Source organism: Malania oleifera, chromosome 11, assembly GCF_029873635.1.
Source record: "Malania oleifera isolate guangnan ecotype guangnan chromosome 11, ASM2987363v1, whole genome shotgun sequence".
Classification (NCBI taxonomy): domain Eukaryota; kingdom Viridiplantae; phylum Streptophyta; class Magnoliopsida; order Santalales; family Ximeniaceae; genus Malania; species Malania oleifera.
Genome location: NC_080427.1, coordinates 58,110,898 through 58,182,986, shown reverse-complemented (window position 1 = coordinate 58,182,986; position 72,089 = coordinate 58,110,898). Strand labels below are relative to the sequence as shown.

General features: G+C 37.2%; 1 protein-coding gene across 1 annotated transcript; it reads right to left on the bottom strand.

The window, feature by feature from the left end:
* Positions 1-32,823: 32,823 nt before the first annotated feature.
* LOC131168042 (UDP-glycosyltransferase 90A1-like) lies at positions 32,824-34,640 on the bottom strand. The gene has a single exon (XM_058127212.1). It carries the CDS (start codon positions 34,388-34,390, stop codon positions 32,963-32,965), a length of 1,428 nt encoding a protein of 475 aa, XP_057983195.1. The 5' UTR covers positions 34,391-34,640; the 3' UTR covers positions 32,824-32,962.
* Between the last annotated feature and the right edge of the window lie 37,449 nt (positions 34,641-72,089).

Sequence of the window (72,089 nt, the reverse complement as noted above, 5' to 3'; positions counted from 1 at the left end):
CACGCACGGAATTAAATAACCATAATAAAAACCCTAATCTACTTAAGGAAACACTAGAGCATACTAACTAAAAATGGAAACCTTAAACATGGAATTAAAAATACGCAACCACAATCACAATTTAAATACAAAACAAACAAAACTCTAAACCTAGCATGCAATGAAATTGAGAGCAAAAACGGAAACTCTAATCTACTCAAGGAAACATTGGGACACGCGTTAATTAAAAATGGCAACCTAGAACATGAAATTAAAAACACACAATGGAAACTAAATTAGACACACACTAAAAAAAAAACCAAACCTACTAAAAATCGAACCTTTAGCACAATTAACAGATCAAATCAAGACTCACAATTTAAATGTAAACATGAACTCAACGGAAATTTAAAAGACATAAACAATAACGGAACACAATAAAAACACAACCTTTACTAATCATAGACCCTAACTAAATCGAATTTCGACAAAAAAAATATCTGAATTTAATTAAGAATGCTAAATTAAAATAACTATCAATTAGATAAACAAAGAGATTAATTTAACAATAATGAAATACTCAACATTACTCAACTTAAACAAAAAGAAAGAAAACTCCAATAACATTAAAAAAAACTAAAATTTCTTCAATATTCCAAGATTCAAAGAAAAGTAAATAAAAGAAAGAAAAAAAGGAAAAGAGAGAGAGAGAAACAAATCCACAGAGCCGTGAAGTTGCTGCTGTGCTGGAGAAGTTGCTGCTGCGCTTTGGTGATCCTGCTATGGAGTCGGCTAGTGTTCTGCTGTGCTTGGGGACTGCTGAAGATGGTGGAGGAGGCTGGCCGTACTGCAAGAGGGCAAAGGAGGCCAAGAGAAACAGAGGAAAGGGGGAGAGTGAGGGAGGAAAGACAAAGGGAAGGAAGAGAGACAAGGGGAGAGAAGCAGAATTGAAAAGAACAAAAAAAACAAACTAAAGAAGAAGAAGAAGAAGAAGAAGAAGAAGAAGAAGAAGAAGAAGAAGAAGAGGAGAATGGGGAGCCATGGGGGCTGCCTCTGCAGGAAGAGAAAGAGAAGGGTTAAATAGGATAGAGGGGGAAAGCCCTAGACCCGAATAGGAAACCCGAATTGCTATATTTTTTCATTTTTTTCATTCTCTATTCATCGCAAATCTGACTCTTTTGGAGCCTGTATCTCACAAAACTCAGAACACAAAAGTTGTAGATAATCCTTTCCTCTTTCTCCAGAAATTTGAATTGTCTCTATCGGAGCTTGGAATGAAAAGTTATGCACAAAATACGAACAGGTGTTGGTTTTGATTCCGGGGAATTTTCCTGCGACAAAAAATTACCAAAACTTCATAAATAGTGCAATAAAGTTCAAGAATGATGATTTTGGCATTTTATTAAAATATTGGACAATTTTAGATATTTAATTAAAAATATAAACCGTAAAGCTCGGGTTAAACGTCCAATTACGCAGTTTCGGTGCGTAATCACTTACGTAGGCTAAACCAAAACAATCTCCCCAATCCCTTTAGCTACTAGCACCGACGTACTGATGGACCAGACAATAAAGATTGTATAATTGGGTGAGACACTTCTTATTAAGGAAGAAGGTGTTACAACAGTGTGTGACTGCATATATGCATATTTTCATAAAAACCCATACATATGGAACATTTCTTTATAATACTGTAACATATAGGATTTTTCTGCACATTCAAGTATTTAAATCATGCATATGAATATTAGAACAAGTACCAGCTTGGTATGACAATTTTCCTGTTTACCCCCGTGGCACGGGTTGTGCACTGATATCTTTGACAATGTCCTATTCGTACAGACAATGCCGAGCATCTACTATAGTCCGACCGCCCCCTGGTTTATTTTTACCAGCAGTTTACCAACTCTACGCAAGTCGACTATCTTAAGTACCCACACTGATCCCTCATGTGTGGTTGCACTGTACTAAGGGTGAACATAATTTGGGGAAAACCGAATTAACCGACTGAAATTGGTCGGTTCGGTTCGGTTAAAAAAACCAGTTCGATCGGTTCGGTTATACATTCCAATATTTCAGGGAATCGGGTTTCGGTTCGGTGAATAGAAAACATTAATTCGGTTAACCAATTAACCAAATTAATAATTAATTAAATTTTAAATTTAAATTAGAAAAATTCCTGTTATCTTCTATATTTCCATTCCCTCTCCGCCTCTCGGCTCTCACTCTCCGTCTCACTCTAAGTGCTCTCAGAAACTCAGAAGTCAAAAGGCCGCCTTTCTCTCGCTAACCCGAGCTCAATCCACCACAGTTTGCACCACCATCTTCACGCGATGCTATCACCGGCGACCATCGCCATCGTCGTCGCTGGTCATCGTCACTGGCACACAAGCTCCCTCTCATTCTCATTTTTATTCTCTCACAGTCTCGCGCACAGAGCAGTTCACTGAGAACCACCCCGGCTCGGCGGCTCCTCCTCACTAGCATCAAGCTCGCCCGAGCCCAATCGTCTCCCTAACCAACCACCTTTCCTCCACATCAATCTCCACTTCTCAGTTCTCCGGTTCTCCCTCTTCGCGAATCGCCTCTTCCTGGCTTCGCGGCTTCACCTGAGCCCCTCTTCCAGTCTTCCCAGTTCGTGACCCGTCCCGATCCCGAATCCCTCTTCGATCGGCTCTTCCCTCGCGTAGGCATGGCGATGGATCAACACTCAGTGACTCAGGATTTCAAGGTTTCAACCTTCCCCCACCTTTCCTTGTTTAAGACCGATACACAGTCCAGTACACCTTTCCCCCTTCCGTTCCTCGTTTCACGGTTAAAATCGGTTAACCGAATTACCTGAAAATAAATTCGGTCGACTTCAGTTCGGTGAGACCAAACGGTTCGGTCGGTTCAGTTAACAGGATTCTTTAACCGAAATTTTTGGTTAATTCAGTTAATTAACCGAATTTACCCGAACCGACCGTTTGCTCACCCCTACACTGTATTGCCAGCATCGGAACCGTGCTTATAATAGTTTAGAGTATTTTTCAACCCCATCACTGAAGTTTTTTCAACTTCTTCACTGAATTTTTTTTTTCAACTTCTTTCGGTAGCAAGATGTGGTTCTAGTATCATATATACAATTTATGACAAAACATAGTAACCTGTGCAATTCCATTATTTTCACAAATTCAGATAATCACATCGAGTATAAACTAGAACATATCCTCTCGGTTTTCCATTTTCACATATACATCTTGGTGTATAACCGGCCCCCCTGTTTTCCACATTTTCAGTATAGTAAAGTGGAACTCCAGTTCCCATATCTCATATACATAGTATAGAAAATTCATACATTTCCATTTCAACATATATCACACGAGTTTAATCCAAAAATCCGCTAAATGATAAAGAGTCCAGTAAACAACATTTAAATGACAAAGTAAAGGATTTAAGCATCTCCTACTACAGTATGCATGCAAATACGTGGATTTTCATAAAATTTGGAGATCATACACCAAAATCCTCATTTTTACCAAAAACCATAAAATCGTAAAAACCGGTATTTCTACTCGGTAGAATTTAGAAAATAAACAATTAAATCATACATATAAGCATAACCTAAATTTTTAGTGGTTTAGTTTTCCAAAAATGTTGTTGTAATCAAATTCCCCTTACCTTAAACTCAAAACGAAACTACATATGGAAACGATCCAAACCGACAACCCGGGATCCTCAAAACCTAAAAACCACAGAACATAACCTTACTATAATTTTGACTACTATTCAAATATTCAATCGAAATTGAAATCAAATCCTCACCTCGATTTTTAAGAAAACCTAAAAATCTTCAAAACAACGATCTAATTCGCTAAAGTTGTAGAACTTCCTCTTCTAATCCACGCAGGAACCTCTGTTTTTAGAAACAGACGTCGAACGATGAAGAATCTTAAAGAGAGAGAGATAGAGAGAGAATTTTCGCTGGTTTAGAGAGAAAGAGAGAGTTTTGGGAGAAACTTAGCTTCTAAGCAACCAAAATGGATATTTATAAGGCCTTTGACCGAGTTAAACTCATTGACGAGGCGGTGTATTCATCGACGAATCCGCCACACAGCTCGTCGATGAAGCCATTCTTTCTTTGCCGAGCCCAATTTCGAATATTTCTCTAACCCGCTCGGTATTTGCTCGTCAATGAGGCTCTAAATTTCGTCAATAAGGCTCTAAAGGACTTCATTGATGAACGTGACTCCTTCGTCGATGAACCCAGCTTATTACGGGTTTGGGTTTCTATAGTCTCCCCTCCTTATAAGAATTTCGTCCTCGAAATTTACTAACTGTTGCTACACATAAACTTTTCTTATAATTCCATTCTACAAAAGAGTCGACATTCACCTATAAAGCGACTTTGGCCCAAATTCATTACATACCCTCACATATGGTGGAGGAATACCGTGGTTACAAAAAGATACATCAGAAGATTACCTACACATACAAAACTCTCCCGAAGATCATACCATTTAATCTATACCATCTACGCTACTATATATCTATGTACCTTCAAATAATTGTGGGTACTTCTGGCATATTTCAGACTCTAATTCCCATGAAGCTTCTTCCACTGCATGATTACGCCATAATACCTTCACGAGAGGTATTTCCTTAGTCCGTAACTGTTACACCTTATGATCCAATACCTGCACTGGTATTTCCTCATACGATAAGGCATCACTAATCTCTAGAGGTTTGTAACTCAGCACGTGTGATGGATTCGGTACATACTTCCTTAGCACAGACACATGAAACACATCATGGACTCTAGATAGTGTTGGAGGTAGAGCCACTCGATAAGCAACTGAACCTAACCTTTCAAGGATCTCAAAAGGTCTGATATATAGAGGACTGAACTTCCCCTTCTTCCCAAACCTCATCACCCCTTTCATCAGAGCGATTCTCAGGAATACCATATCTTCTACCTCAAATTCCAATTCTCGTCGACGAGTATCATCGTAACTCTTCTGTTGACTCTGAGCTGTCTTGATTCTTTCCCTGATCAACTCGACCTTGGCAGAGGTCTGCTGAACAAGTTCTGGACCCAATATCTGTCGCTCACCTACCTGATCCTAGTATAACGGAGATCGACACCGACGACCATACAAAGCCTTATAAGGTGCCATCACTATGCTAGCCTGTTAACTGTTGTTATATGCAAACTCAACAAGTGGTAAATATCGTATCTAACTACCACCAAAATCCAGTATACAAGCCCGCAACATATCCTCTAACGTCTGAATAGTCCTCTCTGACTGTCCATTCATCTACGGGTGAAAAGACGTACTGAACGTTAGTTGCGATCCAAAGGCGTCCTATAAACTCTTCCAGAAACGAGATGTAAAACGCGGATCCTGGTCTGAAAAAATAGAAATAGGGACACCATGGAGTTGTACCACCTCCTACACATAAAGTTCTGCCAGCCTATTTAGAAAGTAGCTGACTCGGAATGAAATGTGTAGTCTTCATTATCCGATCCACTATAACCCATATAGCATTCTGCCCGTGCACCGTCGCAGGTAAACCCGTCACAAAATCCATCGAAATGTGCTCCCACTTCCACTAAGGAATGTCAAGTGGCTAAAATGGTCATGCCGGCCTCTGATGTTTTGTTTTAATCCACTGGCATGTCAGGCACTGCTCTACAAAACGGGCGATTTCTCTTTTCATGTTGGACCACTAAAAAGATTCCCTCAAATCTCGGTACATTTTCATACTACCAGGATGTACAGTGTAGAGTGAACGGTGTGTCTCCTCCAGAATAACCCATTTAATCACAACATCATTCGGTACACAAACCCTGTTGTGAAATCTCAATATCTCATTGCCAGAGACACTGAAATATGGCTTCAACCCCTTCTGAACTCCTTCTATAACCTCAACCAACTCTGGATCCCCCTTCTGCACCACACGGATCCTCTCCTACATAGTTGGCTATACCACCAAGCTAGAAAGAGCAGCCTGATGGTTTCCTTCCACTACCTCCAAACTCAACCTTTCAAGGTCCATACAAATCTAATGCTGAATCTCCACTGCCGAAACAAACGCATCCACAGACTTCCGACTCAAAGCATTGGCTACCACATTAGCCTTTCCTGGGTGATAGATGATAACACAGTCGTAGTCTTTAATTAACTCAAGAATTATGTGCTATCTTATGTTAAGCTCCTTCTGGGTGAAAAAGTATTGAAGACTTTTATGTTTGGTAAAAATTTCACTCCTTTCACCGTACAAGTAGTGCCTCCAAATTTTCAGTGCAAACATTACCACTGCTAATTCCATATCATGCGTCGGGTAGTTCTTCTCGTATTCTTTGAGTTAACGAGAAGCGTACACAACTACTTTGCCCTATTGCATTAAAACACAGCCAATACCCTTTTTCGAAGATTCACTATAAATAACAAAACCACCATCACTGGATGGAAGAGTCAAAACTAGAGCAGTAACCAGTCGCCATTTCAGCTCCTGGAAACTTAACTCGCACTCATCCATCCAATCATACCTCACGTTCTTCCGCGTGAGTCTCGTAAAAGGACATGCTAAACTGGAGAACCCTTCCACAAACTGACGGTAGTAACCTGCAAGACCTAGAAAACTTCTGACCTCCTGAACATTCTTCGGTCTCGCCCAGTCCACTACTACTTCTATCTTGCACAGATCCACCAGATACACCTTCTTTAGACACTACGTGCCCCAAAAATGCAATATGTTCCAGCCAAAACTCGTACTTCTTTAATTTAGCATACAACCTTTTATTCCTAAGCACTTGCAATACCAGTCTCAAATGAACTTCATGATCTGTAGCACTTCTAGAATACACTAGGATATCATCGATAAATACCACAACGAACTGGTTTAGATATTCGTGGAAGACCCTGTTCATCAAATCCATAAATGCTGCAAGTGCATTAGTCAAACCAAAAGGCATAACCATAAATTCAAAATGGCCATACCGAGTTCGAAATGTAGTTTTCGAGATGTCCTCAGCTTTCACCTTCAGTTGGTGATGCCCATACTGTAGGTCGATCTTGGAAAAGATCTGCGTGCTCTGAAGCTGATCAAACAAATCATCGATCCTAGGTAGCAGAAACTTGTTCTTTATCGTCACCTTATTCAGTTCTCGATAGTCGATGCACATCCTCATCAACCCATCCTTTTTCTTCACAAATAACATTGGTGCTCCCCAAGGAGAAACACTGGGTCGAATATACCCTTTGTCTAGCAGCTCCTAAAGTTGTTCTTTCAACTCTTTCAGCTCAGTTGGAGCCATACGATACGGAGCTTTCGATATAGGCGCCGTACCTGGACCTAACTCAATAGAAAATTTCACTTCACGATTTGGAGGTAAACCTGGCAAGTTCTGGAAACACGTCAGGGAACTCGCACACTACAACAATCATCTCCAGTTTATTTTCTTTCGTTGGTGTGTCTTTCACAAATGCTAGATACCCTTGGCACCCCCTAAGGAGTAGCCTCCTAGTTTGCATAGCAGAAAGGATCCGTGGTACAGAACGCACACACGACCCTAAAAACTGAAATTCCTATTCTCCTGGCAGTCTGACCAACACCTCCCTCCAGTAGCAATCAATACTGGCATAACTGGATGACAACCAATCCATACCAAAGATGATATTAAAGTCAAACATGTAATACACCACAAGGTCGACTGGTAGCATTCTCCCCTATATTTCAACCGAGAAGTCACGAACTACACTACTACGCCCGACCGCAGACCCGAACGGTGTAGCTACTACCAGTTCATAATCTAGCAATCGCACCTCTAATCCACATAGTTTAACAAATCCATGGGAAATAAAAGAATGCGTTGCCCTAGAGTCAAATAATACTACAACTTTATGAGAAAATATATAAATGATACTTGTGACAACATCGTCAGCGTTCTCAACATCAGTTGGAGTCAGAGAATACACCCTCGCTTGGGTCGTACCCCCTTGCTGACCACCACGTTATGCTTGAGTATTTCCTTTGTATGGTTGCTGTGAGATTCCACTATTCCCTCGCATCTGACAGTATTTTATCTGATATCCTTGACTACGACACCGCATACAAGCTCCCGTAGACAACCAACACTACCCATGGTGTTTCTTACCACACAAAGAGCAACGTTCAACATGTGCGGTGTTCTGGGATGTACCACTACTGTTCTTCTTCCAACTACCCTGTCCTGCTCTAGACGAAGAATTAGGAGGCGCTGGCCTCTTCTTCGTGACCTAAACCTCTGTGTCCTCTAGCAAACACTCTTTTGCTACTGTAGCTTTGTCAACCAACGTAGCAAAGTCCTGTAACTGCAAGATCGCCGTCTGCTTACGAATTTCCTTCTTTAAATCCCTCTGAAATTTCTAGGCCTTCTTCGCTTCATCCGGTATCATGAATGGAGCAAATTAGAATAGCTCTTGGAATTTGGCAACATACTGCTGCACTGACAATGACTCTTGCATCAGGTTTATGAATTCCTCCATCTTTACATTTCTAACTGTGGCAAAAAAATAACGTTCAAAGAATAGCTCTTTAAATTGGGCCCACGTTAACACTACTGGTATCGGTCAGCGCTCCTCCATCTTCTTTACAGACATCCACTATCTCTCAGCCTCCCCTACCGACTTGAACATGGCGAAGGTGACTTTCTGCATCTCTGTGCAATTCAAGACATCCAGGATCTTCTCGATCTCCTGGATCCAATTCTTAGCATGAACTGGATCTGCCCTGCCTGCAAAAACCAAGGGCTTCAACCTAGTGAATTGCTCAATAGAGCAACCCAACTCAGTCGTAAGACGATCTAGCCCCCTATTTGTTTGCACTACCTCAGCCATAACTTGTTGTGCGAAGTCATGCAACACACTAGTAGAGTCATTACCAGCCTTAGGGTCAGCACCCTCACTACTACTGCCTCCCATGTTGGCTGTAATATCCTTGGATTCCATCCTAAAAATCAAATTATGAGAATCCATTAGAAAGGTGATAGCCTAGGCATCGACTGGTACTATCATACTATAACTCAATCCCTTAAATTCATATCCCCAATATTGACATACTCCATTAATTTGACATTATCATTCGAACTCGAATTCTGCCCTTCTACTAGGAAACAAAATTGTCAATGGATTGCCGTGATTTTATGAACCTTTCCACTGATCCAAAAAAACATAGAAGTCTATCAATGAATTCTATCTCCAAATATACAAAGCAAAATCCAAGGACTTATCCTTGTCCTATACTCTGGTATATTCTAGACTACAGAACTAGCAACTCCTAAGTCCTAAACATATCCCTAACCAGAAAGCATGCATCAAAACACACTTCTGACTGGTTAAGGGGCTCTGATACCAACTGTAACAACCCACCCTTCTACTAGACCAGCACCGTTAACTCAAATACAATATGCCTATACCTGTGCAAGATACATAGACAACCTGCCTTAAATAGGGACATACGAGTATAAACCAAACATAATTACAATGTAAATGTTGCGGAAAAACATAAACATTCATTGGGATTTCTGCTAGACTTATACCAGAGCTTACTATTACATCCTCAAGTACATAAATTCAGACATAGAATATAACTTGTTGTTACAACCCTCCAAAACGGAACCTCATCTAAGTTTAATACATGATTTGAATGCTTACGTAAGCTAAATGAAAACAATCTCCCCAGTCCCTTTAGCTACTAGGAACAACGTACTGATAGACCTGAAAACAAAGGTTGTATAATAGGGTGAGACACTCCTCAGTAAGAAAGAAGGTGTTACAATAGTGTGTGATTGCGTATATGCATATTTTCATAAAAATGCATACATATGGAACATTTCTTTATAATACTGTAACATATAGGATTTTTCTGCACATTCAAGTATTTAAATCATGCGTATGAATATTGGAACAACTACTAGCTTGGTATGACAATTTTCCTGTTTACGCCTGTGGCACAGGTTGTGCACTGATATCTTTGACAATGTCCTATTCGTACAGACAATGCCAAGCATCTACTATAGTCCGACCACCCCCTCGTTTATTTTTACTAGCAGTTTACTAACTCCACGCAATTCGACTATCTTAAGTACCCACACTGATCCCTTATGTGTGGTTGCACTGTACTACCAGCATCAGAACTGTGCTTATAATAGTTTAGAGTATTTTTCAACCCCATCACTGAAGTTTTTTTTTTCAACTTCTTTCGATAGCAAGTTGTGATTCCAGTATCATATATACAATTTATGAAAAAACATAACAACCTGTGCAATTCCAGTATTTTCACAAATTCAGATAATCACATCAGGTATAAACTAGCACATATCCTCTCGGTTTACCCTTTTCACATATACAGCTCGGTGTATAACCACCCCCCCTATTTTCCGCATTTTCAGTATAGTAAAGTGGAACTCCAGTTCCCATTTCTCATATACATAGTATAAAAATTCATATATTCCCATTTCAACATATATCACACATGTTTAATCCAAAAATCCGCTAAATGATAAAGAGTCCAGTAAACAACATTTAAATGAATAAGTAAAGGATTTAAGCCTCTCCTACTATAGTATACATGCAAATACGTGATTTTCGTAAAATTTGGAGATCATACGTCAAAATCCTCATTTTTACCAAAAATTGTAAAATCGTAAAAACCGGCATTTCTACTCGTTAGAATTTAGAAAATAAATAGTTAAATCATACATATAAGCATAACCTAAATTTTTAGCGGTTTAGTTTTCCAAAAATACTATTGTAATCAAATTCCCCTTACCTTAAACTCAAAACAAAACTACATACGGAAACGATCCAAACCAACAACCCAGGATCCTCAAAACCTAAAAACCACAGAACATAACCTTACTATAATTTCGGCTACTATTCAAATATTCAATCGAAGTTGAAATCAGATCCTTACCTCAATTTTTGGGAAAACCCAAAAATCTTCAAAACAAAGATACGATCAGCTAAAGTTGTAGAACTTCCTCCTCTGATCCACACAAGAACCTCTGTTTTTAGAAACGGACGTCGAACGATGAAGAATTTTAGAGAGAGAGAATTTTCGCTGGTTTAGAGAGAGAGAAAGAGAAAGCTTTCAGAGAAACTTAGCTTCTAAGAAACTAAAATGGATATTTATAGGGCCTTGACCGAGTCAAACTCGTTGACGACGCGGCGTCTTCGTCGACGAATCCGCCACATAGCTTGTCAACGAAGCCATTCCTTCGTCACTGAGCCCAATTCTGGATATTTCTCTAACTCGCTCGGTATTTGCTCGTCGACGTGGCTCTAAATTTCATCAATGAGGCTCTGAAGGACTTTGTTGACGAACATAACTCCTTCGTCGAAGAACCCAACTTATTATGGGTTTGGGTCTCTACAGTGCAGCTAGGGTTCCTAAGACTGAGGATGAGTATGATGATGATGATATGAAAGTTGTTAGTCTTAATACCACTACCATGAATATTTTATATCGTAGTCTTGATATGAATGAATTCAATAGAATTAAGGCATGTTCTACTACAAAAGAAATAGTGGATAAGTTAGAGGTCACATATGAGGGCACTAGGGATGTGAAGGACAGTATGATAGATATGTTGGCCAGTGAGTGTGAGGCATTTAGGGTGAATGTAGGTGAGTCCATTCAGAGCATGTACACTAGATTCACACACATCATAAACACATTGCATGCATTAGGAAAGACCTATCCCACATATGAGATGATTAGGAAAATCCTTAGAGGCTTACCTTCTGTTTGGGAAGCCAAGGCTATGACCATTGTTGAGGGTAGAGGCCTTAAGGCCATGACTTTAGATGAATTGATAGGTTCCTTGATTACTTATGAATTGTCTATAAATGAGAGACTTAATAAGCATAATAGGGCCAAGAAAGTAACTGCATTGAAAGCATCTAATAACACATCTAGTGAGTGTTGTGAGTGTGAAACTGATGATGAAATGGCTAAGCTAACCATAAAATTTAGCGGATTTTTCAGGAAGAATAGGAAGCCCTATAAAAAATTTAGAGAGTCTACTAATGAGAAGGGAGAGTCCAGCAAAAGAAAAAAAAATCAAATGCTCTTACATGCTATAACTACAAAAAGGTGGGGCACATCAAACCCGACTGCCCACTGCTGAAAAAGGAGGCTAAGAAAAAGAAGAAAGCCTGAAGGTTGGGACTTCATGGGACAAACTTAGTAGCAGCGACTCAGAATCAGATCACAGTGACTCAAAGGTCGCTAATTTGTGCTTGATGGCACATGAGGATGAGGTATTGTCTTCTAGTTCTTTATCTTCATATTGTTCATCTAATGATTGTGATTCTGATTGCATTCCTACATTTAGAGAGTTGCAGTTTGAATATATTTGTGTTTCTAAATTGTTAGACAAAATGACCAAAGAAAATAATGATTTGAAAAAGAAATGTGAAAATTGGTCAAAGTTGTTTAATATAGCAAAAACCTCTCATGCTTCTATTGTAAAACAAAAAGATGCTATTGTTGTTGAGCTTGAGAGGAAACTGGAGGATAGCTCCAAAATCATTTTTAAATTCACTGAGGGCAAAAAAAATTTTGAAAAATTACTTGGTGCCTAAAGAAACTCCTTAAGTAAAGAGGGTCTTGGTTTTAATGGTGTTGAAAATGTTAGACGACCTAACCTTTACTTAGGACACTTTACACGTGAGTCAAAATCTAATGTTCCTCCTAAAGAGCCTAAGTGTAGATTAAGATGTTTTAAATGTAAACAGATTGGTCATATTCAATTTTGACTGTAACGACCCGAAGAATAATGGTATTTAAATAATAAAAGAAAGGGAAATGGAATACTCATGTTGCCACATATGAGTATTAGTTTATTTCCCTTACTGAGAGGTGTCTTACCCCAAAATTTTATAAATATTCCAAGAGCCCCTTATAGGAGAGCGGGTAAAGCCCCGCTAATTTAATACGGTTGGTCCACCCTTCTAGAAGAGTAAATGTTTTGATGGGGTCGGATGTATTTTGTGGGATGGCCCTAGATATCTTTTGGATTGTGTATTGTGTATATATATATATACAGTGATTGTAGTAACTCTGGTATTGTGATGTATGGTATAATAAGGTGTTTGTGATTTATGTTTCCTACTACATAGGCTTCCGTGATGTATTTCTTATGTATCCCTGGTACCCATAGGTCAAGGTGGATTATGATCTGTTGAGATTGGTGATATTTATTTTATGATATTTAAAAAAAATGTGAAAATTAGGCAGGTTGTCACAGTTTGGTATCAGAGCCTAGGTTGCTAGGTTCTGTAGACTTTAGAATGCAGGGGAAACAATATCAAAGTTTAGGAAATGATTTGAGGTTTTGTTCTATAGACTAAAGGCAGGACTTCCGTGGTAGTTTTTGTGTTTTTCCTGGGGTGACGATTTCAGGAAAATCATAGTAAGCTATTGTCGGGTTGTGTTCCTAAAATGTAGGACTGGGGATTAGAAATGAGTTAGAAATGTTGAGATAAGTGGTGAGGATAGTTGGGTAAATTATAAGGATAGAATTTCTAAGGTGTGTTTGTTGTTTCCAGGATGGATCTAGTAGGAAGTAGTGCCCATGCTAGTGGTAGTGACGAAGCAGGACCATCAGGCGCAGCTGGGACCGACTCTGACACGGTATTACATAGCGTGGCTCAGCAGGTTATGGCTGAGATCGCTAGGAGCTCGAGGGAGCAGGGTGGTCCATCTGCAAGCCATGGGTGCACTATAGAGAAATTTACGAAGATGAATCCTCTAACATTCTCAGGTGGGGTTGATCCTGTAGCCACTAAGAACTGGATGCAGGAGACCGAGAAAATCTTGGCTACATTGCAGTGTACTGAAGAACAGAGGGTCCTCTTTGCCACCTATAGACTGACAGGAGAGGCCGAGAGGTGGTGGACTGTGGTGAGACTATTGGAGCAGCAGAGGGTAACTCCGATAGCCATGACATGGGACTAGTTTAAAGAATTGTTCTTTGATAGATATTTTCCAGCTACTGTCAGGGAGGTTAAGGTAGAACAGTTCCTGAGTCTGAAGCAGGGACAGCTATCCGTCCAGCAGTATGCAGTACGTTTCATCAAGCTCTCTTGTTTCGCCCCATATATTGTTCCTGATGAAGTAAAGAAGGCAAGGTAGTTTGAGAGAGGCTTGAGGCAGAGCATATTTAAGCAGGTCGTGGTGTTACGGATCCAGAACTTTGCTGAATTAGTCGACAGGGTAGCCTTGGCAGAGATTGGTGAGCGTCTTGATGCAGAGGAGCAGGGACAGAGGAAGAGATCTGCATCTACTAGCTACCAGCAGAGTCATAGACCGAGTTAGTGGAGGAGAGGGAACTATGGTAGAGGGCGAAGGTAGGGACGGGAGGACGTGAGGTGCAGGCAGGGCAGGGTCCTTTAGTCTGTCAGACTTGTGGTATGAGACACTAGGGAGAGTGTCGAGCTGGTGGTGTGGTGTGTTATCGCTGCGGTAGATCGGGGCACATGGTGCGAGACTGCCCTAACCCACCAGATGTAGTTCTAGCTCCCAGACCATACCAGGGAGGTTATTAGGCACCATGTGGGGGCCAATAGAGGAATACGGCTCCAGCCAGGGTGTTTACTCTGACGTCGGGTGAGGCTGAGATGGCAGGTGACATGGTGACAGGTATGGTTATTATGCTTTCTTTTAAATTTATTGCATTGTTTGATTCAAGAGCTACACACTCGTTCGTGTCTTCGGGGTGTGTTAAATTATGTGGGGCTGAAACACAATCATTAGATGTTGAATTGTTGGTATATACACCGACTAGGCTAGCAGTGAGGTGTAGTAGAGTGCTCCGAGGTTGTGCAATTGATATTCAAGGAAAGACTTTGTCTGCTGATCTGATAGTGCTAGACATGCACAGGTTTGATGTTATATTTGGCATGGATTGGCTAGCAGCTAATTTTACCAGCATAGATTGTCGAGCACGAGAAGTGATATTCAGATCTTCGAGGGAAGCAGAATTCAAGTTTGTAGGGTCGCGAGTGCAATCCTAGCCTTAGCTAGTTTCTGCTATTCAGGTTAGAAGACTACTACTGAGTGGTTGTCAGGGGTTTGTGGTTGTTGTGAAGGAGATGCTAGAGAATGAATTGAAACTTGCTAGCACGCCTGTAGTAAAGGAGTTTACAGATGTTTTCCCAAACGAGTTACCAGGCTTGCCACCCGATTGTGAGGTAGATTTCCTTATTGATTTACCTTCCGGTAAAGTGCCGATTTTTAAAGTACCTTACTGGATGACGCCAACAGAATTGGCAAAATTGAAGAATCAGTTGTAAGATTGGCTTGATAAGAGTTTCATACGACCCAGTGTATCACCATGGGGAGCTCTAGTTTTATTTTTGAAGAAGAAAGACAGGACTATAAGGATGTGTATAGACTATAGGGAGATTAATAAAGTGACAATCAAGAGCAAGTATCCTCTACCCCATATCGATGATTTGTTTGATCAGCTCCAGGGTACACAGGTGTATTCGAAGATTGACCTCAGATCCGGCTACCATCAGGTAAAAGTGAAAGCAGAAGATGTATCGAAGACGACTTTTAGGACCAGGTATGAGCATTACGAGTTTCTTGTTATGCCGTTTGATTTGACGAATGCTCCTGCGGTATTTATGGACTTGATGAACAGAGTCTTCCACCAATACCTAGACCAATTTATTGTTGTGTTTATTGATGATCCAGCTTGAGAAGGTCGTGTTCTTAGGGAATTTTGTATCTGGAGACGGTATTTATGTGGATCCTAGTAAGGTAAAAGCTATAGTGAATTGGGCTAGATCGATAAATGTCTAGGAGATCAGGAGTTTCTTAGGGCTAGCTGGCTATTACCGCCATTTCGTTGAGAGATTCTCAGCTTTGTCAGGACCTTTGACACGATTGACAAGGACGAATGTTAGATTTTAGTGGGATGATAGCTGTGAGCAGAGTTTTCAAGAATTGAAGCAAAGATTAGCCACAGCACTAGTATTGATTATCCCATCAGGGAGTGTGGGGTATGTCATTTGCAGTGATGCGTCCTTGAAGGGATTGGGCTGTGTATTGATGCAACATGGTAGGGTAGTGGCGTATGAGTCCAGGTAGTTGAAAGAATATGAAAAGAACTACCCTACACATGATCTTGAATTGGCTGCAGTGGTACATGCATTGAAAATTCGGAGGCATTACCTGTACGATGAAGAGTGTGAGATTTTCTCCGACCACAAGAGCTTAAAGTATTTCTTTACACAGAAGGAATTGAACATGAGGCAGAAAAGGTGGTTAGAGTTAATTAATGATTTTGATTGTACCATCAGTTATCACCTGAGGAAAGCAAACGTGGTAGCTGATGCGTTGAGCAGGAAATCCAGGGAACTAGTTTTGGCGGCTATGGAGATTCAGTATCCGATCATGATGGATCTGGAGAGACTCGGCATAGAGTTGGTAGAGAGTGATTCTCTAGTGTGTATTGCCAGCCTAGTAGTACAACCTACTCTGCAAGAAAGAATTAAAACCGCTTAAAAGGAAGACCCAGAATTAGCAGAGGGGATAGACAGAGTACAGAGTGGTCAGGGGGAGGAATTTAGTATTGCAGATGATGGAGCTTTGCAGTTCAGTTCCAGATTATGCGTTCGTGCCGATACTGAGATCAGGAAAACTATTTTAGAGGAGGCTCACAGATCTTTGTATAGAGTTCATCCCGGTAGTACGAAGATGTATAGAGATCTGTGAGAGTCGTACTAGTGGGGTGGTATAAAGAGAGAGATCGTCGAGTATGTAGCCTAGTGTTTGACGTGCTAGAAGGTAAAGACTGAGCACTAGAGGCCGGCAGGGCAGTTGCAGCTGTTATTTATCCCAGAGTGGAAGTGGGATCATATATCTATGGACTTCGTGTCAGGACTGCCGACAGCATTACATGGCCAAAATTCTATCTGGGTAATTGTTGACCGTTTGACTAAGACCACCCACTTTATACCTATCAAGATCAGCTATCCCCTCAGGCGTTTAGCGGAGATTTACATCCAGGAGATAGTTCGTTCTCATGGGGTGCCAGTATCGATTGTGTCAGATCGAGACTTGCATTTTACGTCACGTTTTTGGAAGAGTCTGCAGGAAGCACTAGGGTCTCAATTTTCATTTAACATGACATTCCATCCTCAGTCAGATACATGCATTAAAGGATATGCTCCGTGCGTGCGTATTGGATTTTAGGGGTAGTTGGACTCAAGTCATGTCACTAGTAGAATTTGCATATAATAATAGTTATCAAACGAGCATTGACATGGCACCATTTGAGGCTTTATACGGTAAGAGATGTCGTTTTCCTTTGTTTTGGGATGAAGTAGGTGAGCGGTGAGTAGTGGGACCGGAGCTTGTGCAGCAAGCGTGTGATAAGGTTCGGCTTATTAGGGACAAGATTAGTACAGCTCAGAGCCGACAGAAAAGTTATGCAGATAATCACCGTAGGAATCTAGAATTTGATGTGGGTAATCATGTGTTTTTGAAGATAGCTCCGATGAAAGGGGTTATGCGATTTAGGAAGAAGGGTAAACTTAGTCCTAGGTTTATCGGTCCATTTGAGATTTTAAATAAAGTGGGGCTGGTAGCCTACAGGCTAGCTTTACCACTTGTGTTGTCCAGGATCCAGGACGTATTCCATATTGCTATGTTGAGGAAATATATCCTAGATCCTTCTCATATCATCTGTTATGATGAATTAGAGCTTAATGATTCACTGGTGTATAAGGAGGTACCAATACAGATTCTGGATAGGAAAGTATAGGAGCTACGTAACAAGAAGATTCCTCGAGTAAAAGTTTTGTGGAGGAATCATGCAATTGAAAAGGCTTCTTGGGAATCCGAGGAGCAGATGAGGTAGAGGTATCCGCATTTATTCCAAGAAGTTTGAATATGTAAAAGGTATTTCTTTTGTAGGTACATGTAATGGTTTAATTAGTATAGCATTTTAGTTTTGGGAGAATTTTTTTTTTTGTATATGTAATCTCACAGGACTTGGAATGTAACCACGGTATTCCTCCACCATAAGTGAGAATAAGTAATAAAATAAGTAGACCCTTTTCTTGTTAAGCGATGACTAGTTACGTGAATAATAAATTTCGAGGACGAAATTTTATAAGGAGGGAAGAATGTAACGACTCGAAGAATAATGGTATTTAAATCATAAAAAGAAAAGGAAATGGAAACCGGAAACCAAAAGGAGGCAGTTGACTTCGTCGACGACATTGCATTTTGGAAAGAATAATCTTAGGAAATTATTAGGACCTTATTGACGAACACAAGGGATTCGTCGACGAGGGTATAAGAGGATCTCGTCGACGAAGGCAAGATTCATCGACGAGGAAATACCGAGAGAGGTTTTGGGCTGTCTGAATTTCATAGACGAGGAGTGGGTTTCGTCGATGAAATTATTAAAGGACTCATCGACGAGATGACGTGGCTCGTCGACGAATCCAGCCATATAAATAGTGAAGAACTCATATTTTTGATGGAAATTAAGCGCATAAACCTCTCTCTCTCTCATCCTATGGCTTTTCCCCCTTCTCTCTTTGATTTTGGGCCAGATTTCCACCGATTTGAGGATCTGAAGCCACCACGACGCTCCTGGAAAGTTCTCTGCAAGTCTGTCGGAGCGGATCATCGATGGGGCTAAAGTGGAAACCATCCCAAATCCAGGGTAAGGGTTTCTACTCAATATTTTGATTTTTGACAGATGTAGAGAGTGTTATATGCTTGGAAATATTGAACTTTAGTTTTGGGAAATTCCATTTTCAGGGTGTTGAACGGGAAACCCTGCGAGTGCGGGACAGATTTTATTAGGGGCTTTTTAGGAATTAGGTAAGAGGATAACCTAAGCTAGTTCTTTCTGAGAAATGTGTATATATATATATATATATATATAGCATTTGATTTCAGGAAAGTAAATATGTTCATATTGATTACGCACCGAAACTGCGTAATTGGACGTTTAACCCGAGCTTTACGGTTTGTATTTTTAATTAAATATCTAAAATTGTCCAATATTTTAATAAAATTCCAAAATCATCATTCTTGAACTTTATTGCACTATTTATGAAGTTTTGGTAATTTTTTGTCGCAGGAAAATTCCCGGGAATCAAAACCAACACCTGTTTGTATTTTGTGCATAACTTTTCCGTCCAAGCTCCGATCGAGACGATTCAAATTTTTGGAGAAAGAGGAAAGGATTATCTACAACTTTTATGTTTTTAGTTTTGTGAGATACGGGCTCCAAAAGAGTCAGATTTGCGATGAATATAGAATAAAAAAAATAAAAAAATATAGCAATTCGGGTTTCCTATTCGGGTCTAGGGCTTTCCCCCCCTATCCTATTTAACCCTTCTCTTTCTCTTCCTGCGTAGGTAGCCCCCATGGCTCCCCATTCTCCTCTTCTCCTTCTTCTTCTTCTTCTTCTTCTTCTTTAGTTTGTTTTTTTTGTTCTTTTCAATTCTGCTTCTCTCCCCTTGTCTCTCTTCCTTCCCTTTGTCTTTCCTCCCTCACTCTCCCCCTTTCCTCTGTTTCTCTTGGCCTCCTATGCCCTCTTGCAGTACGGCCAGCCTCCTCCACCATCTTCAGCAGTCCCCAAGCACAGCAGAACACTAGCCGACTCCATAGCAGGACCACCAAAGCGCAGCAGCAACTTCTCCAGCACAGCAGCAACTTCACGGCTCCGTGGATTTGTTTCTCTCTCTCTTTTTTCCTTTCTTTCTTTCTTTTATTTACTTTTCTTTGAATCTTGGAATATTGAAGAAATTTTAGTTTTTTTTAATGTTATTGGATTTTTCTTTCTTTTTGTTTAAGTTGAGTAATGTTGAGTATTTCATTATTGTTAAATTAATCTCTTTGTTTATCTAATTGATAGTTATTTTAATTTAGCATTCTTAATTAAATTCAGATATTTTTTTTGTCGAAATTCGATTTAGTTAGGGTCTATGATTAGTAAAGGTTGTGTTTTTATTGTATTCCGTTATTATTTATGTCTTTTAAATTTCCGTTGAGTTCATGTTTACATTTAAATTGTGAGTCTTGATTTGATCTCTTAATTGTGCTAAAGGTTCGATTTTTAGTAGGTTTGGTTTTTTTTTAGTGTGTGTCTAATTTAGTTTCCATTGTGTGTTTTTAATTCCATGTTCTAGGTTTCCAGTTTTTATTAACGCGTGTCCCAATGTTTCTTTAAGTAAACTAGGATTTCTATTCTTGTTTCTTTTATTTAGTACATGTTAGTTCTAGGATTTTTAAATTACGTGCCATCTAATTCGTCAAAAGTAAAATTGATCAACTCTGAAAAAACTCCAAATCTGAACCGAGTTCAGTGCATTTTTATTTTCGATTGGACGAACGTGAAATTGAGATTAAACGCATTCCCTGAGGAGACGATCTAGCCCTTGGGCTTAATATTACACGACAGAACTTCTATACTTGGGATAGCTTCCGAGCTGCTCATTTTTCGAGTGAGTCACATATATATGATTTATATTTGAGAAAAACACTGTTGAAAATAATGGTATGTTGAATATGTGGAAAACCTGTTAGTGTGGTATGAGTAGAAATTATTTTGAAATACTATTTTCTGGAAATGTGATTATGATACAATTTTTAGAATGGAAAACCAACGTACGGGCTGAGATTGTTTTTATATGTTTTGTCGGCGTATGAGTCGTGCTATGTGTACGATTTGTAAGCGTACGGGCTGAACTATGGATATATTTTGCCGGCGTACAGGCCATGCTATGGATGTGATTTGCTAGCGTACAGGTTATGCTATGATATGATTTTTCGACGTACGGTCCGAGCTATGGATGTGATTTGCCAGTGTACGGGTTGTGCTATGATTTGCCGGCGTACGGGCCGAGCTATGATAAAATGTGAAATACTGGCATACGGGCTGATGGTTTTCATGATATACGTATATATGCAAAATGATATGATTAATCTGATAATTAATGATATGAGATATCCATGTCACAGTTTTAGTATATGTTATGTGATATTAGAACCTGGTTGGCTTGGTCTAGGCTAGCACTTGCACGGTACCGTTTCTATGTGTCCATGGTCATCATGATCATGATATCTGTGTTAACGTCGCTGTATAGAGTGGTGTGAGATTGGATGGTCGATGTGGTTTTTAAGAAGTGTCTGAGCGCCCCTAGTGTACGGACCAGGTTTGGCAGACCCATCAGACTCACAGACTGTACTTTTGACTTGGCAGTAGTTGGCCAACCATTGTCAGGTCCCGCCTTTGGGCCACACAACCCAGTCATATGGGGGTAGTACATGACAATAGCCAACTAACCTACCAGGAATGTTTTGTATTATATTTTATGAGATGAAATATGATTATGAAAATGCAGTATGTTGTGCCATGTTATGATGATGTATATGTTTTCCCAAATATGACATAACAGTTGTTAAATATGTTTCTATACGATATATGTATAACACAGAATACTCATGTTACCACACACTAGTATTAGTTTATTTCCCTTACTGAGAGGTGTCTCACCTCAAAATTTTATAAATATTCCAAGAGCCCCTAGTAGGAAAGCGGGTAAAGCCCCGCTGATCTAGTACGGTTGGTCTGCCCTTCTAGAAGGGTAAGTGTTTTGATGGGGTCGGATGTATTTTGTGGGATGGCCCTAGATATCTTTTGGGTTGTGTATTGTGTATATATATATATATATATATATATATATATATATATATATATATATAGTGATTGTAGTAACTCTGGTATTGTGATGTATGGTATAATGAGGTGTTTGTGATTTATGTTTCCTGCTGCATAGGCTTCTGTGATGTATTTCTGATGTATCCCTGGTACCCATGGGTCCAGGTGGATTATGATCTGCTGAGATTGGTGATATTGATTTTATTATATTTTAAAAAAATGTGGAAATTAAGCAGGTTATCACATTGACTGTCCACTTAGGAATAAGCATACTTGAATTAGGAAAGTATGGGTAGTTAAGGGAGATCCTACTACTAACCCCCATGGACCCAACAAAATTTAGGGACCCGCATCAGTTACTTAACTTATTTTGCAGATATGCCTAAGATCGTCCTCCTCCAAGGACCGGTGGTACTTGGATAGCAGGTGCTCACGGCACATGACCGGCGACAAGGGAAAATTTACTTCAATTGTTCCCAAGGATGGAGGCCACGTGACATTTGGTGACAATGCCAAAAGGCGCATCATCAGGGTAGGTAAGGTTGGTAAGGATTCATCTCTTACTATTGACAATGTTTTGTTGGTTGATGGGTTGAAGCATAATCTACTTAGCATAAGTCAGTTGTGTGACATAGGATATAAAGTATCTTTTAAGAATGATAAATGCATAGTAGAAAATAAATCAGATCACAAAGTGCTTTTTACTGCTGATAGACATGAAAATGTTTATACTACCTCTCTTGATAATTTAGCTTCACAATAAGTAACATGTTTTTCTATTATAAATTATGCTAGTTGGTTATGGCATAGGTGTTTAGGACATACTAGCATGGATTTATTCTTTAAATTTGTTAGAAAAGAATTAGTTAAAGTGTAACGACCTGCTATTGAACTTGGGTTTTTTTTTTTTTTTTTTTTTTATACTATAACATTTATAATGCTCTGATATCAAACTGAATTAAACCCAACCATCAACCTAAGCAGCGAGAGGCGAAAATCAGATGAACACAACCATATATAATTATATACAATACCAGAGTGCTAACATGTTTCTCAAAATATACATATATGATTGCTTCCCAAAAATACCCTCAACTGGGCTAGGGCTATACAAAAACACTCCCAAAAATTCTCACTCTATTATCAGGGCAATACTAAGGCCCCTTTATTTGCAAGCCTGGTCTGCTCACCTACCTGGATCACCTGAAAAATATTAAAGTAATAGGATGAGCCAACGCTTAGTAAGACGAAATATGCTATTGCTAGTGTGTGGCAGATGAGTTACAATACTATGAAAATCTATTACTATATAATCATATATCACTGAATATGTAAATACAATACCAGTAATATAAACCATCACGTTTTTCCTATTGCTTAACATTTCTGTATTTTAGGTTTCTACTCAAAATACTTCTAATAAATATATATATATATATATATATATATTATCAGTCTCTGTAAATCTATATAAACATAGTAATAACTGAAAACTTCCCTGTGGATAACTGTGTGTCATGATTTAACCCCTCATGACAGGATTGTGTGGTCCAAAGGTAGGATCTACCTTGGCTAGGCCAACTAGGAATAAATCACTATACTCCATCAGTCTGATTAACCCTACTCAACCCATATCTAATGGGGAGCCTATCCACTCTTGGGCTCTATGCGATTGGCCTTTATACCACATATTATCTAAATAGGTGGTTGCACTCCATATACTGTACCGTGCTCTGTGAACTGTATGGTCCAACAAGGTCTGATACTATATAATACATCTTTATATACAACTATCTATTTTACCATGATTCTGTAATAACTGTATAAACCATTACGTTGTGATAAATTGTATCTGTATCAACTGTAATTTCTGAAATGAACTGTAAAACTGTATGTCATGGTTCTGTAAACTGTATCATCAACTGTATTTCTGTAATAAACTGTAAATTTGTATAATCATGGTATTCTGAAAATGCTGTAAAACATATTCACTATCTGTATATTATGTAGCACATACTCTGAAAATACTGTAAAACATACTTTTGTACTATATCTATATTCTCAAGCCACACAGTAATTTAAAACATATTAAATATACTTGAAAAACTGTATAATTTCTATTGTGAATAATAATCTGGTAAAATATACATTTCATACTGAATATCATTCTAAAACTGCCTAGCATAGCATATTTCCCTTACCTGATTTCTACTAAAATCTCCCTACTGTAACGAGTCCTACACGCACAGGGTTCCCCACTCAACACCCTAAAAATCATAAATTCCAAAATAGAATATCAATATTTCTTTGCCTACATCATTTCCTACAACTGCCAGAAGGCCAAAAATTGACTAAAAGGTGTTACCCTGATTCTAAGAAGAAATTCGACTCGATCCCACCGATGATTCACCCTAGCAAACTTGAAGAGAACTCCGCTAGAAGCGTCGCGGTGGCCTCAGATCGTCGATCTGGTGACTGACAAGGCCGAAATCAAAGAGAGAAGGGGGAAGGGCCGTAAAGGAGAGAGAAGAGAGAATCTTCATTGAAATTTTTGCGTAAAACTGAGTTTAAGCACTATTTATACTGCGGGATTCGTCGACAAGCCATGTCACCTCATCGATGAGTCTTATAGAAAGTTCATTGATGAACCTGCACCCTCTTCGACGAATTTCAGACTTCCAAAAATCCTCTCTCGGTATCTTCTCGTCGACGAAACTTGCCCTCGTCGACGAGACCCTCTTATACCCTCGTCGACGAATCCCCTGTGTTCGTCGACGAGGCCATGAGAAAATTCCCTGGGTTATTATATTCAAAATGCAATGTCATCGACGAAGTCGACTGCCTCCTTCTATTATTGTTTCCATTTCTTTTCCTCTTTATTATTTAAATACCATTATTCTTTGGGTCGTTACATAAAGACTTGCCTAAGATGTCTTTTGTAAAGGATAAAATCTATGATGCATGTCAAATGGGTAAGCAAACAAAATCTAGTTTTAAGAAAAAGAAATTCATATCTACTACTAGACCCTTAGAGATGCTTCACCTAGATTTGTTTGGACCCAATTCTGTGCAAAGTTTTGGTGGTAAATCTTATACCTTCGTAATTGTGGATGACTTTTCTAGATTCACTTGGGTGTTGTTTCTTGCACATAAAAATGGATCATGTGAATAGTTCACCAAACTTTGTAGAAGAATCCATAATGAAAAGGGATATAAAATAACTCACATAAGAAGTGATAGAGGCACGGAATTTAAAAATGAAGGCATTTTCCTAGGTTATGCACTCAATAGTAAAGCATATAGGGTTTTCAATAAACGAACATTGACCGTAATTGAATCTATTCATGTTGTGTTTGATGAATCAAATCCATTTTCTAATAAAGATGATGAAGATGATATTGATATTAGAAAATGCTTGGAAAAAAATTTCTATTGAAAACAATGCAAGTGAAAATCAGGAAGAAATTGAAAAATCACTTGAAGATGATGAAAATGAAAATCAGGAGCTGCCTAGAGATTGGAAATTCATTAGAAATCATCCCATAGATCAAATCATAGGTGAATTGTCCCATGGTGTTGCCACAAGATCCACCCTAAGAAATCTAATGAATCATTCTGCTTTCTTATCCTAAGAAGAACCTAAAAATATTAAAAAAGCAATAGAAGATGAGTCTTGGGTAATGTCCATGCAAGAAGAACTTAATCAATTTGAAAGAAGTAAGGTGTGGACTCTAGTTCCTAGGCCAAATGAGCACACCATCATTGGAAGTAAATGGGTATATAGAAATAAGAAAGATGAGAATGGAGTAGTAACTAAGAACAAGGCAAGGCTAGACTAGTTGCCCAAAGGTATAACCAGCCAAGAAGAAATTGACTTTGATGAAACATATGCTCCTGTTGCTAGGTTAGAAGCCATTCGTATGCTATTTGCCTTTGCCACTTTTAAAAATTTTAAATTGTTTCAAATGGATGTTAAAAGTACTTTTCTAAATGGCTACATTAATGAAGAGGAATACGTAGAACAACCAGCCAGTTTTGAAAATCATAAATATCCTGATCATGTTTACCGAATGTCTAAAGCCTTGTATGGATTGAAACAAGCTCCTAGAACTTGGTATGAGAGGCTTAGTGATTTTCTACTAGAAAATGGGTTTACCCCTGATAAGATTGACACTACACTCTTCATCAAATCCAAAAATGATGATATGCTCCTTGTTCAAATTTACATGGACAATATCATTTTCGGAGCAACTAATGATGAGTTGTGTAATGAGTTTGCTAAATGCATGCAAAGTGAGTTTGAAATGAGCATGATGGGTGAACTTAGTTTCTTCTTAGGGCTGCAAATCAAACAAGCTAATCATGGAACTTTTATATGCCAATCTAAATATATCAGGGACTTACTAAAGAAATTTCATGTGGAAGATTGCAAATTCTTGGTACACCTATGAACTCTTCCATTAAACTTGATAAAGATGAGCAAGGAATCCTGATTGACGTAAAATTGTATCATAGCATGATTGGGAGTATCCTATATCTCATTGCTAGTAGGCCTGATATTATGTTTAGTGTGCGTATGTGTGCTAGATTTCAAGCTGCCCCTAAGGAATCTCATCTAAAAGCTGTTAAACAAATCCTTAGGTATCTAGTTAGGATTATAGAGTTAGGCTTGTGGTACCCTAAGCATACTACCTTTGAGATTGTTAGTTACACTAACACTGACTTTGCCGGTAGTAAGGTTAATAGAAAAAGCACTAGCGACACTTGTCATTACTTAAGACAATCTCTTGTTTCTTGGTTCTCCAAGAAACAAAACTCAGTTGCCTTATCCACAGCCGAAGCTAACTATATTGCGGCTGGAAGTTGTTGTGTCCAAACTCTTTATATGAATCAACAACTTATGGATTATGGATTGCACTATGATACAATACCTATTAAATGTGATAATACTAGTATAATCAACATCTCTAAAAATTCTATCTCAAACTCACAAACTAAACACATTGAGATTAGACATCATTTCCTTCCTGATCATGTGCAAAAAGGAGATGTGGCTCTTGAGTTTCTATACACTAATGAACAGTGGGCAGATATATTCACTAAACCACTTCCCGAGGATAGGTTCATACAAATTAGACGTGAATTAGGATTAATGCATAGTAGAGAAGCTTCTTAAGCTTAAATGTTTCATAACTTGCATAAATTTAGGGGGAGCTATCAAATGAGAACTTTCCAAGTCTTAGCAACTAATATTATTGTTGACTTATCTTCTTGCTTTAGACTTTGTGAAAGTTGATTATTGATTGTGAGCACATCTTATATATCTATTGCATAATCATATTGGATGTAATGAGTATTGATTATTACTTGTGATGCACAATCTCCTGTCCACTTCATGATGATATTGAAATTTTATTTGATTGATTGGACCATACTGAATTGTTTGAGTAGTTGTGGATAAACTGTTAGGAAATATTTAAACTCAAACAGGTTACACTTATACAGGATTTATTTTTGGAAGTCCAATTTCTAAACGGCACTCTGCTGAAATTTTTCTAGATCTTTCCAAAATTTTCATGTATAACTGTAATACTTACCCATTGCCTAGAGTGTTAACTCATATGACCCTTTTTGCTATTGCCAAAAGGGGAAGATGAAAAGGGGCAAAAATAATAGGTAAAATGACTTTGTTAAAAATAAATTGGATGCATATTGAAAAGAAGGAGAATGTTGACCTTATAGGTCACGCCCATTTTTTTGCTGATTGTATTTGTCATCATCAAAAAGAAGGAGAATGTTGAACTTATAGGTCACGCCCGATTTTGATTATGAAAAATACTCATTGCTTCTAATGAGTCACATCCAGTTTTGATTATGACAAATACTCATTGCTTCTAATGAGTGTTTGAGACTTTGTGCAAGAACCTAAACTTGTCAAGATCAAGATGCACGCAAAGCTAGTGAAGATTGAAGACCAAATTCCAATTGTATTGTAATATATATTTCAGTTCCAAAATTGGTTTGTAATAGTAGATTAGGGTGATTTATTTGTAATAATCACACACCCACGTGCATGGTCTAATAGGTAAGCTCAGAAATAAAACGTAACTACAATTGGACCTAAAGAAACCCTAGGACACTCACATTTGCACTCATATATGTTAGGCACTTGAATAGGGTATTTGTGAATTAAAATAGGACCAAAATGCACACTTTGTGCACCTTCGGTCGACTGGCCCATGCAGTTCATTCTGCCCCGGTCGACCGAATCCGGTATGGGTCAACTAGTTGACCACAGCCCGGTCGACCGAACCCTTACAGTTTATTTGACCCCGGTTGACCGAACTTCCCAGGAATCAACAGTTTGACTACTTGGTCGACCGAGCACAAAATGAACTTCAAAGCTCTCGTCGACCAAGGGTCCTCAGGAGAAGTCCTAATTGTCTGGTCGACCAAATCACCCAGTTCAAATATCCCTGGTCGACTGAACCGCGCAAGTTAGGAAAATCGTTTCTCCTGGTCGACCGACCCTAAAGTTCAAATATGGCCCGCTTGACTGAGCCATATGAACTTAGGTCGATCGAAAGTGTTTTAGTCGACCGGGTCTCTCGGGTTGCCCTGAATTTTTTATCGTGGTTAATTTTTTAAAATAGGGTTAAAATAATAAAAACATCATTAACCTTTTCTAATAATCGCAATCTTGTCCCTAATGGTTATAATTCTTGGGGTGTCTATAAATACCCCTTCATTTGGGAAAATTAGTAACTTGATTAGCAAACAAAAATAAAAAATTCTCTCTCAAGCAAAATAATCTCTACTACTCATATTCTTTCTCAAAAGCACTCAAACTTACCTTCTCAAGTTCCTAAATCCTCTATAAGTGTTTTTGAGTGTTTGTGCAAATAGGTTTGCTCTCTCGTTATTGTGTGATTGAATCGATTTTCATTGAGAGCTAAACCTAAGTGTTCTTAGGGGGCTTTGCTCATAAGCCTATCATAAGAAGACTTTCCTAAGCTTATGAGTATTGCATTTGTATTGCAATATCTTAGTAGACTTGTATCTGTTTTTGGCTTTCAAAAATATTTTCAAACTTATTCAAATATCTTGTGGGATTTACATTAATATATTTGTGAAAAGATATTTGCGTTTGTGATATTAATCTTTGTTACAATATTTATTCAAGTATACATCATTTTCTAAATACAAAGATTGCATATCCTTTGCAAACCAAGTATATACACTATTTGCGTGATTAATATATTCTACTCTTTGGAATATTTGAAACTTGAGTGATATCTTTGTTTGAGCACCTTGATTAAGAACATCTTGAAATACAAAGATTGATTGACACTCTCACGCACTCGTTACACATTGAAAATACATTTGAGAGTTGAACTATTGGACCACACTGAGCTTACGTATTAAATCATTTGTGATGTATATGATTGAACACATTTGGGTACATATCTGCTTTACATGAAAGAACTTTTGTCTGTACCATTTGATTGTAAATCTGAGTGATTCCAGGCGTGCCCTGAGGGGGCGGTAATCCAACCCAGTAAGGATTGTTGTAAAGGTTGAGGTCAGCCCTGTGCTAATTGACCTGGTTTGTATAGGTGCCGCTCCACCCATTTAAGTGAGCAAGTGATAGTGGTAATCCTTGTGTTTGTTAGCCAAGGCGGGGACGTAGGCAATTGGTCAAACCTCAATAACATTTTTGCATGTCACCATTTCTTTACTGCTTTCTGGTGTTTGTGTGATTGATTAAATTATTTTATTTACTTTCTGGTATACATTTACTTTACTTGCACTAGATTGACCATAGGGTTGTCAATATACTAGTGTTAGGAGATTGACTTAGGGATTAAATTTTAAAAAATACCAATTCACCCGCCCTCTTGGGATCACGGTGAAACTAACAGAGAATATGATTTTTGATGATAAAATAATTGAAGCCCAAATAAATCAAAGTCTCTTGCAAATAGAATTTTTTCAAAAGAATAAAAAGCGAGAGTATGATTGCTTGTATATAAAAGAATAAGAGAAATAAAGCAGAAATAATTTGAGAGTATTTTCAAGATAATCAAAGATTTTTAAATGATATTTAGCATGAGCTATATATAGACTTTCCAAAAATTTGACCGTTACAGGACATGGTGGGTATTAATTAATTTTTGTAATTACAAATTAATGACGTTTTTGAGCTAAAAAATGGTCAAACCCGAGAGACTAGGTTGATTGGGGAAGGTCCCGATCGACTAGCTTTAGGCTTATTTTCAAAAGTCAGAGAGGTCAAGTCAACTGGGCAACGCTCCGGTCGACTGGCCTCAAGCGATTTTCCAAAACTGTGAGAAATGGTCTACTGGCCTGATGATCCGATCGATTGGGCTTTGAAGGCCAGTTGACTGGGGTTCGTAGGCTAAAAATGGTCGGTCGACCGGGGTATTCTAAATTGGCCTAAAGGCACTCTTCGGTCAATTGGGCATAAAACACATGAAAAGGCCGGTCAGCTAGGTTTAATAATTATAGCCTAAAAAGTATGGCTGGTTGACTGGGCTTTAAAGCCTTTGAATACGTTGGTCAGTTAGGCACATACAAGCTTGGCCAAAAAGGCAGGCCGGTCGATTGGGCCATCTATATTTAACCAAGGCCGGTCCAACGGGGCATTTGAAGAAATTAAGTTTTAGCCCCCTTTTGACTTCAAAACCATTTTAAAAACTTTTGTAAAATGTTATTATTTTAGAAAACGGTTTTTCATGAAAGGTTAGGCACCCTAAGGTCTAATTATGGTCATTTAAGCTTTTGTATCATATCATATAGAGCATGCATTTTACAATATTGAACTAAATGCAATACAATTTAAATAAATGTCTTTATATCCTTTGGTCTTTAATTTTTCATGGAATACGCTGGACGATGTGACCTTTAAGTCCTTCAGACTTCCATTATTGGTTCCTTTATGTGTGTGCTGACTTATAAACTTGTTCATATACTAAAAACACACATAAGATATATGTCTTTTGTCATTATCCATATAGGATCGGATTTAAAAAGTCAATACTTAGTCACAGACAAAATGGGGTATCTACAATCAAAATTGAGTGGAAGGATAAAATTTAATTGTTCACTAAACTTAATAGTTGACTAAGGTCAATTAATGAAAAAATTATTTTATTAATAAAATTAAATTTCAATAGGCCTTGTGATAGTTTTCAAAAACTCAAGAATAAAGTATCATATTTAAAATGTAAGAAAGTGTTACCGAATTTTATCCTAACAATAAAAATATTTGATAATCTTTGCTTAGAATAATTTTTTTGAGATGGATAAAATTAATATTAGAGAGCCACTTAGGGTATCTTTACTTCCAAATTAACGTGAGCAGCCAGAGATATACCGCAACAAAAAAAAAAAAAAAAAAAAGTTCTCCTTTTGTTCAGCTGACAGAGAGGCCCATTGGGCTTGGTTTTGGCCTATTGTCTTATTTCACTTTGCATAGGATGATATAGTAAATGGAGTCGGACGATGGGCCCCACCCGAATTAATTAACCAACAGCTCCACCGAAAACCTTGGAATTTTAAAATTGATAAATATTTTAAAATTTACATGTCAAAGAAGGGAGGTATATAAAACTTTTGAGGCTTATAAGAGCATATATTACATGTCAAAGTATATATTATACTTTCCAAATAGAGAAATGGAGTATGCACCTTAAATTAAATAATATATTAAAGGTCTTAAATGTATTTTATTTTAAATTAAATAATTAATAAGAAAAATAAAAATTATTTAATTATGTTATATAAAATAGTTTTGATCCTGAAAACGGAAAATACCGAATTTAAATTTTACCATTAGATTTAGGTAATTTTTAATAAATTTTTCTAAATACAATTTATATCATATTATCGATTTTAGACTTTACCTTTGGATTTAGGTGATTTTTGATAAATTTTTTTAAATATAATTTATATCATATTTTATTCAAATTTAATCCGAATAAAAATTTAAGATTTTTTAAATATAAAAAGTGATTTTAAGATCATCTTATCCCCAAGATTCGGTTGCTGCGTCAGCCCTTTCTAAGGGTACTAGGAGGAACAGTTGGAATCTGAGCGGGAGCGAGACGCAACGGCGCATTCTCCGTCGTGGGTCCCGTGACACGCCTGTCCTTCGGGGCAAAGACGGTGACCAGTCAACGTCGCAACAGCGCCTGTTCTCCATTGCCCCGCACTTGACGACAAATCAATTGAGCATAGAGACCCTGAAAATGACTATTCAATCTCCCTGTACGTGCTCAATTCTTTATTTATTTATATGTTTATTTTTACGGTGGTAGATATATATATATATTTAAATAATTAAATATTTTTAAAATAAATGTATACTGTCTCGTACAGGAAACAATAAACTCCATTTTTAACAATAAATATATTATTTTATTATTTAAATTATATAGTATGAAGATAAAATAAATAATTTTTAAAATATATTTGTGGGCACAACAAAAAATTGAAAACCGGAATTCTTCCCTTGTGAAAATTAAAAATATAAAAACACGTGTAAAGTTCTTGCAGTTTCTCTATCTTGAATGTATAGAATTGGTTTTTATTTCTCTTGACAACATGAAGTTGAAAGTATGTCCAGCTAATGTTAGTGTATTTGAGGTCAACGTCTTTTAATCTTGATATGTCCATAATAAATCACGCTAATAAGGGCAGGTCAACGCCTGTCTCATACTTTCTCCAAGTCTGACTTTCTGACGAGTGATTAGCTCCGACCTAATAAAGAGAAGGAGAGATTCACGCCGACGCCCTTAAAAACAGAGTAACAGGCGCACGCACTTATGGCTGAAGAGCGATTCACGCCCCCACGCAATAAATCTGAGCCAACCAATGGTCAACTCAAGCCCCTATAAGTAGGGACTGGGGATGCAAGCAAAGGTAAGTCATTCAACACAATTATACTGTTGCATTCAGCCTTTCTAAAAGTATTTCCCTTACTTAGGCATCGGAGTGGCCCCCCGGAGTACACCCCGGGTCCTCCAAGCCTTTATTTTTCTTCTTTCAGGTCAACGAGAGTCGAAGGAGCACCCCAACCATATTTTTACCCCGCAACAAATCTTAATTTTTTACTTTACTTATTTCAAATACTAAAATTAAAACAAGTAAAATATATATACAAATATATCCAACCATGAAACAGCAGCGTATGCACCACACCAACTATGAAGCTAGCTAGACCCAAGTTCAACCTGATCAACCGCTACCCGTGTCAGTAGACAACTTGCATGTGTGAAGGATGAGCTGGTCTAACATTTGGTAGGACGATCCACCCTCCTCCATCGCCTTCCTCGCCGCCGCTGCAATCTCCTCCGCCTTCTTCCTCACGTCCTTCCCCTTCTCCCCTTCCATCAGCTTCCTCACGCTCCTCTTCAATCCCTCCCCCTTCACAAAACCTCTCACCCCCCCATCGCAGTGCTCCACCCTTACCCCTACACCTATCTCCTCCACCACCATCCTCGCGTTTAGGTGCTGCTCCGCCATCATCGGCCATGCCAGAACCGGCACCCCTGCGCACATGCTCTCCACCACCGAGTTCCAGCCGCAGTGACTCAGAAACCCCTTCACCCCTTCGTGCCCCAGTATCTCCCTCTGATCAACCCACTCCCGCACTATCATACCCCTCTCCTTCACTCTCTCCTCAAACGTCGCGTCCGCCACTACAAACATTTCAAAATCCTTTTTCCTCACCACCCACAAAAAGCTCATCTCGGATTCCTCCAACCCAGTTGCTATCTCCCTGAATTGCTCCCGCGAGATCTCTGCTTGCGACCCAAATGCCACGTAAAGAACTGGCTTTCCCTCGGCGAGCTCGCTGTCGAGCCACCTCATGTAATCAGGCTTCTCCACCGTTGTAGGCGGTGGCACCAGCGGCACCGCCAAACATAGCGGTCCAACGCTCCACGCCTTCGGTTCGCACGCGCGATTCCAGTAATCCACAAACGCGGGTTCGAGCTCGTAGAAGCTGTTGACAATGACACCTTGGCTTTTAGCGGTGGTGACGACTTGCTCCACGACGAGGTCAAAGAGAGGACCGCTAGGTTCGATGTCTCCAAACGGCGGTTCGAAGTCGTTTCGGGTGAGCTTGATCCAAGGAAAGGTGGGCACGGTGAATGGCACATCGTGGGGGATGGGTTGTCGGAGGAGGCGGTGGACGTAGACGTCTCTGGACACAGCCATGAAGTAGGCGCTCGTGCCGTCGAACACCAGCCGGGGGATGCCGAACTTGGACGCCGACTCTACGGTCCAGCCAAGGAAGCCGTCCGAGATGAGGAAGCTGACTGGCAAGAGGGATTGCAGTGTTTTTTCGAAGTGGGGTTGCATGAGTTTGGTGGCGATGGCGAAGGGGATGAAGAGGGAGATGGAGGGGAGCTTGTCGGTGCTCTCGACGCCAGCGGGTACGTCAGGTACGTTTTCCGGGAAGGGTATGTCGACGATGGAGGCTTTGGTGTCGGAGAGAGAGTGGGAAATGAAAGGGTGGTTGGCGGGAGTGGTGATAACGGTGACGGTGATGCAGCGGCGGAGGAGGAGGCGGGCGAGTTGGAGGAGTGGGATGGTGTGGCCTTTGGACATGAAGGGAAACAAAACAGCGTGATGAGGGGAGGGAGGAGAAGGAGAAGCCATTAATGAATATTGCTCTCTAGCTAATTAATTAAGCTACAAATGGATGTTTGAAATGAGGAAGTGGAACATGAGATGGTATTTGTCATGCACTAGCTCTGCATGTTATGGATCCAAGTGCCTTTGGGTTTCAAGTAAGAAAAGAGATGTCATGATAAAAAATATATTTATGATTAAAGCATAATAATAATAATAATAATAATAATAATAATAATAATAATAGTCATTAAGTTAATATCAATACAGGAGTACTTTTCTATAGGATTCTTGATTTCATGTTTGATGTTTAAGAAAGATCTTGTATTAACGAGTGATTAGAGACCATTGCAGTTCAGTCACTCCCTGAAGGTCTGCATGGTCAAAATAAAATTTCATAAGACAAACACAATAGACACTGTTGATATACGTAAATAAGTACATATACATAAAATAGTATTTTGACAGACATAATTTGTAGAAATAAATGGTAAAATAATAATATTAATACAAGTATCCTATGTAGAGTCCACAAAACTGTGTGGGGCCGACATGAGTCCCGAAATCGTGTGGGGTCCACATGAGTCTCAAAACTATGTAGGGCTGATAAAATCGTGTGAGAACTATTGAAGTTACCTAGGACCCACTTAAGTCTCGAAGTTGTGTAGGGCCCACAAGACCATGTGGGGCCCCACATGAGTTTTCAAAATTCGAACTTAATTCTTTTTTCATAAAAAAATAATATACTAAAACATAACTTAAAAATAATAACAATGATAATAATAATAATTTAAAAAAATAAGTAATTAATTAATTAAATGGGAGTGTCGGCAAGCACTCCCATTTCTCCCACATGATCCCCATCCTCATCCCATACTTAACCCATGCCTAGTCCATCACATGCCCATTCCTTAATTTTAAAAAAATTATAATTTCACACATCTCTCCACACTTTTACAAGTTTAATTTTTTCCTCTAAAATTTTCCTATAAATAGAAAACTCTTAACATTCATTTTTCACAAAAAAATTTCCAAAGGAAGAAAAAAATTAATGAGTGAAAAGATTAGTGATGGAGAAAGAATTTTTGTTATAATTAAAATTTTCACTAACCTGCTCTTTCCGATCTCATTTTTTAAAAGATATTCGCTGTGATTGTAGCAAAATGTTAAGTAAGAGGTAAATAAATTTGATTATGATAGATTTTTATTTAAAATTCATACTCGAGTTTATTAGCAAGTAAATTTCGATTATGTTAGTTAGTTTCATAAAATTCTCTTGAGTTTATTTTTACGCATATTTAATTATACTAGTTTTATTTTTAATATACTTGCATTATTTTTGAGTTAAGAAATGTTCTAAACCCCTCGGCCATTTTACATTATTAATTTATATTCAAGAAAATATTTTTAACACTAAAATTGTGTGATATGAGTTTATTTATACGTTGTATATTTCACAAAAATATGAGTAAAAATTGCATGAGTTGATTTTCTTTCATATTGCGTATTTCACAAAAATATGAGTAAAAATGATATTTTCATGATATTATTTTAATTTTAGAAATTATATAAAAAAAATATTTTTAAAACCCCTTATGCTCAGACGATATAGAAAATTATGAATATTCGGTACCGCAGTTTAAAGTTTAAATGGATCAGAGTGCACCTACACTATTTATAGAGTGATTTTATATGATAGTGGATTTCTCCTAAGTACACACCTAAGTTAGACCAGAGTTTAATAGGAAAAATCTCACTTAATGATAATGTACGTTAATTTAGTTTGGCCGATCAGCCAACTAAGTCCAATTTTCGGATTGCATAACCCAATCATGGGGGTAAACATGACTTACGATTAACAGGCCCAAGGGTGGTTTTTACAATACGTGTATATACATATTTAATTACGTATACAAAATTATTGATGAATTGAAGGAAAAATATATGTTTATATGAATGAGGGCATTTTTGTGCCAAGATAATGATTTAATAAGGAATAGTATATGTATATATATATATACATGATTGAGTATTATAGTTATAGTTTTAAAAGTTAAAATGTTCAGTTTAACAGTTATAGTATATGATTATAAAATTTTACTGTTATAGAAGATAGTAAAAGTTTTATATACAAATTTTTAAATTTACATTTTTTTTTAAAACAGTTTTGAAGTTATAGTATTAATATTATTTTATGAAATTAAAATATTATGAAAGCTCATTTTGACCACACACTAATAATAATCTTATTTACTTGCTGAGCGTCGTCTCACCTCAATCATTATTTTATATTTCACATCATTTTAAAGAGTGTACCAGAAATCAAACGTAGCAAGTGCATGAGTGGGAATAGAAAGAGTAGAATAGAATAAAAATTTAGCATAATACAATTTAAAATATGTTTGTGTATTTTAGAATTTTAAAAATTTACATTTTAATAGTTGAGACATATATTTGTAATAAAACTAATTAGTGCTCTGGTAATAAAAATAATATAAATTTATTTGCGTCCGCTGAAAAATTTATATGTAAGAACCTACTTGGGTTCAGGTCCTTACAGAAGAGTAAACAGGGGCTAGGGTAGTAAGTTTTTTATGAGATTCAAGGCCCTTACAATTCGTCTATTTAAATGGAGTTGGATTTAAAACTAGTCGGCCCATTTATAAACGGATCAACTTAGATCTGACCCATTTACTAAATGGGTTAGACATATAGTTCTGTGTTGACCCGCCTTAATTAATAAACCAAGACAAAGTTGCTATCAGTTGATGTGCAAACTGGTGCAAATAATTAATAAAGCAAAAGAAGGCAAACTTCACATGGGGTCAAATATGGCAGGCTTCACATGGGGTCAAATATGGTAGCAGAATTGCGGTTGGTGTAAAGGAGAAGACTTGCTGAAATAATTTTCTACGATCTGCCTATAAAAGGAGTACTACTCCTTCATTATTTTATGCTCTCCGGTGGTGAATTGATATACACAGAATAGTGTTGATGTATACACAAATGAAGTGTGAGTGAGAGTGAATGAAGACACAATAAGTGTGAGTGCACTGTGACTGTGTACTAGTGAGTCAAGTGTATTGTAATTCTTCTCCTCCTTCACTGTATACCTATATATATAGTGAAGTTACTCCTCTCCAGTGGACGTAGGCTAAATTGGCTGAACTACGTAAATCTTGTGTGTTATTTGTGTATGCCATTTAGTCTTGGGCGGGATTTATATCCCAACATTTTGCTTTAGATTGCAGCTTGCATTTATTTCCTCCAAGCAGCAAAAGCCAGGCCCACCAGAAAAATCACTTCAAAAGCCAACCAAAGAGATTAGGTGAAGAAAAGCTCAAAGTTTGTTAAAGGGCATGATGTAGAGAGCATTGTGAAAAATTGAACTAGATCTGGTGCTTTTATATCTCTTCTTAAGGGAAAGGAAGGATTCCTACCCTCATTAGAAGAATCTGATGAAGGGTTTGTTAACATTATGGGGGGCTCCTTTCTACAAGTTGGCCAAAAGGTTATAGTGTATGTGCAGGTGTTACCCATCACAAGAACACAAGTGACACTGATAAAGAAGAGAAAATATACTAAAGGGTTGGACTCGCAGAATATTCAAGGGGTTGTCCATATTGCTAACTTTGTTATGTCTAATTTAACTAACTAATGCTGCTACTTGAGAAGATGATTTTTTGTTCCAACATTTGATGGAGAACTGAAGAGCTGTTGTTGTGTATCATAGCTTAATAAGGAATTGCTACAAGAGATCGATTGCAGCATTTGATGAAGAGCTGGAAGGCTGCTGCTGTATATTGCAACCTCATAGCATACAACATCTGTTGAGATGTTAATACACCCCCTCAAGATGGATATGGGGAATGAATATTCAACATACCCATCTTGCGCAAAAGATGGTGAAATGCATCAGATCCCAATGCTTTTGTAAAAATATCTGCTAACTGGTGATGAGTTGAAATATGAAGAAGATGGAGAAATCCAACTTGGACTTTATCACGAACTAAGTGACAATCAATGTCTATATGCTTCGATTGTTCATGAAAAATAGGATTAGAGGTGATGTGCATAGCAACTTGATTATTACAAAACAAAGAAATAGGCAAAGAAATCGAAACACCAAGATCTTTGAGCAAGATGACAAGCCATGTTAATTCGTAAGCAGTAGTTGCCATAGTGCGGTATTCAGCTTCAACAAAAGACCGAGAGATAGTAGTTTGCTTCTTAGATCTCCATGAGACGAGGGAATTACCAAGGAAAATACAAAACCTAGTAATTGATCGGCGAGAATCAGGACAACTAGCCCAATCTGAATCAGTGAAACCAATAAGTTTGAGGGATGAATGAGCAGGAAAGAAGAGACCTTGTCTAGGAGAAGATTTAAGATAACGAAGCACACGATGAACAGCATGAAGATGAGGTAACTATGGGGTATCCATGAATTGAGTAAGAATTTGGACAGAGAAGGCAATGTCTGGTCTGGTAATTGTGAGATATAACAATCTTCCAATAAGATGACGATATTGTAAAGGATCTGAAATCAAATCACCCTCAGATCGAGAAAGCTTAAGATATTGAGTCATGGGAAAAAAGACAGGCTTAGAACCAAGAAAAAAAGTATCTTGCAAAACATCCAACGTATACTTGCATAGACAAAGAAAAAATCTCTTAAAAGATCAAGCAACTTCAAGCCCCAAAAAATATCGTAAGCAACCAAGATTCTTGATCTGAAAAATTGAGTGAAGAAAATGTTTGATGGCAGTGATAGAAGCAATGCTAGAGCTGGCAATTATAATATCATCGACATACACTAGAAGGACAGTAAAAGCCAAAGGAGAAGTCTGAGTAAAAAGACATGAATCAAACTTAGACTGAAAAAATCCATAAGTAATGTGATAGTAAGCTTAGAGAACCATTGCCTTGAAGCCTGCTTCGAACCATAAAAACTCTTATGAAGTCTGCATTTTTGGATGAGAGGGAGAAAGTGATGGATTCCACTGAAATTAAGGAGTCACCAAAAAATTCAAAAGAGAGAGATGAAAATGTAAACCAAATGATAGCTGGGTCTGCTATCCTCAAAGTGTAGGAGCAGCTAGCTGGCACCAGTGAAGAATTGGTCAATGTCCGTTTTGCTATGGAAGAGTTGATAGAAGAGGAAGATTCATTGCAGGAAGTGGATGGAGGAATCAATATTGTAGACGATGTCTCAACTCTGTCAATGAAAAATGATGAAGAGTCAGGTAGCATGGTGTCAAGTTAATCACAAAATTCTCATCGCATCGTTCAAACTACAGATGAATTGGAGGATAATCCTGAAAATTTGGATTCTGATAATGCAAAAAAAAAAAATAATCACAGAGGCTTCTATGGCATTATGACCCTGTTTAAAAAATTTTAAAATAAATAAATTATATTTTTTAATCAGATGATCTGTTTATTAAATTGATGAGTTTGAGTTTACATAGTAGTCATCGTTTATTAACGGATCAACCCAAACCCAAACTCGTTTAATCTCAATTCGTTTATGATCCGTCCGAACTCGACCCGTTAACCCATTTTGCCACCCCTAATTCTCGTGCATAAGATTTAAAATTCTTTAATTTTGAGATGTCATATTATCATCTATATACAGATAAGTAAGAAGTTTAGCTTAGTTTTGGTTCTAGTGATGTAGGTATTTTATCATTTTAGTGAGTCCAATCATTAATATAATATCTCGTAATAAGAGATTTTTAATATATATATATATATATATATATATATATATATATATATATATGATAGGCACGAGCCTATGCCATTTACTATATAAAGTGCATAAGCTAATTAGATTAGTTTTAACATTACTTTTCAATTAAGTGGAACGAAAAATATTCGTCAAATAAGAAAATGTGATTGATTCGGCTATGTTAAGAGAGTAGCTAGTAAAGTGGTGGACTATACTCATTATGGGTACATGTTACATTTGTTTATATTTGACAATGGTGAGATAAGAGTAATTTTTTCAAGCATAAAAAATATTGATGATTATTTTTCTCAAGTTAGCTTCTAGAAAAAATTATGTATGATTAACTTTGATATATTATTTCTCTTTAATCAAATGAGAAAGAATAAAGAAAGAATGAGAAATTTTTATGTCAAATGTCTAATGAGATTCTCAAAAGATTTGTTTAGAGATGCGAACAATGGACATGTAGGTTTTTTGTTTTTAAAATCAAAAGATGGATCTACATATCTACATAAAATAAAAGTGATCGAATCGCATGCACACTGTAACGCTTTGACCCGCCACGTGGGATTAAAGTGTTCGAAAACATAACATAAAACGAAGTATTCCCTGATACCATTTGCAAGAGGGTCCGAGTCCAAAGAGTTCACGATTGCCCTATCCATAAACAACATTCAATAAAGCAGTGGAAAAATATCAATCTTTAAATTACCATATCAGAGTTCTAAGTCATTACTATTAAATAAATACTACCAATGTTTCTATTACAATCCCCAAGAAGATAACCTGACCATAGTGCACTACTTACATGAGTACTTACAAAAAGGACTCCCAAAAAAACTACGCTCCAAAACCCACTAGAATGCTAGGTCCAGTTTCCTATAGGACCTAAAATAAGATTTGTATATTGGGGTGAGACACTTCTCAGTATGGTGGATCAGATTACATCAATGTGTGATCACATGAGTTTATTCCAGCATAAAACAATAGTAAGTTTAACTGAAATGAATTACACAGTTAAAACATTCTCAACACTGTAATATAGAAGATATATATATATAATTCCTGCAAAAGATAGGGTGGCTCATTACAAGTGAGAGTTCCCGAGGTTGGGGTAGGATACAGGCCTATACACTGTAAAATCCCTCGGCTCGGTACTCAAAATTGTAACTTTGCCCATTTCATTTTCAATCATGTATATGCATATCGAACTCCTCCCTGCCTAGGAACACCTTATAAACACCATTTACTTCCCCCATGGTATAGGTTGTGTGATATGTAGACCCAATCTAGCTTTGGCGGCCCACCAGTCTAATTACTTCAATGTTACAAGTCTACCTTGGTCCTTTCCCACCCTGGATCAAACGCTAGAGCCAGTAACCAATCGATTTTTCAAATACCCACCCTTACCGATAAGGCGTGGTTGCACTGTATCACCCGCTAGCAATGGTACGGTGCTTCCATAGTAACCAGTTCCTTAGGTGGTTCATACATCATATATACAATTTATAATGAAAGCACATTAACTTGTTTTCATTCCATAAAGCATTTAAGTAATTCTAGTATTTTTCAAAAACTCATTTATTCATCATCATTAATAGGTATACACAACCCTCGGTCTTAAACCGGTATCTCGTTTTCCACAATTACCTGAAAAAAATTTGGAACTCTAGTTCCCATATTTCATACTAAATATTCCACAAGTTCAGTTCATTCACATTAACCATCTCATTTCACACTCATTTGATTAAATATGCTATAATATAATAAACAGTTTGTAAAGCTACAATTTACATAAAATAGGGTTTTAAGCATCTCCAACTTTTAATATAATAAGAAGATATAAGTTTAACGAAAAATGGAGACAATACCCCGAAACCCTAATTTTCCCAAAATCATAAAATACAGTTTAACAGGTTCAGATTTCAAAAAAATAACTGATGTAAAACAAATCCCCTTACCTGACTTACAAAAAAACCCTATGAAAATCCCAAACTCCATGCCTTACGACGTTTGCAGTTCAAAATCCTAAAACCACAAATTTCCCAAATAAATCAACACAAACTCTAGATCAGCAGCAATTAAACATTTTCTAAGCCTTCTTATAGTTCACAACAATCATAAAGTCTTAAAAACCTACTTACCCTAATTTTGGAGTAATGCCCAAAATGCTTAAATCAAAAATCTACTCCACTAGACTTGTAAAAAATCTCCCCTAGATCCTCGTAGTAACTTCCGTTCGTCGAATCTGTCAACAAACGAGGAGAAATCGTAGCGAGAGAGAGAGAGAGAGAGAGAGAGAGAGAGATAAATTATGTTTCTTAAGAAAGAAGCAAAAAAAATTCTATTTATAGACCCCTTCACTTGGTCAAATTATTCAACAAATGGCGCCTTTGTTGACTAACCACCGAAGGTCATTCATCAACAAAAGAAGAACCTCGTCAACGAACCCTAAGCTTGATATTTTCTAAAAGTTCTGGATCTTTTTGTCAACGAAGCTCTAAATTTCGGTGACGAATCACATAAGCTCCTTTGTTGACGAACACAGGGGATTCATCGACGAAGCTTGCTGAGATCCCCTTTTTTATTTTACCTTTCCTTCTTTTCTCATTTATTTCTTTATTTTTCAGATTCGGGGCTTTGCAATCTCCCCTCCTTATAAAAATTTATTCCTCAAAATTTGCTAACTAATGTCAATTACCTCTTTATCTCATAATCCATCTTCACTGAAGAGTCGGTAGCCACCCACATAGTGGCCCTATCCCATATTTTATTACCTACTCTCACTTATAGTGGAGGAATACCGTGGTTACATACACTGTCTCGAGAGATTACAATATCCATACTAAACTCTCCTAAAGACCAAACATACACCAAGCTATAAACAAACCTACGCTAAAACACTATACATATGAACGAACACTTACTTACTGCTTTACTCACATGTTCAGCTCTGAGCATCTTTGAATAACTGTAGGTACTTCTGACGTATCTTTGACTCCAATTCCCATTAAACTTCTTCCGCTGCCTAATTATACCATAGTACCTTTACTAACGGAATTCTCTTCATACGTAACTACTGCTCTTTATGATCTAGGATCTGAACTGGTATTTCCTCATATGCCAACGCGTCTCCGAGCTCTAAGGACTCGTAACTGATCACATGTAAAGTGTTGGCCTAATAAGGCTTACAATTCTTATTTTGATGATAAAAAATCAAATGATATATTTAATATGTTTCAAGTAAAAGTGTTCCGGAAAATAACAGAGCTCAAGTGTATAAGAAAGTTCATGGATTACAATGAGCATGAAGAATGAAGTCATATTGTAAAAAGCTCAAAGGAAAGAATGCAACTACAAAGATGGTGGAAGAACAAGTTTTGAAGACTAGATTATACTTCTAAGGATATTCTCAAATGTAAGTACTTCAAAGTAAATCTTAAGTATAAAAAAATTTGAAGCTCATAAAAATTCAAAAATATGTTTTTATAAATATACTCTAAAGAATATTTCTTAAATCCATAAAAAGAAAGGGTTTAAGAAAAGAAATTTTTTTTGAAATAATGAAGTTTTTAAACATATTTATTTCAAAATATTTGGAAAATCAAAAATATTTTTTTAAACATATATACTCTAAAAAGTATTTTTTTTTAATAAATAAAAAAGGGCTTAAAAAGAGAAGATTTTTTAAACCATGTTTTTAAACATATTTATTTCAAAATATTTGGAAATGAATTTTAGGAATCTTTGGGAGTAATGGATAATTTCAAAAAAACTCTATAAATAGTTCTAATCTCAAACATTTTAAATTAGAGAAAAGAAAGTACAAAGAAAGAGAGAAAGAACTTTGATGAAATATTCAAAAGAATTTTGAAATTGAGAAATCCTCTAAAGTTTCCAGATCAAGTGCTTTTCAACAACTTTTTAGATCCAGAGATATTCAAAGGCTTTTAGATCAAAGTAAGTTTTTTTTTTAAAAGGTTTTAGATCAACTAATCTTCAAGTTTTCAAAATTTTGTTTTCAAAGGATTTGAAATTCTTTTAAGATAAACTCTCTGATTTGAAATCGATTTACATTCTGAAATTAAGTTTTCCAACGATCAAAATTTTTATCTTCTTTGGAAAATTATTTGACAATCCATACCAAGTAATTGAGTTTGAAATTTCTTATATTTAAATTACTTTGAGGTATAAAGTGAGTTAATTGGTGTATTAATTCACTCTACTGTGAGAGTTCTCTTTTGTACACATATTCCTTCGTTATCTTTCTTAAACGATTCTGAGTTGTTGAATCGTTGAACCAAATAAGGGGTTGTTATTTGGAGAGGCGGGCTCTAGCCTAATTGAAGGAGTGCATTGTAAGTTAGTATTGTTCCACCAGGTAAAGGAATTGAGATAGTGAAATCCTTTGGTGTTTTTGCCAAAGGCGAGGACGTAGGCTGTGTTGAAGCCGAACCTCGTAAAAACTCTTGTCTCCTTCTCTCTACTTTAATTTACATACTTTATTCGCTTTTGTTATAAAATTTATGAGTGCAGGTTGAAGGATTTAAATTAAGTTCTTGATCAATAGAAAGTACGTTTTGATTAATCTTTTGCGGAAACCCAAAAGGGGAGTACGTTGATTAATTTGCGGAAATCTTAATCAAGTAAAGTGAATAATAAAAGGCTATAGGGAAAGCAACAGAAGCCTAAATGTTATTGATTAATTGATTACATTGATTGAATTATTATTTAAAATTCCAGTTTTCTTAAGTGTTGTTATATATTGTATTTTGCTGGGTTATTAAAATTAGAAAATTTAAAAATCAAATAAAATTAAAAGATTTCCAATTCACCCCCCCTCTTGGGAAGCTATTCTTCATTTCATAAAGGATCTGAGACATACCTCCTAAGCATGGATATGTGGAACACGTCATGAATCCTAGACAATGCAGAAGGTAATGCTATCTTGTACGCCACTGAATTGACTCCCTCTAGAATCTTGAACGGTCCGATGAATCTAGGGCTCAACTTGCCATTCCTACCAAATCTCATCACTCTTTTCATCAGAGAAATCCTAAAAAATACGGCATCACCTATCTCGAACTCCAGCTCCTATTGGCGAGTATCTGCATAACTCTTCTATTGATTCCGAGCTGTCTTTATCCTCTCCCCGATAACCTGGACCTTCTCAGTAGCTTGATGGACAAACTCCAACCCTAAAATCTACCGCTCATCGACCTTATCCCAATACAACTGAGATTGGCATCTTCGACCATACTGTGCTTAATATGGTGCTATCCCGATGCTAGCCTGATAACTGTTGTTATAGAAGAACTCAACTGGTGGCGGATATCTAATCTAATTGCCACTGAAATCCGGTACACACACCCGTAACATATCTTTTAAGATCTGGATGGTCCTCTCCGATTGACTATCTGTCTGTGAGTGAAATGCTGTACTGAATGTGAGTTGAGATCCTAACGCTTCCAGAAGACTTTTCCATAACCAAGAAGTAAACCATGGGTCCCTATCTAAAACAATAGATACCGGCACCTCGTGCAATCTTACAATCTCCTGAACATATAGCTCTACCAGCCTATCCATAGAATAACTAACTTTAACGGGGATGAAATGGGCTGTCTTTGTCAATCTGTCAACCACAACCCAAATCACATTCTGCCCGTGAAGTGCTGATGGAAAACTCATGACAAAGTCAATAGAGATGTGCTCCCACTTCCATTTAGGAATGAGAAGTGGTTGCAATGGTCTCGCTAGCCTCTAGTGCTTAGCTTTCACCTGTTGGTATGTCAGGTACTACTCTACAAAATGAGCGATCTCTCTTTTCATGTTTGACCACTAGAAAGATTCCTACAGATCCCTATACATCTTTGTACTTCCTAGATGTATTATGTAGATCAAACGATGTGCCTCCTTTAGAACGACCCACTTGATCCCGGCGTCATTCGATACTTAAATCCTGGTGTGGAATCTCAACATCCCATCATCTAAGATGTTGAAATCCGATTTTAACCCATTATGCACTCCCTCTACAATCTCTATCGGCTCTGAATCTTTCATCTAAGCTATTCTGATCCTTTCCCATAAGGTCAGCTGCACCACCAAGCTAGCAATCAAAGCCTGATGATTTCCTTCCACTAACTCCACGCCTAACCTTTCTAGGTCCATACCAATTTGATGCTGAACACCCACTGCTGAGACTGATGCATCCACTGACTTCTGACTCAGAGCATTAGCTATAACATTAGCTTTTCCAGGGTGGTAACTAATGGTACAATCATAGTCCTTTATCAGATCCAACCATCTCCTCTGCCTCATGTTCAACTCTTTCTGGGTGAAAAAGTAATTAAGACTTTTATGTTTAGTAAAAATCTCACACCTTTCAGCGTACAGGTAGTGCCTCCAGATCTTCAATGCATACACTACCGTTGCTAATTCCATATCGTGTGTTGGGTAGCTCTTCTCATACTCCTTGAATTGATGAGAAGCATAAGCAATTACCTTTCCCTGTTGCATCAGAACACACCTGAGACCTTTCTTTGAGGCATCATTGTAAATAACAAATTCACCATCCCCTTTATGGAATGATCAGAACTAGAGCAGCAACCAGCCGCTGCTTTAGTTCCTGAAAACTCTGCCCACACTCATCAATCCATTCAAACTTTACGTTCTTCCTTGTGAGTTGCATTAATGGACTTGATAGTCTGGAGAACCCTGCTACGAACCGTCGGTAATATCCTGCAAGATCCAAAAAGCTCCTGACCTCCTGAACATTCTTCGGTCTCGTCTAGTCCACTACCCCTTCAATTTTACTCGGGTCCACTGATACCCCTTCCTTGGACACTACATGCGCCAGGAATGCCACTTGTTCTAACCATAACTCGAACTTCTTAAATTTCACAAACAACTTCTTCTCTCTGAGTACCCAAAGTACCAACCTCAAATGAACTGCATGCTCCTCAAGACTCCTTGAATAAACCAGGATGTCGTCAATGAAAACAACCACAAATTGATCTAGATACTCGTGGAACACCCTGTTCATCAAGTCCATAAATGCTGCAGAAGCATTAGTCAATCCAAAAGACATAACCAGAAATTCATAGTGGCCATACCTAGTTCAGAATGCAGTCTTCGGTATGTCTTCCGTTTTCACCTTCAGCTGATGATACCCAGATCGCAGATCGATCTTAGAAAAGACATGTGTGCCCTGTAGCTAGTCAAACAGATCATCAATTCTGGGTAATGGGTATTTGTTCATCACTGTCACCTTGTTAATCTCCCTGTAGTTGGTGCACATCCTCATCGACCCATCCTTCTTCTTTACAAATAACACCGGTGCTCCTCAGGGTGAAACACTTGGTCAGATGTAATCCTTATCTAGTAGCTCCTATAGTTGCTCCTTCAATTCCCTCAGTTCTTCTAGAGCAATATGATACGAAGCTTTCGAAATTGGTGTTGTGTTTGGAGTTAACTCTATAGCGAACTCCACCTCATGATCATGAGGCAATCCCAGCAAGTCCTCTGGAAAAACATTTGAGAACTCCCTCACCATGCGGATATCCTCCTATTTACGTTCCTCCCTCGGTGCCTTTTTTTATGAATTCTAAATAACGCTGGCATCTTTCTGGAAGTAATCTCCTCGTCTGCATGGTCGAAAGGATCTGTGGTGCAGAGTGCGCACACAACCCAACAAATATAAACTCCTATAGAGACTTGAAGAATTATAGTAATTAAATAATAAAATAAAGGAGAGATAGGAATTTTAAAAAGGGATTTTAGCAGGGTCTCATCGACGAGTGAGGAAGTGCTCATCGACGAGCAGGGCCTTAGGCTTGTCGACGAGAAATCGTGCCTCGTCGACGAGAATTGTTGGCCTAGTTAGGTTTACAAACTCTTTGTTTTGATGATAACAAGGTAAAATTATTTAATGAATTTTCAATTGATAATATTTCAAGCAAAGATGATTTGCTCAAATTACATATACCCTAACATGAAAGCTTACATGGATCAAGGAACAAGGAAAGTCACATGTGAATACCAAATATCCATAATAAAAGCTCATAGAAGTTAGGATGATCGAAGAACAACATTGAAAGGACTCGAAGCAAAGAAAGTGTCAAATCATCTTAGGACAAAGTCTTTGCAAGTACTTCTAAGTGTATTCAAATATGAATTTTTCATTTTAAAACTCATTAGGCAAAGACACTTAGAAATCTTAGTCTTAAAAATCTTGGAACATGTTTTTAAAAAGTTAAAACAAATTAAAATTCTAAGGTCGATTAAACAAAAGAGAGAAAAATAAAAAATGTCAAACAACCAGATGACAGACGACTGTCTGTCTAGTGACAGACGACTGGCATGTTTTTGAAGTGTTTTTAATACAAGTCAGAAGACTGACAGACGACTTTCAAGTAATGGATAGACGACTGCCAGTGACCAGTGAGCCATCTGTGAGTGTTCTTCCAGATGACTGTCAACCTTTTATGTATATTGAAAAACTGATTTGTTCATGGACAGACGACTGTCATCTATGGACAGACGACTGCCACCTTATTGAGTTGTTTTAAAACTAAATTATTTTGGTGACAGACGACTACCAATTTGGGGACAGACGACTGCCACCTCTCTGCCTATGAATTTTATAGTTATAATATATGGATAGACGACTGCTAGGACTTCAGAGTCATCTAGCTCACGACAGTTTTCAAATTTCCAATGGACATATTTTTTGAAATTCAAATTATTTGAAGCTTAAATAAATTTAAACCTTGGAACCTACTCCAAGTAAACTTGGGGAACAAGCAAGAAGTCTTTCTACCTCTATAAATACCCTCAAGGATCATTTTTTTATATACCAAGAAATCAATTCAGCTCTCATACTCTCTCAAAGCCTACTGAAATTCTGAAAGTGTGCTATTGCTCTCATCACTCACAAAAATCTCTAAAAGCTTTGCTGAGTTTCTCACTGAGTTTGTACATCAAGTTGTTGATTCTTTCATTCATTGAAAGATACTTACGATGAGCTCTTTGAGGAGCAAGTTTTTGTACGCCTTGTTTCATATCTTTGTAATAGGATTGATTGACGGTTCGAGTGCTGAATCATTTGACCAAACAAAGGGATATTGTTTGGAGAAGGCAGGCTTTAGCCTTACCCAAGGAGTGTTGTAATTGGTATTGTTCCGCCTGGTAAAGGAGCAGTGATAGTGAATCTCTTAGTGGCGTTGCCAAGGGCGAGGACGTAGGCCGTGTTGAAGCCAAACACCGTAAAAAACCCTGTGTTCTTCTTTCTCTTCCCTACTCTTTATTTTTCAGCAAAAGATTAAATCTGTGTGGTTGCTTTAAAATTCAATTCTGAATGTTTGGTTGTTAAATAGACCGAAAGTTAATTTGTTTTAGATTGATCAGCATTGATTGCTGAAACCGAAAGGGACTACATTGGTTAATCATCCTTGACTTATTAATCTAAAAGTTTATTTAAAAGCTGAACATTAGGAAGAAGAATAATTGTGATACAAGGCTTATAACAAGTTCAACAAATTTTCATATCAATACAGGGCTATTGTTACAAAGATTGAGTGTTTGATCATATTGTTTTGATTGTGATTACTCTAGATAAATTTTGTGATTGTGTTTAAGTTTTGATTATTGTTATAACTCAAAAGAACTAAGACTAAGGGGAATAAATTTTTTAATTCCCAATTCACCCCCTCTTGGGAAGCTATTCCAATTTCAATTGGTATCAAAGCCTAGTTATAGTAATTCCTAACAAGAAACTATAAAAATATCAAATGGCAAATATAGGAGTAGCACCCTTCGGTGAAGGCCAATCCTCAACCCGTCCACCAATCTTTTGTGGACATAATTATACGTTTTGGAAAAAGAGAATGCAAATCTATCTCCAACACATGGGATTGGAAAGCATGAGAAGTAGTTATGGATGGAGACCTTATTCCCACTAAAATAGTAGATGGAAAGCAGATTCCAAAAGAGAAAAAGGATATAACCGATTCAGATTATAAAATGCTTCAAATCAATTCAAGCGCTATAAATGCTTTATATCGTGCCTTAGATGCTAACGAATTTAATGGGGTCATGGCCTGCAAGACGGCTAAAGAAATATGAGACAAATTAGAAGTGACATATGAAGGAACTATAGATGTTAAGGACAATATGATAGATATGTTGACAAGCGAATATGAAGCATTCAAGATGAATTCAGATGAAACAATATCAAGCAGGTACACCAGATTTACCCACATAATAAATTCCTTAAGTGCCTTAGGAAAAACTTATACTACCTACGAAATGGTTAGAAAAATTCTAAGAGGCCTTCCCACCATATGGGAACCAAAGGCTACAACTATCACAAAAGGTAGAAACCTTAAGAACACCTCTCTAGATGAACTCATCGGTTCACTACTCACTTATGAGATGGCTCTAAAGGAAAGGAATCCTGAACCCAAACATAAAGGATCCATTGCATTAAAAGCCTCTAGTAACAGCTTGAGTGAAGAGAAAAGTGAATCAAGCGACATAGATCAAGATGAATTATAATTCATCTCTAAGAGACTAGGAATGTTCTATAGGAAAAATAAGAGGCTTCCTAGAAAATTTAACAAAAAGAAATCTAAAAATGGAGAGATAAGTAGAAAAGAAAATAAAGGTAAGAATGAACCTCCTATATGCTATCACTACAAGAAACCAGGGCATATAAAGTCGAACTGCCCATTGCTCAAGAAAGACAAGAAGAAAAAGAAGGAAGCTATGAAAGCCACATGGGATGATTCAAACTCTAGCGAGATGGAAAATGAATCAAGTGGACAAGAGATGACAAATATATGCTTCATGGCTAATGACGAAGAGGTAAACTCCTACTATTCCTCTACAGAATCTTACAATGAGTCGTGTGATGAGTCATGTGACAGCCTGCCTTCCTATAAGAAATTGCAAGCTGAGTTGTTTTTTTTACATAAGAGATTCATAAAAATCTCCAAGAGAATAATAACCTTGAAAGATCAAAATAAAGATTTAATGAAGCAACTTGAATCCTTCAAAACCATTGAAAAAGAAAAAGACTCTTGTATTAAAAAGTTAGAAGAGGAAGTAAATGAAATAACTCAAGAGTTAGGCAAAACTCATGTAGATGATTTGAATAAAAAGAATTTAGAGATAAATGAACTTAAGAAATCAGTAGAAGATAAGGAGAAAAATATATATAACTTCACTAAAGGAAAAGAAAATTTTGAAAAATTGATTGGACAACAAAGACTACATGGAAATAAAGAAGGAATATGCTATAATGGTAAAACAAATAAAAAAGAATAAAAAATTATACATGGGATACTTTGTCAAAGAAGCCAAACACTATGCTAGTACTTCTTCAAACAATAAACATGAACACACCACTTGCTACATGTGCAAGGCTAAAGGTCATGTAATGTTCAACTACCCTCTAAAAAGAAAGTATGTTAAAGTTCAAGGAGAATGAAAAGTCAATAATGGAACTAAAAACAACACAAAGAAAGTTAAAATAATTTGTGTTCCAAAGACTAACACAATGAATCCTTCATTGTAGGTATGCTTTAGGACTACACCGTCAATGGATAAATGGTACTTGGACAGTGGATGTTCAAGGCACATGACCGATGATAGGACCAAGTTCACTACATTGAAACAAAAGGATGAGGGAAACGTCACCTTCGGCGACAATGCCAAAGGTAAAATTATTGGCATCGGGATAATAGGTAAAAAACCATCTCTTACCATTGATAATGTGTTATTGGTAGAAGGATTAAAACACAACCTTTTAAGCATAAGCCAATTAAGCGACAAAGGATTCGAAATAACTTTTAAAAAAGAAAAATGTGTTATCCAAAATCCTAAGAACAATGAAACCTTATTTATAGCCCATAGGATAAATAATGTTTATTGTATAAACCTTGAGAATCTAGTAAATCAAAACATAACTTGCTTGGAAGCAATGAATGAAATAAGTTGGCTATGGCATAGGAAATTAGGACATGCTAGCATGAACCTTTTATCCAAATTATCTAAGAAAAATTTTGTGAAAGGATTACCAAATACTAAATTCATAAAAGACAAGATGTGTGATGCATGCCAAAAGGGAAAGCAAGTTAAAACAAGTTTCAAAAAGAAAAAATACATATCTACTAAAAGACCCCTAGAACTACTGCACCTAGACTTATTTGGTCTAACTAGAACCTTAAGCCTATGACGTAAACAATATGCTTTTGTAATAGTGGATGATTATTCAAGATTAACTTGGGTATTATTTTTAGCAAACAAAGATGAAGCTTGTGACATGCTAATCACATTATGTAAGAAATTACAAAATGAAAAGAGTTATAATGTAACAAACTTTAGACGTGATCAAGGTAGGGAATTTAAAAACAAAAATGTTGAAAAATTCTGTAATGAACATGAAATAAACCATAATTTTCAGCACCTAGGACTCCACAATAAAATGGAGTTATAGAAAGAAAAAATAGAACCCTACAAGAAATGGCAAGAACCATGTTAAACGAAAATAATCTACCTAAATACTTTTGGGCAGAAGTTGTGAATACAGCTTGTTACATTATAAATAGAGTATCCATAAGATCTACTATAGACAAAACACCATATGAATTATGGAAAGGAAGAAAACCCATTATTTCCTACTTTCATGTATTCGGATGCAAATGCTTTATCCTTAATACTAAACATGATCTAGGAAAGTTCGATGCAAAATCTGATGAAGGAACTTTCTTAGGTTATTCAACAACTAGTAAAGCTTATAGGGTTTACAATAAAAGAACTCTTACAAATATTGAGTCAATACACATAACGTTTGATGAATCAAATGATCATGACAACAAAATTAAGATTGATGAAAAAGAAGATATTTCAAAAAAAAGTAGAAGAACCTAAAATAAAAGAAGAAAATAATAATGAAACTTCAAATGAAAACATCATAGAAAATCTAGAACTACCTAAAGAATGGAGATATGCTAAAAGTCACCCAAAAGACCAAATTCTTGGTGAACCATCAAAAGGAATAACCACTAGAGCCTCATTAAAAAATATTTGTAACCATTATGCTTTTTTGTCTCAAGATGAACCCAAGAATATAGAAGAAGCTTTAAAACATGATTCTTGGATTATAACTATGCAGGAGGAATTAAATCAATTTGAAAGAAGTCAAGTATGGGAACTTATACCTAAACTCAAAGATAAGTTAATCATAGGAACTGAATGGGTGTTTAAAAATAAAAAGGATGAAACTAGGTAGTTGTAAGAAGTAAAGTTAGGCTCGTAGCACAAGGTTATATTCAGGAAGAAGGCATCGATTATGAAGAAACCTTTGCTCCTGTAGCAAGGATGGAAGCAATAAGGATGCTTCTTGCCTATGCAGCTAATAAAAACTTTAAATTATGCCATGTAAAAAGTGCATTCCTAAAGGGGTATATAAATGAAGAAGTTTACGTTAAACAATCTCCAGGTTTTGAAGACTCTAAAAACCCAAATCATGTATTCAAGCTAACTAAGGCCTTAGATGAATTGAAACAAGCTCCTAGAGCTTGGTATGATAGACTAAGCAAATTCCTAATCCAAAGCAATTTTTCAAGAGGAAAGTTAGATAGCACTTTATTTATAAAAACCAAAGATAATGATATGCTTATAGTACAAATTTATGTTGATGATATTATATTTGGAGCAACTCATGAAGATTTGTGCAATGAATTTGCTACAACTATGCAAAGAGAGTTTGAAATGAGCATGATGGGAGAGTTAAATTACTTTCTAGGATTACAAATCAAACAAGCTAAAAATGGAACTTTCATAAATCAGTATATTAAAGACATGTTAAAGAAGTTTGATATGGAAGAAAGTAAACCTATAGGAACTCCTATGAGCACCTCAACTAGTCTTGACAAGGATGAAAAAGGGAAACAAGTAGATACCAAGTATTACTGAGACATGATAGGAAGCTTACTTTATTTAACAACAAGTAGACTAAATATCATGTTTAGTGTGTGTATGTGTGCTAGGTTCCAATTGGCTCATAAGGAATCACATTAGATCGCAGTTAAATGAATTCTTAAATATTTGATAGGCACACTAGATCTACGATTATGGTATCCAAAAGGAACTGATTTGGAAATGATAAGTTATTTAGATGCAGATTATGCGGGATGCAAAATAGATAGAAAAAACACTAGTGACACTGAGTCTAATACATAAGTGATGTTTTTAAAGTTTTTGCTACACATGCTCAATTTCTGAATGTATTATGCCTTTTTGTTGATGTCAAAAGGAGAAGCATGTGTGTTGAGCAAAGTCTATGAACTTATGTATGTATTGGCTTATGTATGTATTTTCTTATGTATTTTCAAGTATTTCTAGTTCTGAAATTTGAACATGTGTTTGTATTTTCAATCTGATGTACTATGAGCTCTATGAAGAGTTTTATGAATATATATGTATTTACTTATGTATTTCCAAGTATTTCTAGTTCTGAAATTTGAACATGTGTTTGTATTTTCAATCTGATGTACTATGAGCTCTATGAAGAGTTTTATGAATATATATGCCTTAATCATGGAACTTTCAAATCTTCTGAACGTATGTCTTAATGAGATTATTTTAAATCTATGCTTATTGATAGGGGAGCATTAATTTTAATTTTATATATTTTCTCGTTCTTTGTCATCATCAAAAAGGGGGAGATTGTTGGCCTAGTTAGGCTTACAAACTCTTGGTTTTGATGATAACAAAGTAAAATTATTTAATGAATATTCAAGTCATAATATTCCAAGCAAAGATGATTTGCTCAAATTACATATACCCTGACATGAAAGCTTACAAGGATCAAGGGACAAGGAAAGTCACATGTGAATACCAAATATCCATAATGAAAGCTTATAGAAGTCTAAAAGATCGAAGAGCAACATTGAAAGGACTCGAAGCAAAGAAAGTGTCAAATCATCTTAGGAAAAAGTCTTTGTAAGTACTTCTAAGTGTATTCAAATATGAATTTTTCATTTTGTAGCTCATGTTACATGTATAACACGAAAATACTTATGATGCCACACACTGATGTTAATTTATTTTCCTTACTAAGAGGTGTCTCACCCCAGCTATATAAACATTTCAGGAAACCCAGATAGAAGATCGAATAGAGCTTCGCAACGTTAGATGTCAAATATTCTACCCTATCAGAAGGGTAAGTCATTATGCTAGGGTCTAATGGATTGTTGGGTTATGACCCTAGGACACTTTTTGGTCTTTTTTGGGATGTGTATATGTATATGACAGGTTTGGTAGAACTCTGGTATTGTGTTGGTTGGATGACTTGATATGTATATGACTTTATGTTTTCCGCTACTTAGGTATCAGAGTTGTATTTCAGGTATATCCCTAGTACCCATAGGTCCAGGTTAATCATGTTTTGTTAGCTGAACAAGATATCAGGATTATTATTTTTAATGTTATTTTAAAAAAAAATTATGGTAAAATAGACAGGTATTTACAGTTTTGTATCAAAACCTAGGTTGCTAGGTTATGTAGTCTCTAGAGTGCAGCAAAACCAATACCCAAGTATAGGAAAAGGATTTGAGGTTTTGTTCTACAGTTTGGAGGTAGGTCTTCCTTGGTGGTTTCTATGTCTTCCATGGAGTGATGATTTCAGGAAAGTCGTTGTAAACTATTGTCGGGTGGTGTTTCTAAAGTGTAGGATCGAATCTTAAATTAAGAAAAGGATTTCAAGATAGGGGATTTTGGTTAGATGCATAAATTATAAAAATAGGGTCCCTCAGCCATGTTTATTGTCTTTTCAGGATGGATCTTGGAGGAGGTAGTGCCCATGCGAGTGGTAGTGACGGAGTAAGGCCCTCGAGTGCAGGCGGTGCTGATTCAAATGTAGTACTATGCAGTCTAGCTCAGCAGGTTATGGCTAAGATCGCTAGGAGCTCCAGAGAGTAAGGAGGGTCATCTACAAGCTATGGGTGCACGATAGAGAAATTCACCAAGATGAATCCTCCAGCATTTTTAGGAGGGGTTGATCCTACAGTCATCGAAATTTGGATGTAGGAGATTGAAAAGGTGTTGGTAGTATTGCAATGTACGTAGGAACAAAGGGTCCTCTTCGCCACCTATAAACTGACAGGGGAGGCCAAGAGGTGGTGGACTACTTTGAAACTCCTGGAGCAGTAGTGGACGACGCTGATAGCTATGACATGGGACTGATTTAAAGAATTATTCTTTGATAGATATTTTCCAACCACTATTAGAGAGGCCAAAGTGGAAGAGTTCTTGAATTTGAAGCAAGGACAGTAGTCGGTCCAACAGTATGCAGTGAGGTTTATAGAGTTGTCTCGTTTCTCCCTGTATGTTGTTATTGATGAAATAAATGAGGTGAGACAGTTTGAAAGAGGATTGAGGTGCGGAATATACAAGCAGGTAGTAGTGTTGAAGATACAGGATTTTGCTGAGTTGGTCGACACAACAACATTGGCTGAGGCTAGTGAGTAGATGGATGCAGAATAGCAGGGACAGAAGAAGAAATCTAAGCTTCAGGCTTCTAGCGGGGATCTAGGAAGAGTCAATGGAGGAAAGGAAACTATGGCAGAGGATAAAGAAAGGAAATTGGAGGTCGTGAGTTTCAAGTGGTGCAAAATTTCCCTATTTGTCAGACTTGTGGAAAGAGACACTTGGGAGAGTGTTCAGTGGGGAGAGCCGTCTGCTATCGCTGCGATAGGCAGGGACATTTGGTGCGAGATTGCCCTACACCAACTGGTATCACTCCTGCTCCCATACTGTACCGAGGAGGTTATCAAGTGCCTCGTGGAGGCCAACTGAGGAATGTAGCTCCGATGAGGGTCTATGCTTTGATGCCTAGAGATGCTGAGACCGCAGACGATGTCATGACCGGTGCCTTTAATGTTTTATCCTATCAAGTAATTGTTTTATTTGATTCAAGTGCCATCTACTCCTTTGTGCCTGTGGCCTATATTAAATTTTCTGGAAATGAGACCCAGTTATTAGATGTAGAGTTGTTGGTTGCTACTTCGACAGGGTCTATGGTGCAATGTCGTAGGGTGCTCAGGGGTTATCCGATAGAAATTCAAAGGTGAGTACTACCAGCTGACCTTATTGAGCTTAATATGCATGGATTTGATATAATACTAGGTATGGATTGGCTGACAGCTAACTACACTAATATTGGCTGTCATTTGAAAGAGGTGATTTTTAGACGACCAGGGAAGCAAGAATTTGGATTTGTGGGATCGCAGGTGAGTTCCTCGCCAAAGTTAGTGTCAGTCATGCAGGCAAGAAGACTACTTTTGAACGGTTGTTAGGGGTTTATGGCCTTTGTAAAAGAGGTGTCAAAAAATGAATTGAAGTTGGGCAATACACTAGTGGTTAAGGAGTTTCTAGATGTCTTTCCAGAAGATCTACCTGGGTTGCCTCCTAACTGCGAGGTAGATTTCTCTATTGATCTACTTCCCAGGATGACACCGATCTCTAAAACTCCTTACCAAATGGCTCCAACAGAATTAGGAGAATTAAAAGACCAGTTGCGGGATTTGTTGAATAAAGGATTTATCAGACCTAGTGTATCACCGTGGGGAGCTTTAATGTTATTTTTAAAGAAGAAAGACAGGTCTATGAGGATGTTTATTGATTATAGGGAGATAAACAAGGTAACCATTGAGAATATGTATCCTCTACCCCGCATGAATGATTTATTTGACCAGCTTCAGGGTACGCGAGTCTATTCTAAGATTGACCTTAGATCAAGTTATCACCAAGTGAAAGTTAAAGCAGAAGAAGTCTCGAAGACAACCTTCAAGACCAGGTATGGGCATTATGAATTCTTGGTTATGCCTTTTGGGCTGACGAATGCTCCTGTTGTGCTGGTGGACTTGATGAATAGAGTTTTTCATCAATATTTACACCAGTTCGTTATAGTTTTCATTGATGACATATTGGTCTACTCAAGGAGTTTGAGGAGCATGAGACGCACTTACGGCTAGTACTTCGGATGCTTAGGGAAAAGAAATTGCATGCCAAGTTTAGCAAATGTGAATTCAGGCTAGAGAAGTTAAGGATTCTTAAAAGAAGTTAAAAGAAAGTTTTAAAAGCCAATTCACCCCCCCCCCCCCTCTTGGGAAGCTATTCCTAATTTCAATTGGTGTCAGAGCAGAGTTATAGCAAATCTTAAATAGTAGCTATAAAAAGATCTAAATGGCTAACTTAGGCGTAGCTCCCTTTGGAGAAGGACAATCTTCAATTAGGCCACCTATCTTTTGTGGGTTGAACTATACCTTCTGGAAAAAGAGAATGCAAATATATCTTCAAACTATGAATTGGAAAGTATAGGAAGTTGTTATAGATGGAGATCAAATTCCTACTAAGATAGTAGATGGAAAACAAATCCCAAAAGAGAAGAAAGATATGACCGATCAAGATTATAAGATGCTCCAAACAAATTCAAGTGTTATAAATGCTTTATATTGTGCCTTGGATGCTAATGAATTTAATCGAGTAATGGCTTGTAAATTAGCTAAGGAAATATAGCATAAGCTAGAAGTTACTTATGAAGGAACAACGGATGTTAGGGATAATAGGGTTGATATGCTCACAAGCGAGTATGAAGCCTTTAAGATGAACCCGGATGAATCAATTACAAATATGTTTACTAGGTTCACTCACATAATCAATTCCCTAAATACATTAGGAAAAAATTGCACTACTTATGAGATGATAAGGAAAATTCTAAGAGACCTTCCCTCCATGTGGGAACCAAAGGCTATTGCTATCACGGAAGGTAGAAATCTGAAAAATACATCCTTAGATGAGCTTATAGGTTCTCTCCTCACATACGAAATGGTAATGAATGAAAAGAGTGGGAAAACCAAAGCCCAAGAAAAAATAGCCTTTAAAGCCTTACAAGAAAACTCAAGTAGTCAAATGGATAAAGATGAAGAAGCCTTCATATCTAAAAAGCTAGGAAGGATACTAAGAAGGAGAAACAAATTCAAGAGAAGAAATCAAAAATCTGAATCAGATGAATCAGAAGAAGAAATCAGCAAAAAGAAATCTAAAAATAAAACTCCTACATGCTATAATTGCAATAAAGTTGGACATTTAAAACTGGAATGTCCACTATTAAAGAAAGAGTCTAAAAAGAAAAACAAGAAGGTCATGAAAGCCACTACTTGGGACATGATGAGTACAAGTAGTTCTGAAATTGAATCAAGTGACCAAGAGGTTGCTTATACATGCTTTATGGCTTGGGACAATGAGGAAAGCTCCTCATCCAAACCCTTAGGTAATTCTTGTAGCAATTCATCAAGTGAATCCAGTGATGAGGGTATGCCATCTTATGATGAACTACAAAATGATCTATTCAAACTACATAAAATGCTCATCAAAGTAAATAAACAAAATGCTTCATTGAAAAATAAGAATGAAGGATTAATGAAAGAGTTAGAATCCCTTAAAGTTGCTGAAAGGGAAAAGGATTCAAGGATCAAGAAAATTGAAAATAAGTATGATGCTATAATGAAAGAATTAGAAGCTAATTTTTTTGCTGAAAAAGAAAACAACTTGAAAATTAAAGAATTAGAATGCAAGAATGAAAAAATTATAGAAGACCTTAGATCCTTATCCTCTACGGTATATAAGAAAGATATATATATTTCTGAATTAGAGGATAAAATAAGAAAATTATCTCTAGAGTTGGAGAAATCTCAAAAGAAGGTTGATAACAAGAAAGAGATAGAGTTAAATGATCTCAAAAATAAGATTAAAGATAAAGAAAAGATCATTTATAATTTTACAAAAGGAAAAACAAACTTTGACAAAATGGTAGGCTCCCAAAGAATGTCTCTAAACAAAGAAGGCATTGGATTTAATGGAATTGAAAATAAAAAGAAAAAGAATCTTTACATGGGTTATTTCTCAAAAGCCTCCAAAGACAATGCAAGCACATCCTTTAATGCTTACACCAACACCATATGCTATCAATGTAAGAAAAAGGGGCATATAAAGTTTGAATGTCCATTTAAGAGAAAGAGTGTGAAAATTAAACAAGTATGGAGAATTAAGGAATCATCCCTTGTTAAACCAATCGGACCCAAGAAAGTATGGGTACCAAGATGAAAGACTAGTTCATAAGTGAAAATTTTCGTGGATTAAGTCATTCCATTTAAAAATTGAGAAAGTAACTTGATTCATGTTCAATAAACAAACTAGTTAAAATAGAAAAACTTAAAGATGAGTTTAAGATAAATTTGAGACTGAATGACTATATGAGATGCTATATGCTTACATGCCTATATGATATGCTACATGATATGCTTGACTTATATTGAAAATTTATGGCTTATTATGTGGAAAATTTGAGCATGAGATTATTGAGTATAAGCATGAATTTTGACATGAGATTAATTCATGATTATGCATGCTATTGATGGATTACCTGGATAGACTTACTGTTTTTTTTTATTGATATCCATGAGCTATGAGAGATATAATGATTATTTTGGTATCCATGAATATTTTTGGTATCACATTTTAAAATTTTAATTGATATCACAACTTTCCAAAGCTCACTTGGTATCACAATCTAAAAGTTAAATTCGCTTTTGAGCATAACAAGTATAATTATATTTGTGAGCATGGTATGATATTAAGGATATTGGCATGATGATGATATTTGATACGTGATAAGAATCAATGTTTTGATACATAGGATGATGAAAGCAAAATTGATAACAAAACTGAATGCACTGAATTCATGGGGAGTGTTATGTCATATTGCTTATATTATGATTGTTTCCCTATTAATCAATTTAGAGAATTTTCATTTAGTATCATGAATTAAAATTTCAATTGGTATCAATTCTCAAATTGGTATCATGAATTTTAAATAGATATTATGACTTCAATTTTAAATCGGTATCATAAAAATCAACTATTGATATCTTGAATAATGTCAAAGAAGGAAAAAGTTGTTAGTAATGAAGTTACAACTTATATACTTGAATGTTCTAATACACTACACTTGCTATATTGAAGAACTATAAATTGAGTGTGTTCATATGTTTGATACGTATGTTTCATGAAATGCTCAACATGTGATTTTACTTGAACTTAATTATTTTTTTCTTTTTGATGGATGTCAAAAGGGGGAGAAGTTTTAAAGAAAAAATTGAGCATAGTATTGTAAATTAAAAAAAAAAAAAAACTGAGCATGAATATAATATATATCAAAAGGAGAAGTATTTGATAGTGATGAGCATGATTGTAAAAGAGTTTTGAAAACTGATATTGAGCTTGCAAATATTGTTAAGATGATGTTTATTGAAAGGGGGAGTCTTTTTAAAACTCGCTCCAATTTTTGCTTCTTATTTGTCATCATCAAAAAGGGGGAGATTGTTGGCCTTACAAGATTTAACATCTTGTTTTGATGCTAAAAAATAAGTAAAACTTAACATGCTTTGTTTAAGTGATGTATTTTCAGGACTCAATGATGAATGCAAGGTTAAAGAATTCAGGAAAGCTTATATTTCAAAGAATGATTATTTATATCAAGCTTGAAGCATGGATTCAAAAATGAATTTAAAGAAAAAGCTTGAAGATCATGAGAGCATGAGGATTAACGAGAACTTTATGAAAGCTCATAGAAAGATGAAGCAAGCATAAAGACCTCAAGGAATTCAAGAATTGGAAAAAGACCTCAAGGAATTCAAGAATTGGAAATTTGAAGGAGTTTATAGGAAATTTCATGTAAGTACTTCAAATAATTTTAATATGGATACATGAAGCTCTTAGGTTAATTTATTGGACCTAGATACCTTCAAACATACTTGGAAAATATTTTTATAAGGTCAAAAATTATTTCAAAAAGGTTAGAATCAATTTTGGAATGAAAAGCATCAAAAAGAGGATTTTCAAAATGCTATTAATTTTTATACATGTGCATTGAGATGCATTTTTATCTATAAAAAATTCTTTATTTTAAAAATAATTCAACATCAAAGTTGTAGGAGTTTTTCTTAGCTTTCATTTGACACCAAGATCATCAAATTTGGAGTTATATAGAAAAAGTTATGACTGAAAAACAGAATGCTACTTGAAGCTGACAGCAGCATGTGTGCATTCCAGGCGACTGCCTAAACAGGACAGGCATCTGCGTGAACATGACAGGTGACTGCCTTAGTTCTGGCAGGCGACTTCCAAGCTACTGCCCCTACTATTCCTTTAAATAATTTCATGGCAGGCGACTGACACGCGGCTGTTCTGATTTTTCTCATAACGGTCAAATTTTTAAATGGGGTTATTATGGCTCGAAATTTATGGAATCTTGGGGGATATTTCAACACACTTGGGGACAAATTACTCACCTTTTAAAGTCTATAAATAAGCCTCAAAGATGATTGAATCAAATAGATCAACAATTCAAATTCAGCCAAAATTCAAAATATCTCTCAAATTGCTCTCAAATTTTCAAGGCTCTCTCTTGATCTCAAGTTGCATGAAGCTTGCTGAGTTCTTGTTGATTTTACTCACCAAGTTTGTGCTACAATTCTGAAATCTTTCATTCAATGAAGGAATTAAATTGGTGATATACTTATTTGAGCTTCAATTTGAATATTCATATTGTTATTTACTTTGAAGTATATAGTTCTGAATTGTTGTACTAATAAGCTCTTTTAGGAGCAAATTCTTTGTACAAAAATATTTGATTTGTTTCTTATAGATTGATGATTCCAAGGGTTGTTTGGATTGTTGGCTAAGAAAGGGGATATTGCTTAGAGAGGCGGGCTCTAGCCTATGTAAGGAGTGACCGGACGAGGGGATATCGTTTGGAGAAGGCGGGCTCTAGCCTTAACCAAGGAGTATTTTAAAGGTTTGTTCCACCCCTCAACGGAACAATTTTAGTAATCATTTGGTGGTTTGCCAAAGGCGAGGACGTAGGCTGGGTATAAGCCGAACCTCGTAAAAATCTCCGTCTCACTCTTTCTTTCCCTATTCTTTATTTTCAGAGCATATTTAAATTGCGTGGTTGGTTTAATTTGACAATCATATATACTACGTAATATAGATATCAAGTAAACTAAAGTTTAATTTTGATTTGGGTTGCGGAAACCGAAAGGGAGTACGTTGGTTATACCATATTTTATGGAAACCATACGGGAGTACGTTACTTGGTTAACAACTCAAGGATAAATTAACTGAGAGTTTAATTGAGTTCTGAATATTGAGAAGAGTATGAATGTGTTGTTGAAAAAAATATTGAAGAAGTAAATACTATATCAGCTAAGTATAAATTATAAACTACAAGGCTTACAAATTCATAATCACAGGGCTTATATAAACAAACAAACTATCTCAATATCTTATATTACCAAAGTGCTGAATACTTTATATCTTGGTTTGGTTGTTTGTTGTTTGATTTGTACTTGGCAATTAAATTGACTGTTTGGTTTGAAGATTGTGTTTAATTGATTGGTTGTTTAATTAACTTGTTGTGTGATTGGTGAAATTAAACAAACAAGTTAAAGAATTGGTTAAGTGTTTAAAGAAGTTAAGGATTCTTAAAATAAGTTAAAAGAAAGTTTTAAAAGCCAATTCACCCCCCCTCCCTCTTAGGAAGCTATTCCTAATTTCACCCAACAAGATTGAGGTACTATTGAATTGGGATAGGCCGAAGAACGTTCAGAAAATTAGGAGTTACTTGGGACTGGCGGGTATTTATCGTCGATTTGTTGAGGGATTTTTAGCTTTATCAGGATCTCTCACGTGTCTAACCTAAAAGAAAGTTAGGTTTGAATGGGATGAGGATTGTGAGCAAAGCTTCCAGGAATTGAAGCAGAGGCTTGTCCCTGCACCAGTGTTGATCATTCCGTCAGGGGGTGATGATTATGTATTTACACTAATGCATCCTTGAAGGGGCTCAGCTGTGTATTGATGCAGCATGGTAGGGTTGTAGCTTATGCCTCCCGAAAGTTGAAAGAGTATAAAAAGAACTACCCTACCCATGATATGGAATTGGCTGCAGTGGTACATGTGTTAAAGATTTGGAAGCATTATTTATACGGTGAGAGATGCGAGATATTCTTTGATCACAAAAGTTTGATGTACTTTTTCACTCAAAAAGAGCCGAACATGAGATAAAGGAGATGGTTGGAACTTATTAAAGATTATGACTGCATTATTAGTTACCACCTAGGGAAAGCAGACGTGGTAGGTGATGCTTTGAGTAAAAAATCAGTGGGACCAGCACTAACAGCTATGGAGGTTCAGCATCCAATCCAGATGGATCTAAAGAGACTTGGTGTAGATTTGGTAGAGAGTGATCCTCAGGAATTTATTGCCAACTTGGTAGTGCAGCCTACTCTACAGGAAAGGATTAAGACCGCTCAGAGAGATGACGCAAAATTAGCAGAGCTAATAGCTAAGGTGCAAGACAGACAGGAGATGAATTCAGTATTTCCTGATGAAGGGACCTTGAGATTCCGTTCTAGGTTGTGCATACCTGCAGATATGGACATCAGGAGGACGATCTTAGATGAGGCTCACAGGTCCTTATACACGATTTATCCAGGTAGTACTAAAATGTACAGGGATCTGCGATAGTTTTACTAGTGGAGCGGTATGAAAAGGGAAATTGCCGAGTTTGTGCAGCAATGTCTGACGTACCAATAGGTAAAGGCTGAGCACCAGAGGTTGGCGGGCCAGTTATAGCCGCTTTACATCCTATAGTGGAAGTGGGATCATGTATCTATGGACTTTGTGTTGGGTTTACCGCAGGCACTACATGGTCAGAATGTTATTTGGGTGGTCATTGATAGATTGATGAAGACTGCTCACTTCATTCCTATTAAAGTCAACTACTCCATGGTCAAAGTGGCAGAATTATATATTCAGGAGATAGTACAATCACATGGTGTGCCAGTGTCTATGGTATCAGATCGAGATCCACATTTCACGTCACAGTTTTGGAGGAACTTATAGGAGGCTCTAGGGTCTCAATTATCTTTCAGCATCGCGTTTCATCCTCAAACATACGAACAGACTGAGAGGGTGATTTAGATATTAGAAGATATGTTACGATCATGCGTACTGGATTTTGGGGGTAGTTGAACCTAGTATATACCATTGGTAGAGTTTACATACAATAAAACCTATCAGGCCAGCATCGGCATGACACCTTATGAGGCGCTCTATGGTAGGAGGTGTCATTCTCCTCTATACTGAGATGAGATGGGTGAGAGGCAAGTGTTGGGATTAGAAATAGTGTAGCAAGACTACGACAAAGTCCGGCTAATTAAAGAAAGAATCTATGCAGCTCAGGGTTGGTAAAAGAGCTACATCGATACTTGCCGCTGGAAGTTGGAATTTGAAGTTGGAGACCATGTGTAGTGACCCAGGAGAAATTATGGTATTTTAAATAAAAATAGAGAGGGAGAAAGTAGAAATTTGAAACGAAATGAAATAGGCAGCAGGCCTCGTTGACGAAGTTACAATTGGGCTCATTGACGAGGGTACGTTTCATCGACAAGAAAATACCGAGTAAGGTTTAGGGGAATTATGAATTTCATCGACGAGGAGAGAGTTCATCGATGAGTCTTCTTCATGACCACGTCGACGAAGGTCAGTGTATAGGTAGGGATAAAATTCATTTTTAGCCGAAAACTTGTGCAAATCACTTCTCTTTCTCTCCTCTATGCCCCTCCTAGCTTCTCTCTATGATCTCAACTTGGATTCTTGCTGGATCAACGATCCGAAGCCACCACGACGCTCCTGGGAAAGTTCTTTGCAAGTCTTCCGGAGCGGATCGTTGTTGGGGGTAGTTCGAAATCCATCCCAAATTCAAGGTGTTGAACGGGGAACCTTACAGGTGTGAGATTATTTATTTTAGGGGTTTCTCATAAATCAGGTAAGGGGATAAACTAAACTAGTTATTTTATGAAAATGTATGTATGTTATTACAATATTTAATTTCAGAAAAATAAATATATTTATATATGCTTTATGTTTGGGAAATACTGTTGAAAATGATGGTATGTTAAATATATGAAAAACCTATTTCGTGTGGCATGAGTAGAACTTAAAAATGAAATAATGTTTTTTGAGAATATGATAAAGATATGGATTTTTATAATGAAAAACCGGCGTACAGGCCAAGATTTTTTATATGTTTGCTGGCATACAGGCCAAGTTATGGATATGTTTGCCAGCGTACTGGCCGAGCTATGGATATGTTTACCGGCATACGGGCTAAACTATGGATATGTTTGCCAACATACGGGCTGAGCTATGGATATGTTTGCTGGCGTATGGGCTGATATATGGATATGATTTCCCAGTGTACGGGCTGAGCTATAGATATGATTTGCTGACATACGGGCCGAGTTATGGTAAAATATGAAATACCGGCATACGAGCCGATGATTTTCATGATATATGTATAAATGTGCAAAATGTTGCGATGATGTTGATTTGGCAATTATAGTTTGAAATATCCATGAATCACAATTTGATTATATGCTATATGTATTAGAACCTGGTTGGCTTGGTCTAGGCTAGCACTTGCACAGTACCACTGCTATATGTTCATGATTTATCATGATATTTGTGTTAACGCTGCTATACGGAGTGACGTGAGGTTGGATGGTCGATGTGGTTTTAAGAAGTGTGAGCGCCCCTGGTATACAGACCAGGTCTGGTAGACCCATCGGACTTATAGACTGTAATTTTGACTTGGCAGTGGTTGGCCAACCATTGTCAAGTCCCTCCTTCGGGCGACACGATCCAGTTATGTGGGGGTAATACATGACAATAGCCAGCTAATCTACCAGGGTTGTTTTCGTATTATGTTATATGAGATGAATTATGTTTATGAAAATTATGTATGTTCTGCAATGATATGAGAATATATGTTTCCCATATATGATACCTACTAATATGTTTATGTACGATTTTATATAGAATACGAAAATACTCATGTTTCCACACACTAGTATTAATTTATTTCCCTTACTGAGAGGTATCTCATCTCAAATTTCATAAACGTTTCAGGAGCCCCTGATAGGAGAGTGGCTAAAGCTCCGCTGATATAGTACTGTTGATCTGCCCTCTCTAAAGGGTAAGTTTTGGTGGGGACGGTTGGATTTTTGTGGAAAATGTCCCTAGGTCTTTCTTTTTGGGATGTATATACTTAAATACAGTGGATGTAGTAACTCTAGTATTTTGATGAATGGTTTTATTTTTGTGATACGATGATTTTATGTTTCCTGCTGCTTAGGCTTCCACATTATATTACTGTTATATCTTTAGTACCCACGGGTTCAGATGGATTATGATCTGCTAAGTTTTGTGATATTGGTTTTATTATATTATAAAAAAATGTGGAAATTAAGTAGGTCGTTACAGTTTGGTATCAGAGCCTAGGTTGTTAGGTTCTGTAGACTTCAGAGTGCAGCGCAAACGATACCAGAGTATAGGAAATGATTTATGGATTTGTTCTACAACCTAGAGGCGGGACTTCTGTGGTGGTTTCTATGTTTTTTGTAGGGTGACGATTTCAAGAAAACCATAGTAAACTATTGACGGGTTATATTCCTAGAATGTAGGACTGGGGTTAAGAATGAGTTGAGAATGTTGAGATAAAAGGCTAGGTTAAGCGGATAAATTATGTGGATAGGATTACTGAGTTGCAATTGTTATTTTTTAGGATGGATCTAGGAAGAGGTAATGCCCATGTGAGTGGCAGTGGTGGAGCAGGGCCATCAGGTGCAAGCGGGACAGACTCTGATGCGGTATTACGTAGCGTGGCTCAGCAGGTTATGGATAAGATCGCTAGGAACTCGAGGGAGCAGAGTGGTCTGTCGGTTGGCCATGGGTGCACTATTGAGAAGTTTATGAAGATGAATCCTACGGCCTTTTTGAGAGGAGTCAATCCTGCAACCGCTGAGTACTGGATGTAGGAGATCGAGAAGGTCTTGGTCGTATTGTAGTATACTGAAGAATAGAGGGTTCTCTTCACCACCTATAGACTGACAGGAGAGACCGAGAGATGGTGGATGGCTGTGAGGCTGTTGGAGTAGCAGAGGCCGATAGCCATGACTTGGGATCAGTTTAGGGAATTATTCTTTGATAGATATTTTCCAGCTACTGTCAAGGAGGTTAAAGTGGAAAAGTTCCTGAGCCTGAAGTAGGGATAGTTATCAGTCCAGCAGTATGCGACGCGTTTCATCGAGCTTTCTTATTTCGCCCCGTACATTGTACCTGAAGTGTAACGACCTTTTTAATTTCCATAGATTTTATTTTCATTTTTTAAAACCAATATAATATATATTCAGCAGATCATAATCCACTTGGCCCCGCGGGTACCGGGGATACCATAGAAAATAGTGAGGAAGCCTAAATAGCAAGAAACATAAAATCATAAATAACCCATAATACCATATACAATACCATCCATCAATATACCAAAGTTACTTCATCCATTATATACACATCTCCAAATAAATAAATAAAAAAACCTAGGGACATTCCCTACAAAATCCAACCGTCCCCACCAAAACTAACCCTTTAGAGAGGGCAGATCAACGGTACTGTATCAGCGGAGCTTTACTCCTATTAGGGGCTCTTGAAATATTTTTGAAATTCGGGGTGAGACACCTCTCAGTAAGAGAAATAAACTAACACTAGATCAAAATAATAATAACAAGCAGCTGGAAAGTTAGAGAGAGAACCTCTCCCTTCTCTCTAGGAAGGTGCTTTCCCGTGGAGGCTAAGGCTGGATTGTGTAATTGTTGCTTGAATCTGGAAGATATTGTTGTGTGTAATCCAATCGAAGGTCACTGGAAACTTGATATTCCCTTCGGATAGCTTGTGGAAGACTATTGGAGTGTGGTGGTTCAAATTCTTGGTTTCCCACCTGATGTGGTTTTGAATTTGATGGCAGGTGATTCGAAAGTCTTGGTTAAGGTTGCCATGGGAAGCAAAGAAGGAAGGAAGGAAATGATTGAGGATGCTCTCAAATTTATTGTAGCTAAAGGGGGCAGAAGGGGGCAGTGGGTCACAAAGAAGGATTTTGAAATAATCACAGAGTATGAAAGGCTTGAGGAAGAGGCAGAGCAAAGATTTCTGGAGACGAACAGGCCTCTGCCGGCCACAACACTATTTAACAGCTTACAGGACAAGCGAGAAGAACATGCAAGCCCTTTAGAATGCCTGAAGAAGTTTGTGATAAATGGGGATCAAATTCACTCTACCCCGATGGTGTTGAGTGAGAGGATAATGGAAACCCTTGGACTTGTGGGAGGTGAGGAGTCCTCAGAGAGATGCATGAATGAAAATGAAAGTAACAAGATACAATCATGGTGAGTTAGGGTGGAGGATGATACCGTCAGTGTCAAATCTAAAGCCCTTGATGAATAAGATGATGTATTGAAGGAGGATAACAATGTGAAGAAGGTGAATGAAGGAAGAACAATAATAAGGAACAACAAAAGGGTGCCCTGGCTGGAGTTATTTGCGAATAATAGGAATCCTAGTTGCTGTACTGCAATTCCGGCGTTCCATACAGATGGCAATGGAGCTAAAATGAAGATAACTGATTTATCTCATCCAGAAGACTCATACCAGAAGTGTCTTGTAGGCTACTTTTTTGGGAAGGTCCCTGGTAGGGATACTTTGAGCACTGTGGTTAATTCATGGAAAGCTAAGGTTAACTACATTAAGCATACGGAGCGGTGGGTGGTATTCAAATTTCAGAAGATGGAAGAACTGGAAGAGATCTTGCAGCAAGCACCTTATGTGGTTTAGGGTAGGAATTTATTTATGAAAAAAAATGCCTAAGATGTTTCAATTTGGATATGAGCACAGGACCACTTTGCATGTATGGGTTCAGTTAAGAAACCTACCAATAGAGATGTGGAATCCATTGGCTTTAGGAAGGATATGCTCTGAGCTGGGTAAACCGATATGTGCTGATAAGTTAACTATGATGCAAGCCAGAATTTCTTTTTCTAGGGTGCTTGTGGAGATAGATGTTGCGAAGGAGATTAAGTATTTAGTCAAGGTATACCTTCCTGAAGATGAAGAAATGATGTAAGAGATTGTGTATGAGAACTTGCCCAGGTTCTGTACTAACTGTAAGTATGTTGGGCACACGACTAATTTCTGTGGTATTAAGAAAAGAAATGAAGATGCAAAAAAGCCAAAGGAAATGGAAAATAACATGCCTGGGTCAGAATGCCAGAATGCAAATAAGTTGAATTGTAAACAGGTAAAAGGAGATAAGGGAAAAGAGAAGGTGGGGGAATCTGAATGTTTGGCTGGCTCTTCTGATGGCCATTTGTTTGATCCCATTTATGGAGCTTTTCCGTTTCAGTTGGGTTACAAGAAGATGAATCGGGTGTGTGATTTATTCCCTGAGGTTGAGTATGGAAGCAAACCTACTTCTTGGCTAATGGAGAAGTCTGTGGAGGCTACTTTAGGGGGGGGGGGGGGGACAATATCACTGAGCTTAATGCAGAAGCTCTTGAAGATACTAGAGTTTTTAGACTGCAGGGTGGTGGACCTGATGATGCTCTCATAGTATGTTGTTCTCAAGGGGATTCTGAGCTTGGGGACAGAAGCAATGATAGAGGAGTGGATTATCAGCCTGATCCATGTTTGATTGAGGACCAGCAAATAGTATGTGCTCTAAGGGCTAATGGAGGTTCCATTGCTGGTTGTTTAACTCAAACTAATATAACCATAAATGAAGGAATTACTGCAGTTAAAAATAGGAAAAATGGAAAGAAAGGAGGTGGTCCAATTCAACAAGCTAAAAAAGGGGGGCATGGCCCCCGACATGCAAAATGAACGCTGTTGTATGGAATATCAGGGAACTTAATATGCCCCTAAAACAAAAAGGGATCGAAGATCTCATTAGGAAAAACAAATTGGATATTATGGGGATTTTGGAAACTAAATTGTCATTGGAAAAATTGGAAAAAATGATGTGTAGGAAATTTAGTTTGTGGGAACAAGTCAATAACTTTGAGTTGTGAGGCTGGAAGAATCCTAATTCTGTGGAATTCTCAGAAGGTGAAATTGCAAGTATGCCATAAAAGTGAGCAGGCCATACATTGTTTGATCAAATGCCAAATAACATTGAATGAATTCCTTATAAGTTTCATCTATGGATTTAATACAATAGTTGCTAGAAGACCATTATGGATGGACATTATCCAAACTGGAAATGTTTATACTGGTCCTTGGATGCTTATGGGAGATTTTAATTGTGTTTTGAATAATGAGGAGAGGAGGAATGGTGTACCTGTGTTGATGTATGATATGAAAGATATGAGTGAATGTTTTGATATTGCAGGACTGATTGACCTAAAATCCTTAGGATGCTTTCTCACTTGGTCCAATGGGAGAGTATGGTGCAAACTTGACAGAGCTATGGTGAACCAGGGATGGTATATGAATGACTGGAATTTCCTGGGAGTATGTCTGATCACTAAGTGTCTGTGGTTTCCATGTTTGCAGAACAGGAATTGGGGAGACTTCCATTCAAGTTCTTCAATATGTGGACAATTCACCTTGAGTTCCAGGAGAGAGTTAAATATGTCTGGCAGGGTTGTTTTGATGGTTGCATGTAGTACTATTTTGTTAAGAAGCAACAAGCATTAAAAAAATCATTAAGGTCTCTGAATGCCTTATATTACTCTCACATTTCAGCTCGTGCTGAGAGGGCAAGTGCTAAATTAATAGAGATCCAAAGTAAGTCACATGATGACCCCTCTTGTGTAGAGTTACAAGAGGAATTGAGGAAAAAGAAATATGAAGCCATTAGACTGGAGAGTACTAACAGAATGTTTTTATCCCAATTGGAAAAGTGTAAATATTTGAGACATAGTGACAGGAACTCTTCTTTCTTCCACGTTGTACTAAGGAGGAACAGATGCAAAAATC

Coding starts and splice junctions, on each gene's coding strand:
- LOC131168042 (XM_058127212.1), bottom strand. CDS start 34,390: ATGGCTTCTCCTTCTCCTCCCTCCCCTCATCACGCTGTTTTGTTTCCC.